This window comes from Malaclemys terrapin, chromosome 24 (assembly GCF_027887155.1).
Source record: "Malaclemys terrapin pileata isolate rMalTer1 chromosome 24, rMalTer1.hap1, whole genome shotgun sequence".
NCBI classification, from domain to species: Eukaryota; Metazoa; Chordata; order Testudines; family Emydidae; genus Malaclemys; species Malaclemys terrapin.
In genome coordinates this window covers 8,917,433-8,978,380 of record NC_071528.1, presented here as the reverse complement: position 1 = coordinate 8,978,380, position 60,948 = coordinate 8,917,433, and the positions used below count along the sequence as shown (strand labels likewise).

General features: G+C 49.4%; 1 protein-coding gene across 2 annotated transcripts; it reads right to left on the bottom strand.

Moving 5' to 3' along the window:
• Window positions 1–4,238: 4,238 nt before the first annotated feature.
• ATCAY (ATCAY kinesin light chain interacting caytaxin) lies at window positions 4,239–36,215 on the bottom strand. Of its 2 annotated transcripts, none has more exons than XM_054013965.1 (13): window positions 35,879–36,215; window positions 33,757–33,888; window positions 26,333–26,394; window positions 24,309–24,530; window positions 23,180–23,365; window positions 21,428–21,530; window positions 20,591–20,722; window positions 18,912–18,998; window positions 17,968–18,066; window positions 17,575–17,610; window positions 13,882–13,917; window positions 11,751–11,786; window positions 4,239–9,617 (listed from the first exon to the last, which is right to left on the bottom strand). In XM_054013965.1, the coding sequence occupies exons 2-13, from the start codon at window positions 33,831–33,833 to the stop codon at window positions 9,608–9,610; spliced, it is 1,086 nt and encodes a 361-aa protein (XP_053869940.1). In that variant the 5' UTR covers window positions 33,834–33,888; window positions 35,879–36,215; the 3' UTR covers window positions 4,239–9,607. The 2 variants fall into 2 exon arrangements, with proteins under 2 accessions (XP_053869940.1, XP_053869941.1); XM_054013966.1 differs by having other exon boundaries at window positions 11,751–11,783.
• Between the last annotated feature and the right edge of the window lie 24,733 nt (window positions 36,216–60,948).

Here is a 60,948-nt window from a genome sequence, read left to right as displayed (position 1 = left end):
TATATTTCTTGCGTATTACGAATGTTTACAAATAGTTAAGAGGGTTAAAATATTTTGATAGTTAAAATTTTGGAGCTGGTTTGAATTGTATGTGAAAGCAGATAATTTTACATAGAACTTGATGCTTTTTCCAAGGACTAAAGTAGGACTAAAAGTCAAATGAACAAAATGTCTCAAATACCCCAAGAAGCTAATGATTGCAGCCCAAAGTTCCTGTATGTGAAGCACCAAAAATAAACATAAAATGTTCTGTTGAAGACTTTCCCTCTCTCCATTTGCTTTGTCACTTCATTAATCTCCCCTAGTGTTGAAATTTTCTTTACTCATGGTATTAACGATGCATAATTGTAAGATTTCTGGGGCAGGGATCTTGCCTTGTTTTCAGCCTAATGCCCCATGCACATCTATCATGACATATATCTGAAAATAATGTACATCAGGGTAGGCAACCTATGGCACGATAGCGTGTTATTAAAATAACGATAGCGTGTTATTAAAATAGGATTGCTCCAACCGTATCATCATAACATGGCTTGGTCTTGCCTAGATCAGTGGGATCAAACTATGGTATAACCCGAGGGTAGGCAACCTATGGCACAGGTGCCAAAGGTGGCACGCGAGCTGATTTTCAGTGGCACTCCCACTGCCCGGGTCCTGGCCACCTGTCTGGGGGGCTCTGCATTTTAATTTACTTTTAAATGAAGCTTCTTAAACATTTAAAAAACCTTATTTACTTTACATACAGTAGTTTAGTTATATATTATAGACTTATAGAACAAGACCTTCTAAAAATGTTAAAATGTATTCCTGGCACACGAAACCTTAAATTAGAGTGAATAAATGAAGACCCGGCACACCACTTCTGAAAGGTTGCTGACCCCTGATGTACATCATCAAACATGTTGCTTCATTCATGGGCTACCTTAATTTTAAAATAACAATTTTGGCATAAAACAGGGGTGTGGGAAAGGTGAATTTTCAGTGGTGGTGGTTGGGGTGGAACTTTGCTCTTTTGTTGTGGGAATTTGGGTAGAAAGGGTTTCAAAACTCCTGGACGATTATGGGAAATGTTGAAGTGTCACTTTAAGGCTTGAGAATTGAAATGATTTCTATAGTAGTTGATTATAAGTTTTGGGGGGCAAAGCTTTGTTTTTATCATACTTTATGAATTTTCGGATGGTCTGGTGGGGTATTTTTCTTGCTTAAAGTCTGTGGACTTGCTTGCCTTTTAATGAAACTAAACTGAGCAAGATTTGCCACACAGAGTAATTTTGGGTTAAAGTGGCAGATTTGGATTTGAGCTTTAACAGGATGTGCCATTCTTGTACATGTCTCATTAATGCCTCCACCAGAGAAGCCCGCTTTATATGTCCAACTAGATGCTCTCTAAACAGGCAGAAAGCAAAACCACAATAAGTGACTTTTGATTGAGAAGGAGAGGAGGGACTCAAACCTTTCATCTACCCCATGTGGCCCGGTTCATAGACCTTAGCGATAGACACAATCTTTTAGGTAAGATTGGCAGAATTTGATTTTTATTTTGTTGTAATTTTGATGGATAATATGTTTATTTTTAAGCATTTTTTTTTCAATTTTTATCAATTTAAGTGTTCATGGTTGCATGAAATTGGGGGTAAGGGGCAGTCAACATCACATGTCAAAATATACTAAGTAAATATCCTTAGCATTTTTCTTATCTTGCCTGTCTCTACATTTCAGTCATCATCAATGGAAATATTTTTCATTGGTTTGTGTGTATATGGTGAAATGGACGTTTTCCGACATTTACCCATAAAAATCTAATCTGTCTAAGATTACTTTTAAATCATTTAGTCTATCCCAGAGCCTGGCAGGATTGTTTCCTACAGTGCTTTGCCAAGTGCTGATTATGGCAGAGCTTAGTAGTATAAGGGGCTTACCATCAATCAAATGTTGGTCCCACCCACCTGTCACCCTAAGACACCTCCCCCCGGTGGGGTATTACTTCCAGGGTCAAGATGGACACATGACTGGAAGGAGCTTAATGACTTGGACTTAATTTCTATTAGTGGCCTTCTCATTAAGAATTGTTCTTTTACTGTAACTGAGGCCACGTCTATGTTACGGGCACTACAATGACAGCGCTGAAGTTATGCTGCTGTAGTGCCATAGCATAGATGCTTCATACAGCAATGGACTGGGTTTTTCTGTTGATGCAGGTCATCCATCTTCCCAAATGATGTAGCTAGGTTGATGGCCTAGCCATGTCTATACAGTGGGTTAGGTCAGACTAACTACGGCACTCAAGGGTATGAATTTTTCACACCCCGGAGTGCCATAGCTATGTCGACCTATGTGTAGACCCAGCCGGTGTGTGTTATCTTTTCATGTAGGAAGGGAGTGCTGTGCACCTAAGGAAAATATTAGCAAAGTCATCTGTTTCACAATCCATTTATCTACAGAATACACATGGAGGATTTCCCAGGTTAAGTGAAATGAGCAACCTAATTCCCCCCTAAACCCCAGTACAATTCAGTATCCCCCCAGGGTTTCTAAGCTTTCCAGTGAATCTCCTCTTCTGTGTGCCAGTTTTCAGACTACGCTTTTTGTCCCAGAGATGGTTGTCTTTTTAGTTCTGGTGCAGAACTAAGTGTTAAGTCAGTGCTTAATAAATACTAAATAAGAATATAAACTCGATAAAGCAGTCTGCTGCATAGAAGAAATCAGTGTCATTTATGGAAAAATACAGCAAAGACTGCGCAAACAGTGTGTGTTTTTCCGAGAAAGGACATTTTGCCTTCTGATTACAACACTTTGTTTCTTCAGTAGAGTAGCAGTTAATCCTATTTCAGTTGCACGGCGTAGTCATAATGTGGGGAGCTTTCAAACTTTATCTGTTGCGCTGGTCACATTCCTAGCTGTCAGGATGTGTGATTAGCATACCTTAGCCAGGATTCCCGGCCTCCTTTTTTGTCACCACTGACTCAAATTCTTCTGATGGCAAAGCAGTGAGGTTAATAACAATCTGGTGAAGGGCCACTTGAAATATTTTAGAAGTAATTCAGATCCAAGTAATATGTGCCCCTACCACTGAGGCAGTGTTTTTATCTCAGATAGCATGTTACACAGCATTACTTCAATCAGCATACTGTTGGTAAGTCTCTGGAAATAGACCAAACGAGAAGTTCATACACTATTACTTCCACCTCCATCTTGCCTTAAGCTTTAAAATACCACTCTCTAAGCACAGTATTTCATCTGCTCATACCGGTTCTTTTGAGAGAAATATAATTTAAAATCAGAGATGGGATCAGACAAATTATCAGAAGAACGTTAGTTGTTCTATATAGCGGTTATAGTGATAGATGCTCTGTAAATCAATATTAAAAAAATAATAGATCCAATTTTGCTCAAATTCTGCTCTCAATTTCTGCTCTCGTGTAACCCAAATGTTGCCCTAATAGTTTATACGCATATTAAATGTTATGGATTTCATGGTAAATTTTTCACAACATACATCCAACAATGTTTGGTTTACGAGGATATTAATTTATATTTTATGTTCACGCAAATATCTAATTTAAAAATATTTTTAGCATTCAAGTTAGGATCCTGACATCTTAGCTATATGTTGGTTTATAACAGAATCTCTTGTGATTGAATGGGGAAGCACGTATGTCAATTAGACTGCAAATGAATGTACAAAGAACAGGTCTTCTCAAATTTCAGTTTTCATGGCAGAGTACGGTTCTGCACAGAGTGGGAGACACAAAGCTAATAGGACAGTTTTTCCATGAGTCTCTTCTGAAGCAAAATGTAGAGACACACTTGTAAAAATCATATTGATATAGTAAAGGAAAGTTGCTATATTTTTAGTAAGTATCAGAGGGGTAGCCGTGTTAGTCTGGATCTGTAAAAACCGACAAAGAGTCATGTGGCACCTTATAGACTAACAGACGTATTGGAGCATAAGCTTTCGTGGGTGAATACCCACTTCATCAGATGCATGTAAGAGCATTTTTAGTAAGAGCATTTTGAGAGATTCACCTTGCAGCCTCAGCATTAGAAATCTGGCACTTTGTGACTTGTTTTCTAGGAGGAAATGGTCCTTAATCCAAAGAAACTGAGATTTTCCTCCTGGTTTTTACATTTAAGGCCACTTTGTAAATAAAATATGTAACAGTGAAATTAGATGCACACAAACTGTAGGAGAGGCATTTTCCTTTAAGGGTCATTCTGATTTTAATTAAATATCCACAGATTTGTATGGCATAATACAAAGCAAAAAATAATAATAATACATAGTTAACAATCATCTAGGTCTTCTAGCATAAACCACCTAAATACAAACACTTTAGAAAAATGACAGTTCACACATTATTACATGTAGGTATGTTTTGGAGGGCCCACTGCAAAAGAAGAAAACTGAGATTGATTATAATCCCCCTCATATGGTGGCTTCAAAATTCACTTTAACAGTAGCATGCTCTATTTTTGATTGCCAGTAAGTATGGAAATACAAAAGAAAAAGTGTCTGCATTTTTAAAGCAATCTTGCCTGTATATTTCTCCCGCTATCAAGTCAATATCAGCTTAAAGCAACCATTCTTGTATTAACTTTTCTTTTTTCCTAGCCAGGAAGGTGAAATAGAGGAGTGTTGCTTTTAAGAACGTTTAACACTTAGGAATATTGTTTTTCTCTACCAACATGTAGACACATCGGTAAGCAAAGAGTCTTTGGAAAAAGTAGATGGAAAAAATTGCCATGAGGTATGCTCTAAACGGACACTCAGATTTACACAGGACTGATTAGATCACAGACTCTGTCCATTTCGTTTCCTGTGTCTTGTGGGACCAAAACAAAAACTATTGGACAGTCCTGAATTTGGACACATTCTAACAATGCCAGCACACAGTAGTTTGATGGCATACCCCTGTTGACTGCTGCTTAACCCTGGAAAAAATATCTGCAGTTCAGAAGGATTGATCCTGTCTAGCTCATTCTACTGATTTCGTTGGGTTGTCAGTAAAATATAGCGGAACAACAAGTAGATTGGAGAGAAATCACTGAAGCTCTTAGACAAACATACAAAAAAGTTTCCTTCACTGTGGCCCAAGTCCAAAGTTTACTGAAGTCAAAGGGAACATTCCCATTGACTTTAATGGACTTTGGAACAGGCCTTTAGGGAGTATGCATGAATATATTCAAAATTGAATTAGGATGTTTTAAACTCTGCCCTTTAACTATCTCGATATAAAGACCAGAATCTGATTTTTTTTTAGTTTCTGGTTTTCTATGACCTGGATGGTAGAATTCAACCACTAGTAGGTGTGAGTGGAATACCTTGTTGTTATTCTTGGAGCTGGTGTCACAGATGTAAGATAAACTTTCCCTCTGTCAAAAATGTTGCTCCGGATGGACTCAATATTTGAACTAAATCACATAAGTGGTGGAGTCCAGGAGTTGCCTCACCCAGGAAAATGTTTGATAACACCTGTTATTTGATATCACACAGAGCATTCATAAGCCCAAATAACTACTCTTCAGAGGAATAAGGCAGGAATAAGACCAGGTCTACATTAGACCAGGTCTACACTAGAAACTTTTCTGTTATAGTAATTGTGATATTTTTACATTTTTATACCAGCAAAAGCCCTAAAGAAGATCCAGTTATACCGCCAATTGCTGCTTCTGCTGGTCTAGCTGATTTTTGGTTGGGGAACTGATTAAAACCTGCAGCAACACTAGAGTTTTTTGCTAGTAAAACGATACCAACTTAGCTATCCCATTAAACTCTTTCTAGTATAGACAAGGTATTAACTTCATCACTGTCAGACCTCTTTAAGTCAATGGCAAGGAAATCTCGGGCCCTACCTCCAATACTCTTTCCAGTTGGTATTCTGTATAGCAGCATCACATCCAGGCGTAAGCTTTTTGAACGGCAGACCCATTTTGCCTCGGAAAGTAATATTGTTATTAACATGGATGTATTTCTCCAGCATAGAGTAAGAGTGGAGCTTCAGTGAGATGCGTGGAAATAAACCCACCAAAGGCTTCTAATGACATCATTAACCTCAACAGTGGACCTTGACTGATGTCACCAGATTTCTGACACGGCATTATGTGGTACCAATTTGTGCATTTCTAGCAGATCCCTGTACATCTTAGTTCTGCTGTGAGGCCCAGGTATGTTAAATGCCTTCAACTACCTAACAAGTACAGCTGTCCAGTATGACGGCACTTCGTGAAGTGTTATTACTGTCATAAAGCGTATTTTGTTGTAGTTTTTAAACAACTGGTGGAGGACTCCAGGCCTATGCGGTTATACCAGATCCCTGCACTCTCTGAAACTTTGTCCACCATTCTGATTCTCTCTTTTGGCAGGCCAAATTCAACCCTCTTTGAAATTCACTGAGTCTTTCTATTGTCTTCATTGAGAGAATCCAGCTCTTTTTAAAATGAGTGCAGCCATTTTGTGTTGAGTATTTTTACAGTCTAGGGCTCTTCTATTATATTCATGTATAAAAACATTTTAAAATCGCACAAGGCAGTCAATACCAGTCTTAGATATGTGGCTGCATATCTGGTTAAAGGGATACTGCCAACTTGAACGGCACATTTCCATCTCAAACTTTTGTAGCTACTATGGTTACAAGTAATACCTAAAATCCCCACAAGTGAAAGAAGTGATTGATACTTTTTTGTCTCTTTTTAAAATTAACTTTGTGCATTTGACAGTACTGTGTGTATCATCTGTTTCACTTTTTCGCCTGCATAGTCAGGTTTTTTCATATTGAAAAGATCCTTATAAAGACATCAGCTGGGAAGCAGAAAATCTCTCAACACATTTTTAAAAAATTTTTAGGATATCCTGTTTAAAGAGTGCTCTACCAGAAAGTGTAATTTTTTAAAAAAATTAGCTCATTTTACGAAATTCAAGTTGACGTTCTCCATTTCAATGAACTACCTTCCCTGAATGTGCAAATGAAATAGATGATGTACATTTTAATATCCTGAAACCTCAACCCCAATTGTGAAGGACCTACCTACTAATACTTCAATCTCCAGGTCCAGCCTTTCTGTGGTTTCTCTGCTAACGCTGCAAATGATGGTGTTTAAAAAAGTTCACCTATTGCGGTTACTATTCACAATCAACGTTTTAGTTCTCAAGGTCCCAAGATTTTTTTTTTTTTTACCCCAGCAGCATGTGCGCCAGAACAGTGTTAGTCCACTGACTGAGATGTTGTGAACATTTTTGCTGAAGTGTTGAGTTACTACAGATGTGGTATCAAGTATCAGGGGTAGCCGTGATAGAGGTTTCTGGGGTTGGATTTCAAACATCTCTTTAATGTTCTACCAAACCTGCCCATGATATGACTTTACAACTCCCTTCCACCTTTCAATATCATAAGTTTATTGCATTCTTGACTTCCACTGAAATGCAGGAAAGTGTTCTCAGAATGAAAGCGAAAGTCTAGGCCCGTGAATTTCTGATGGCAATGGGGAATTCACATGTTCTGTGCTACGGTAAGAGCTGTAACGATTTATTCTGAGTGTGTTCCAAAGTTCTTTGATGTCGGGGGAGTTTTTCTATGCACTCCAATGGGATTTGGATCAGTCTGTTTGTGGACCAGATTAACCCTCACATATTCTGACTACTGCTTCTTGCCTTGAAACTGAGTGACTGCCGAGTTTTTGGAATGTTTAGTGCAAAATGTTCTTTTTTTGTCTTATTTAGTGTAAAACTCAAACGCCAAAAAAATTGAAGTGCTGCTTTCTTTTGCGTGTAGCACAGAAATCCTACCTCTACAACCAGCAATTGGCCAAGAGTGAAATTTCCAGGAAGCCAGGTGGCTTCACGAATGCTTGGCAAATGAACTGTTACTTCTTTTTAACATGCCTGCAAGAGAAAGCATCAAGTTCTTCTGCTTCTGTGGTTCAGGATATCACTGCAGTTCTCCTCTCCTTCCATGCATATGTCTGTTCAGTAAATAAATCCATGATTGAAGAGTCATGCATCCCACTGAAAACCTTCTGCCCACAATATAGGAGAAACATGCGGAACATGAGAAGATAAGAACATTGGCAAGTATAGGGTGAGCTAGCATACTCTCTGCTCCTCTGCCATTGTTAATGATCGGAAAGAATAAAAAGCAACGCTCTGCATTTTACAGAAAGCCGATTCCTCTGTTCAGAAAATCTTGCTTTGCCAGTATTGCCCTCCTGTGGGGTTTTACAGCAGAGGGAAGTGGTATTAATTTCAAATGGTAACGAACAGCTGGACGGTTGGGGCTCTGTACACAAGATTCACCAGGGACACCAGTTATAAAATGTCTCTTGACCACTGAGATTCTCAGATAATTCTTCAGTTGCAGAACTCATCCATCAGGGGTTTTACCTTGTGCATGTGTAAGATTGTTTGCATAGGCTGACCCTGGGCTAAGCCAGGGGTTTACAAATCACGTTGCCCGATTTCTGCTTGTTCAAATGCTTCTCTCCTCTGCTGAAAAATCCTCACGAGCCCCTAAGCCACGTGTTAAAGTCCTGATGCCATGTCTGCATCGCTTCAGAGCTGAGCACCTGCAGGTCCATACAATTCCCTGTCTTCATATTTGCAAGATTCCCAACCTGGGTTTGTGCTGGTCACACTGCAATCCGCCCTTCGCTCAGACAAGACTCTCACCACCCAGGAAGAGAATGTAGGAACATTTAGCGGCTTGTTTTTTGCAATAGGAGGTATAAAGAGTGGATGATTGTCCAGTGTCATCATCTATATAAAGAAGAGGTGTGAAAAACTTCCCAGTCCATAAAGTTCCTTCATAAGAATAGGTCTTCCTTTGTGCCATGCTGTGAGAAAATGCTTATAGAAGGATTCTGGCTAAGGTGGCATCCGAGATAGAGGATCCTTCTTTCAGAGTATAGTCTTTTTTCTGTGAGAGCCTTATGAAGAGGGACAGAACAAATTAAACATCATCGCACTCACTCATAGATAAATTTCACCATGAGCTAGCTAGCAAGCTGAACCAGCAAGGATGTAGGAGATGCGGGAGCCAGGGATGGGGGAAATGTGTTGGCCAAAGGCTTGGTGGACACTCAACATCTACTGGAAGAAACATACACCGTCTCTGTAAGGGAGGAAAACTCGCTCTTACCAGTTCCTGCGTCAGTTAACGTAGGGCCATCGGAATCGCTATGTGGAGGAAACTGATGTGCAATTGAAAGCAAAAGCGCACAGTGCTGGCCAGCAGCAAGTTGAAGAAGGGGTTTATACATTAAAAAAAATAGACCTCTTCTTTTGGGCTGGTGGCTGTGATGGACTATGGAGTGATGATTATGTGCTAAGAGGAAATAGTGTATATGTTTCCACTATTTATCTCTTGCCACAAGCCATCGTAGAAACAGGAGCCAGTCCTAGAAAGTGCTATTATTGGATTATTCTTTCCTTAAATAAAATGTTTCCAGAAGCTTTAAAGGACTTTGCATCTCTGAGACGGGGGAGGCAGGTTCCTTGATCTTACAGGAGTTGGAATGAGAAGATGACTAGATCTTGTACCAGGAAGGGCATTTACAGTGGGTGGCTGCCGGGCTGCATCATTCTCCGGTTCCATTCATTCCTCGTTATTTCTATTCATGACATGCTAGGAGGGGAGAGAAAGACAGGGACATTTTTAGAGGGCAAATTGTAAGAAATCTTATGCCTTGAAAGCCAAATAGCTAAGCATCCCAAAGAATATGGATATGTGGGAGTTTAATCCTCCATAAAATTCTGCAAGCCAAATACATGTCGGGCCACCTCATGAAGGCATTCCTTTTCCAAAACTCCTATCAGGGCCGGCTCCAGGCACCAGCCAACCAAGCACGTGCTTGGGGCGGCACTTGGTAAGGGGCGGCCAATCTTGGGGTGGTGGGGGGCAGCGCGGCGCGGCGCTTGGCGGGGGGGGGTTCCGGCGGCGCAGTGCTCGGCGGGGGGTGTTTGGCGGTGCTCTGCGCGGGGTGGGGGGTGTGTTTCGGCAGTGCAGCGCTCCGCGGGGGGTGTTTGACAGCGCGGCGCTCGGCGGGGGGTGTTTGGCTGCGCTCCACGGGGGGCGGGGATTTCGGCAGCGCGGCGCTCCGCGGGGGTTTCAGTGGTGCTCTGTGTGGGAGGGGGCTTCAGCAGTTCAGCGCTTCGCGGGGGGGCAGGGGTGTTCGGCAGCGCAGCGCTCGGGGATGTTCGGTGGTGCGGCACTCGGCGGGGGTTTCGGCGACGCGGCGCTCGGCGGGGGTGTTCAGCAGCGCGGCGCTCAGCGGGGGGGTTTCGGCGTCGCGGCAATCGGTGGGGGGGGTTCGGCAGGGCGGGGCGGTGCTGGGGGGGGTATTACGGTGGGGCGGTGCTTTTTTTTGCTGCTTGGGGCAGCAAAAAATTTAGAGCCGGCCCTGACTCCTATTCACTTATATGGCCATTTTGCGGGGTCCAAAACTGCAAAGTTTTATTTGCCCAAAGTCGTGCTTATTCCTGTATGTAGCCCATTGATGTCTATGGTCTACTCATTGAGTAAGAGTGGCAGGGTCACGTTTAATGTGGCCCTTAAGAACGCTAGGTATTTCCTACGCTGTGATCTATACATTCCCTTATGTGCTGTAAATAACAGCTGTTCCACTTTTTAAACATTATGCGTGTTGTCCAGTAGACTTTTAGGGGTTGATGTTTGTTTCCTTCCACCAGTTGTATGATCCTTGACGTTAATGAGCATTTCTAACTGGTGACAGTAACTTCTGATGGCCAGTACTTAAACATAATCAATGCAGGTCACTACTTGGGGCCCGCTGACTGGCCCAGCCTCGCTCCCTGGTAGCAGGGCAGGAGACGATAAAAAGTTCCCTGGCTCATCACTTTTTGCATCTCATAGTACATACTTTCCTGCAGCGAGAGATCATTCGAAGCCCAATCTCTCCACCCAGCAGCTCAAGGACTCGCTAACGCTAAACCCAGCCCAACCCTTCCTAATGGGCCACACGTTTCTCTGCTATTAAACTCCATCAGCAGGATGCTTGTGTCTCCAGCAGGTGTTTGTGTGCTTGAGGATAGTGGGAGCATTAAGGAATGCCAGTCAGGGCGCGTCTACACTGTAGCACTTCAGTGTAAACGCTTGTTACAGCGATGGGAGGGGTTCTCCCACCGCCGTCGTGAATCCACCTGCCCCCGAGGGCGTTGCTAGGCTGACAGAAGAACTCTCCCGGTGACCTAGTGGTGTCTACACTGGGGGTTAAGTCAGCTTAACTACATCGCTCAGGGGCGTGGACTTCTCACATCCCTGGGCGACATAGCTGGGTCTACTTTTGAGTGTAGACCTGGCCCTAGTAATGCTTGATGAACCTCAGCTTAATCCCATGAGGATAACTCTGCTAATTTAGCGAGACCCAGACTAGAGCCAAGATCTTTGTATTCCAACTAATGGCATAATTAAGGGCAACAAAAATGTTGGAAGGGATTTTAAACCTTGTCTTTCAGGGATTAAGCCAATCTCTAACCATTACAGCTCCGGGTGATTCGCCCACAGTGTCTACAGCAGGGTTCTTGCACCTTCCTGGAAAGCATTTGGCACCAGCCACTGTCAGAGACAGATCACTGGGCTAGATGGACCTTGGATGAGATCTAATCTGGCAATTCCTATGTCCCTATCAGTAATATTGTTGCAGCATTTGCTGGTAGGCATGTAAAGACGTGTCATTGAATGGCAGAAAGAACAAAAACAAATGTTAAATTCTGAATTAGAAATAGGTTTCATTCCAACCTGGTTTCCTGATCCTCCCTCGGCAGCACGGGCCTGCTTGGGAGACAAACATTGCAGTGAATACGCAAATCTGCACGACACACCGGTCATCCTCAACTAACAGTCCTAGAGTCTCATGTGGTTCTTTGGAGTTGACACGGGCAGCTCCAGTGGAATCGCCAAGGTTTGATCTTACCCTGGGGAGGGAATAGCAGGAAAACCCACCTTCCCCTTCAGAAGTAGAAAGGAAAGACACTCTGTTAAATAGAGTCGGAGCCAAAGCCGTCAAATAATCATGGCGTGAGGTCTTGACACTGCCGTCTGACATTTGTCATTGCTTTGTGATGATGCGGGAGGGTCATATTCTGCTTCTAGCTGCACCCAGGAGTTGCCCAGGTTTACCTGGCAGCAGAATTTGGCCCTTTCCTTTGCAGTGACGCAACATCAGAGACAAACTTTGCTACACAGTGTCAGGAGACCACTCCGTGTGACGTTGTGGGTCTCTGGCGCCATCCCCTGACCACAGCGTGTTTCCAGCTCTATGAAGTTGAAGAGCACTGCCAGGAATCCATTCAGACAGATGAAAACCAATAACGGAGCAAGATCAAGCTGTTCCATGTATTCTTTATACAGTCACAGTACAGAAAATATTTCAATCTCTAGAACAGGAGATGGGCTCATCAGAGGTGGGACCTGGGGGAGGTGATACAGCGAGGCCAGGTGCCAGGCTTAGAGAATTCGCTAACTTGGACAATTCCCAAATGCCTGGGAATCACACAGCTGTGTTTTAAGGTCATTCCCCAAAGGGCTGTCTGATAGTTTCAGGGGGTGGCGCTTCAGAGAGCTACCCGTCAGCTGCACCCCTCTGCAAATTTCTGTTTCCAGAAGATTGTGGCCACGTTTATGTCTATAAAGATGTTGACCTACACATGTGGGTGGGGTTTTTCCTGGCGTAAATGGGAGGGAGAAACTGGCAAAGGCAAAGTCCCAGGCTGCCATAAGGAATTAAATCTTACCCCAAACGGGGGCTGAACGGCTGTGATGCAATAAAAGTTTGTAAAGTCCTCCCTTTATTCATTGCCTTTGGGCTAAGAGCAAGGTAGAATCAATTTCCCTGCAGGGACAGCATGGATTCCAAAAGTCTCTCGTTTCCTTTCTCACTAAATCTTCTTAGGATTGCCAGGTGTCCGGGTTTCAACCGGACAGTCCAATTGCAGTATCCGGTCAGATGTACTGATCAGACACCAAAAGTCTGGTCACCGCTTGGGGAGGGGGGAGGCACCAGGTCATTAACCATGTTAGTCCCTGCTCAGCCAGGACTGCCTCCTACCTGCATCTCGTGGGCAGGCAGGATCTGTGTCGGGGCTGCAGCTCCTGACCCAGCCCCAGAGCAGAGGGAGGCCAGCTGGTGGGGGGAGAGAGGTGGAGAGGATCGAGTGATGAGGAAGGGGGAGAGCAGTGAGTGACAGGGGAGGGGTGGAGAGGAGCGAGCAGGGGCGGGGCCTCTTGGGAAGAGGCGGAGCAGGGGGTGGGGCCTCACGGGGATACGCGAGGCAGAGGGTGGTGAGGGAGGGGAGAGGTTCCGGCGCTCCTGCTTTAGGGTCCGGTTTTCAGAAATTAGAAAGTTGGCAACCCTAAATCTTCTCTTGGTTGCCGAGAACAACTCTCTCTGCCCCTGGTTTCACATCCTTTGATATGCGAGTCCCCGGATTATCTAGGCCAGAGCTCCCTGGCTTCAGTGACTCAGGAGGGATTTGCATTGTAACATGCTGTCTTTTCACTGTGGTCCATGAACACCCAGTTGAGCAATCACCTGCATTGGGGCGTGGGGTTTGATGGCAGCAATTGACTTTGTGAGCTGCTACACAATAGGATTGTTGGTTATCCTAAGAGCAGATTGGACTTTAGTAGGGTTAGAATCTTCTCGAAGCATGCACCAGCTAAGTTCCATGGCCAAGGGTGTTCCCTTCCTTTTCTTTCTGGAGAGCTTGCTGATTTGCTAGCTAGATTTTCCCCGGTAGCTTTTATCACAATATTTTCAACCACTATTAGCAGCATTACACCATGGAACAGAACTGATAACCATGAACAAGGCAGGAGCTGAGGTGCAGAGTCATTGCATTCAGCTTGCTGACACGTGCAGGGTATTTACCTTTCTTTCTCTGTCATGTCTTGTTTCTCCTCTGCCCTGTAATGATAAAACGTATTTGAAATCTACCGAGTGGGAGCAGCCAACGTGACAGGGATGCACTGGATTCTCCAGCACATGCAGCTTCTAAATCAAGACTGGACATCTTTCTGAACGAGATGCTGTGTGTCCACCTAACGTGATTTGGCCTGATGCAGAAGTTTTCCTAGAGTAAATGAATCACAGAATATCAGGGTTGGAAGGACCTCAGGAGGTCAACTAGTCCAACCCGCTGCTCAAAGCAGGACCAATCCCCAGCCAGATTTTTACCCCAGTTCCCTAAATGGCCCCCTCAAGGAGTGAACTCACAACCCTGGGTTTAGCAAGCCAATGCTCCAACCACTAAGCTATCCCTCAATAGGAGAGGCTCTTCAACCACTGTTATGCAGGAGGTCAAGCTAGATGATCATAATGGTTCCTTCTGGCCTTAAATCTATGATTCTATTAAAATACCGAGATCCAGACCTTTCCATTTTCTCTCGCTTATTACAGATCAATTTCGCCTTTATGGTAGGGTATAGTGTTCTGAAGATGTAAAGCACTATGTACCTATATTGCTTATTACAGTCCTGATGTTGCAGCCATTACTCGAGTGAGTCACCGTGTCTCCCAGGACTAGCCCTTTGCGACTGCTGGCTGCTCTAATTTTACGTTCGTGGCGGTTTTTGAGCTTTAGAGAATCTTGCAGTTTTGTTGTTTGATCAGCTCAAGCATTTTAAAGTAACTGATTACTTCTTCTTTTGACCCTCTGACCGCACTCCTGTCCCTGTTATTTCTTTAGCTGTCCCCCGAAATCAGTTGGGTTTCAGGTCCTGTTGCTCCTCCCCTTAGGCTGGGGGGGCGGATCCTTTAGCAGTGGGCGGGCTTCCGTCCGCCCACTTCCCGGACCCCAGTAGGTACTTCTAATAACTTGGGGCTAGAGCAGGGGTAGGCAACTTATGGCACGCGCGCCAAAGGCGAGCTGATTTTCAGTGGCACTCACACTGCCCGGATCCTGGCCACTGGTCCGGGGGGGGGGCTCTGCATTTTAATTTAATTTGAAATGAAGCTTCTTAAACATTTTAAAAACCTTATTTACTTTACAGACAACAATAGTTGAGTTCTATATTATAGACTTATAGAAAGAGACCGTCTAAAAGCGTTAAAATGTATGACTGGCACACGAAACCTTAAATCAGAGTGAATAAATGAAGACCCGGCCCACCACTTCTGAAAGGTTGCCGACCCCTGGGCTAGAGTCTGGCAACGTGAAACCGTGACCCTAATGGAAGTTTTGCCATTGACTTCAGTGGAGCCAGGACTTCACCCCAGGAATCAATGCAGAGAAATGCAGGCCTGGCAGAATCTGACCTTTAGGCTTGGGTTACACACAGGTTTTGCACCGGTATAACTCTTTCGATTAGGGGGTGATTATTTTTTAATCAAAATAGTTACATTTGTAGTGTGGACGCAGTTATACTGGTTATAAAGGTGCCCTGTACCTTCCTGTAGAAGCTAGACTGGTATAAGCACCTTTCATACCTGGCTAACTGTATCCACACTAGAGGGGGGTTGTAATTATTTAGTACAGTACTGGGAAAGTGATACGATTTTGGGGGCAGAGGCAAGTCCCGAGAGAGGTAAATAGGTTTTTATTTAAGCATGCAGTCCAGCGGTCCCCAACCTTTTTCGTATGGCGGGTGCCAGACGACGAGCCACCGAGGACCATGGCCGGCGGACGAGCATCCGCCAAAAGGCCACCGAGAAGCGGCAACGTCAAGCGGCGTCGCCGCCGAAATGCTGCCGACAAGCAGCGTCATCCAGAGGCGGCGCCGCCGACAATCGGCAGCATTTCGGCGGCAACGCCTCTGGATGCCGCTGCTTGTCGGCAGCATTTTGGCGGATGCTTGTCCGCCAGCCAGTACGCGGGCGCACATAGATGCCCCGGCGGGCGCCATGGTGCCCACGGGCACCGCGTTGGGGGCAACTGATGTAGTCACATGCATTTTCAAATATTGGTCAGTTTTTCAATAGCTCCTTAACTGTGAAGGGTCCATGGAACTGGGTGGCTTTAACGGGTTGGAGGACTGTGAGTGGCCCCTCTTAAAAGATGCTCCTGGCGCCTGAACCGTGGTCCTGCCCCTTGGGCCATCCCTTCTCCCCGAGCAGCAGGGTGTGGCCAACAGGGAGAGGAAGCCAGGGTTCAAGCGCCAGCCAATGTATCAAGATCATTTTGAATTCTAATCCTGTCCTCCAAAGTGCTTGCAACCCCTCCCTGTTTGGTATCATCCCAAAGTTTATAAGTGTCCTCTCTGTGCGATAATCCAGATCATTTGTGAAGATATTGAATAGAACTGGCCCCAGTACAGATCCATGTGGGACCCCACTCAATATGCCCTTCCAGCTAGACTGTGAACCATTGATAACTTCTCTCTGAGTACAGGTTTCCAATCAGTTGTGCATCAACCCTATAGTAGGTTTGTCTAGGTTATATGTCTCTCGTTTGTTTATGAGAGGGTCATGTCGCAGGGCCGTCCCTAGTTATTCTGGGGCCCTACGCAGCCCCCCCCGCGGGGTGTGTGTGGGGCCCCAGGCCTCCACGGGGGAGGAGCAGGGGGGCGGGCCCCAGGCCTCCATGGGGAGGGGGCTGGCTTGGGGGGCAAGGGGGAACCATCCCCCAGCACTCACCGGCGGCGCAGCTGGGCCGGCCCCTTCCCGCCGCCGCTGAGTGCAGGCCTGGCCATGCTGCAGAGCTCAGGGGAGTGGGGAAGGGGCAGGGGCAGGGGCGGAGCTGGGCAGGGGCTTAGGGGAAGGGGTGGAGTGGGGGCGGGGCTGGGGCGGAGCAGGGGTGGGGGTCCTGGGTAAGAGGCGGAGCAGCCCTCATGATAATGGATGCTATTGTCACTAGTTGGGGCAATATATCCTAATTCTGTATTATTGTTTTTATCGGCTGGGATGGCTTAAAACATGGAAATAAAACAAACTAGGATACAATGGGCCCAATTCTCATTTATAGTAAGTCCCCTTTACACCTCTCTGGCCTTAATGAGAGCGTAAATTACATTTCCTGCCACGTTACACCACCGTGGTGAGGTAAAACAGCCTTAAAGAGGCTTTAGGGCTTGTGTGGACAGGAATTGGTTCCTGATTAACTCCACGTGTGGTATTCCAGAATAAGAGCATCCACACACGGAATTAGTCAGGGACAGTTAAGCAGGAACAACTCCTTGTGTAGACCAGCCCTTTGCCTAACTGAGAACTGGGCTCCACAGTTCCACTGCAGGTTTATTCTGGGGGCCTGTTTTTGTGCAGTGTTGAAGTATTAGTTGGGGGACAGGTTCTTCCTAGGAATGGAAGGTGAGGGTTGAAATTACCACAGGGGGCATCTTCACTAGGGAAAACGGTACGTTGTTAACTCAAGTTAGCTAACCAGAGGTAAAGTCAAGTGGGGACAAGGCAGTTGGCAGGTTTCACCCAAGTTAGCAGGTTGAGTTCAAACCTATGGGGAAGCCTGGGGTTTGCATCGTGGGTCTGTTCTGAATGAATATCTGGAGAAGTCAAATACAGACCAAACGGGTTGCCTGGGTTATGAGGAACACAGAATTTACTGGCTGTAACTCCCATAGGAGAAATCTTTAGGACAATAGGAGCCCCATTCCCCCAAAAGCTGATTTTTACCTTTCTTTCCTGGCTTTGGTTCTCTCTTCTTCGTACCTGCAACGAACAAGAGAGATTTCCTTAAATGTCCCCGCAGCATTCACTCTAAAGGCGAAAGAGCCTGGGGCAAGCAATGGCTCCAGAATACAAAGAGTTAATGTCTTCTCTCTCTTGCATTTCCTGCCCGTAGGAATGGAGAAGCTCGAGGCACGGAGAGGGTAGGACTTGCCCAAGGCCAAGCAATGAGTTGAGCTGGGATTAGGCGACAGCCAGGCCTCCTGAATGCCAAGCCTTGATCACAGGTCCATCCTTCCTCTCTGAAGCACGGGGAAACGGTGCACATGGTGAGGAGCTAATGGACGGTGGCCCCCAGAGTTGCCAAGTTTTCAAGTAAGAGCTCCCTGTGATACTTACTGTAGGAGGCAGTCAGGAATCTGGACGTGCTCCATGGGGATAGTCTGCTCCAGTTCTTCCAGACTGTGAACGTACTGGATCTTATTGATAAACTTCACACTGACAGAGGAAAAGAACATGCACCCTTTAAGAGCTTATTCTGACTTTCCCCCTTCATAGAACGGTGGCTAGGCGGGACATACATCCAGATCTGATTGAAGTCTATGGGCGTGTTGCTGTTGATTTCAATGCAACTGGGATGTGACCCAAAACGAAGGCTTCTCTTTAGCCAGAGGCTGCGAACAGTTCAGACAGCTAGAGCGGGGTTCTCCTGCTCCCAACGTCATTCCACCCTTTTGATGGTAACTTTTGCTGGGGGGGGGTGAGCTGTGAGTGCCTCTCCTATGAGTTTTTACACCAGTCTCTACAGTGACCCCTGCTGGGAGAGGCTGGAGCTAAGGCATCTGGGACTTCTCAAAGTACCAGAGCTCTTGCACCGGGTCCTACACTAACTCCTGGGGGGGAGAGAATTTGGCCTAGAGTCCTCCATGCTAGAGCACCCACCCGGCCTACGTCAGGAGCTGGCCCAGCCGTTCCTTTAGTTGTTATAAGAACTGGATAAAAATAAAAACAAAAACAAAAAAACCCCCTCCAGCAGCATTGGGACACCTTTCCCCTCTCCCAGTGAGCAAATTTCCTGCCACAAAAATCCAGCCTCCCTTTCTGGCTGCCTCAGTAGGGTAACAGGAACACAGAGCGAAGGTCCATCAAGCTTAGTATCCTCTCTCTGACTGTGGCCAGTGCCAGATGCTTCAGAGGAAGGGGGGAGAACCCTGCACTAGACCCAGGTGGGCTAATCTGCCCCTTTGTATAGCCCTCACCCTGCTCTCTAACATGTAGAGATTAGCACAAGGTTTAATTGCCTTTCCAAAACCCACTGGGATGCGGGAGAGTTCTTTGTTCACCTGATGAAGGGCCTGGATATCGCCAGCACGGTCCGGATGAACCACGAAGGATGCACAATGATCAAAGCTTTCAGGTTTTTCCGTAGCCTGCGGAAAGGCCAGAGGCGAGAGGTTAGACGCAGAACTCCTGGAGGCCCCCGTGGGACTCCGTGGATTTCACGGATTTACTCTGGTGCCGGGGCAGAATTGGGCCCACAGGATCACATACGTTAGAGAAGGAGAAGACCTGCTAGGGCAGAGTCCTGCCGCCTTTAGCTGTTGTAGGAATGTTCCTACACCTCACCCAGGCCACTCTGATGATAATAGGGCCTCCACCACGTCCGTTGGAAGAGGAAAGAGAAAATCTGTTCCAGTCCTAAAGCAGCAACAGGCTAGTCACACAAAGGGTCTCAGGCTGGTCCTCTAACATTAAGGTGCCTAGAAAATCGCTGGGATTCACAGAGCCTGAGTTCGGGGCCTGGGCTCGCTGTACAATGAATGGGGCGAGACAGGCGCCTCAGAACGGGAATCACAAAAGCCAGCACTCTAGGAGGTTCCTTGCCCAAGCTAGCTAGAGGGAGTGTCCTACCCCGCCCCTCTCATGGAGATAAATTCCTCCTTCTGCCTGGGATTTACCAACCTTCTAGTGAAAAAGTTTTTCCTAATATCCAACCTAAACCTCCCCCACTGCAACTTGAGACCATTACTCCTTGTTCTGTCACCTGGTACCTCTGAGAACAGTCTAGATCCATCCTCTCTGGAATCTCCTTTCAGGTAGTTGAAAGCAGCTATCAAATCCCCCCTCACTCTTCTCTCCTGCAGACTAAATAATCCCAATCCCAATCCCAAATACATGCTTGTATTTAATACTCCTGTGAAATATAACCAATAGAAGGGACGACACAGCATCAAAGTCTAATGTGAAAACGACCCTGTGTTTTCTTGTTTATGGACCCCCTGGTCTGTACATGCTGCATCTTTGTCTTCATATACACCTCTACCTCGATATAACGCTGTCCTCAGGAGCCAAAAAATCGTACCGCGTTATAGGTGAGACCGCGTTATATTGAACTTGCTTTGATCCACCGGAGTGCGCAGCCCCGCCCCCCCCCCCGAGCACTGCTTTACTGCGTTATATCCGAATTCGTGTTCTAGCGGGTCGTGTTATATCGAGGTAGAGGTATATAACAACGTGGGGCAGGTTGCGAAGTGTGAACACGGTAATCAGCAATGAATGACCAGTGAGTGGAAGGAGGAAACAGGCCCCACAGTTCCTCCTGCGGGGGCCCATTCAGCGCTGCAGGCTGGCTTTCCTAGTGCCTCACTTTGAAAGCGTCCCGGTGCCTCCTGGGAGATGTGGAGTGATACCAGGTGAGAAACAATTCTGCTGACTGTCCCCTTTTGGCTCGGAGGGATGGATCCGTGCCCACGGGACTTGCCGTGCTCAGCAGTTCATCTGCTGCTGCTTTATCTGCACGTGAAATCCCACCCCGTAGAGGTGGGGTCCCAGTCCTCTGTATGCCTCCAGTCCTAACATACCTTACGTGGGTGTATAAGAGCCAGAATCAGGTTTACAGCTTTGGGGCTGAGTCTCATTTCCACGAAGGCTCCTTTGCATTGTTTTGGTGGCGTCTTAAGCTGCGTGTATAGTGCAGTGGACCATCATGGAAATAACCTGCCCACAGAGGGCGGTTCCTCACCTTCTGTCTATCATCTGGTAGCATTTCTTCAACCAGCCCAGGCCCGGCATCCTCCGACGTGGTGTGGCTCCATTCAGGTACACGATCATGTAGTCCTCGGCCACCAGCAGCTCCAAGCTACTGATCACGTACCTATCGGGTGGCAATCCAAAGCAGCCATGGGGTGGGATTGCTTCAATACATACAGCGGGGTTTCTGTGTTTATTTGTACGTACCCTCTCCCCCAGCCCCACCAGGCTGATCCTTCTCCAATCTATTCTGACCCTGTATTGTGACCCAGGTCGCTGTCTTTGGCCACAAGAAGGTTCAAAGGAACCTTGTAACTGAAAAACTGACCCGTCTGGCTTTGTGGGTTTTGAGACTTGGAGAAGATGGTTCAAATCCACCGTGAGGCACCTTTGCAGGAGCCACGGAGGGGTGTGTTTAGGTGGGGCCTAGAGATCAGGAACGGTGGTCCATACGTTTATGTCCATAAGTTCCTTTGCACAGCAGTAGCCTCCGATGGATAATTTCTACTCTGGGCATGCATTTATGGCTGGCCAGCATACGGGCGCACCTTAATGCTATATGTGAAGCTGCTGTGAGGTATCTGTGTTGGGTCAGAATTTGGACCATTGGGCATGTAGGAGGACACTGTAGACATCAGGTTATCCTGTAGTATACAGCCAGATACACAGCAGTACCCTGTACAACTGGCATGGATTCCACCTTGCCTAGTTTCCCAGTTGAGATGCTCTATGTAAAGTCCCAGTGAGTGGCACAGACACTGAGGTTACCCCGGGGACCTGGGACACTTCTTGCCTCCCCTCCATCATGCAACTTGGCGTAGTCACTTACAAGAAGAGGTTCTCCATGATGTAATGGTAATCAGCTAGATTGCTGTCTGGGAGATAGCAGGCAGCAAAGACAATGATAGCATTGAGCCCTTCTCCGTAGTACCCTAATAGAGAAAGAGATGGACAGCATGGCCACTTGAGTGAGGAAGAGGCAGGAGGTCAAAACGGAAAACAACAAAGTGCTTCTGCCGCCAGGCCTGTGGGTCACCATCCCATCCACAGAGAAGTGTCCTGACCCTGCGCTGAATTCCCATTGACCTCCATGCAGGAGGAACTATGGAGGATCGTGGCCTGGGAGAGAAGCAACGAAACGTTTGCTTTGTTTTATTAGTTTATGAAGCTCCTGTTGCTATAGCAGCTCAGGGCTTATTTGTAAATAACTACGGCTTGCAGAGTGCCACAAAGCTGTGCGGAGGAGGATTTTGGCAAATCCCCAAGGAAATTGGGTTCCAGAGGTAGAGGCCATCGACTGAGAGCGCCCAATTTATGAGCCAGTCCATGAAAAATTTTACCCAGGGGATGAACAACAACGGCCTCCCAGTTGATCTTAACTTGCTCCATCAGGCCCCATATTCAGCATGGTCAGTCTTTGGAGATAGACCAGTCTTTGTATTTGGGGGATATATGGTCCATGTCAAAGCACAGGACAAGAAGCGCTATTCCTGGCTGTACCATTGACTCATTGTTAGCCACGAATTTTCAAAAGTGGCCATGACATCTGGTGCCTTAGTATTTGGGTATCCAACCTGAGACACCAGGGGCTGGTTTTCAGAGTTGCTTAGATCCTGCAGCTGCTGTTGACTTCAGTATAAGTTGAAGGTGTCCTGCCCCTCTGAGAAGGACCAGACCCTAGATCTATTGCTGCCATCAGTTCCTGTATGCTTTCTATTATGTAACTAGGTTTTTTTGGGTGACATACAGAGCTGGGTGGAAAATGGTTTTCCGATCCCTGGAAGATTTTTGATATTTTATCCTGTCCTAGGATGAAAAATCAAAATCTTGAAAATTTTTGCAAATGAAAAAATTAACAAGACCTCCAGTTCCGGTCAATCCAAACATTTGGTTTCGACCTTTTTAAAATTTGTTTTACATTGAACTATGAATTAACTTAAATTTTGAAACAAAAAGTCATTTTGGACCAAACGAGGGAAACTTTGAAAAGGTCAAAACCGGCTTTAGTGATGTGAATGGTGCTGGGCAGAGCGGGATAGCTCCCTTGTACGATATGGGGAACCGGCTCTCTTTACTGATGGCCAAGACAACCAGTTGCTCATGGGTGGCGGGTATCAAAGGCCGGGGGAGGCTGAGCTCCCCAACCAGCCTTGTGTGGTCCTGCCCACGCTCTGTCCCCAGGCTCCCCCCTGCTTCCCAGCGCTCTGCAGCTCTTCCCCCGTGGCCTGGGCCCCAGGCTGGGGCTAATGGGGGCCGGCCTGTGGCCAAGGACTCCGGGCGGCTGGAGCCGGTGCACATGCTTGCCTGCCCGCCCAGTGCTCTGGGGTTGGGGTCGCTGGGGGCTGCACCGCCTGCCCAGTGCTGGGGGGCTTTGTGCTCCGGCAGGGGAAGGGGGAGAGGAGGGATGGGGCCTCGGTCACAAGGGGCGGGCCGGAGCTAGCCTCCCTGAGCCTGTGGTTCACCCGCCGCCCATGCAGTTGCTACATCTCTTCCAGCCCTATCATCCCAAGAAGCAACATTTTATAAGAAAGGCCAACAGGCCAGTGCATTTCTGAGGCACCATGGTCTTCCTAAACCTCACCTCCATGTGTCACCACTTTCATGTAGGGTTTGATCATCTGCAGATCAATGCGGTGTTCCTGCTCCCCAATGATAACCGTCCTCCACAGTCTCCCATTGGTAGCGCTGCCGTCTTCCACCACCCCATCCCCAAAGAGGTCTGCGCTGTTCCCGGGCATGTTCTTGGCTGTGGCCACAGGTGTGTCATCTGGAAGAGGGAAAGTGAAAACGCTGGTGAGCTTCTCCTGGAGACTGGACAGAGGTCTAAGGTGCTTATCTAGGCAGGGCTGTAACGAAGGGCTAGTCTACACTGAAAACTTATATCGGCATAGCTATGTCTCTCCGGGTGTGAAAAATCCCCCCCTCCCCATAGCAACACAGTTCAGACAGTTCAGACGACATCCAGATTCAGAATGCATGCATTAAGAATACAAGCTGGAGCCCTGCAGGACAATGAAAGACTGTGACAACCACAAACGGAGAGCCTGTCACCTCAGGATGGGATGCAGAGATATTAATTTCTAGACACCATTAATGACGGCCAACTGAAGCAGCAAAGCCTGGAACCCACAACGGGAGAGGCAATTCTTGCTTTAGTCCTAAGTGATGCACAGGATCTGCTCCAAGAGGTGACCATAGCTGAACCTGTCAGTAATAGCGACGATGATGTAATTAAATGTAACATCCTGGTAGCTCCATTGACTTCACCGGAGCGCTGACAATTGACTACAGCTGAGCGGTGCCATACCGTCAGCCCTGAACGTACTGAGGGCAAACGCTATACAATGGAGCTACATGTCACAGCCAGGGCCACCGAGAGCGGGTTCGGGCCCCGGTGAAAATTTTTTTCGGGCCCCCCCCCCAAGGGAGGACGGGCTAAACAGGGCCGACAAGACCGGGGGAGGGGAAGCCGGGGAAGTCGGGCCCCCTTCCGGAATTTTTTCAGGCCCCCCAGCAAGGGCGGACTGGCTGAACAGGGCCGACGAGACGGGAGGGAAGCCGGGCCCCGGTAATTTGTACTGGCTTTCCCCCCCTCCCCCCTTCGGCCCTGGTCATAGCTGGAGAACAGCAGAGTCAAAAGAAAGAGGGTTGAAGTTAATCCAAGACAAGCCCCAAGTCCTAGCGAAATCCGCCCCACGTTGGCCTTTTACCTTCCCATTCCAGTTCATTCCCATTGCCCAGGAACTCCAGGGAGTCCGTCTCATCCGGGGTTTCGATGTCATCCACGTTGATGTCCAGGTCGTCGGGCGTGTCCAGGAAGTCATCGGACAGGATGGAACCCTCACTTTGGTCCAGGGAAATGTTGATTTCAGGGGCTATGAGCGTCTTGCGCTTCCGATGAGCCCCGTTAAAGTTCAAAGTGTTAGGGGGAGCTGCATGGAAAGCGGAAAGTAAGCGTCAGCTTGTCCTGATCATCCACCTTGCAGCAAGACTTTGCTTTGCCAGACCCTTGCATCTGCGCAGCAGCCTTACACGCCTGTGCAGTGAGTCGTTTTATCCCCATTTTAAAGGGGGGTTAAACTGAGGCACAGAAATGTTAAGCACGTGTCCAAGCCAAGAGAGTGAGTCAGTGGCAAGAGTCAGGAGTAGAAGGCAGGTGTCCTGACTCACAGCTCTCTGTTCTAATGAGGTCCCGGCACACTACAAAATACAGCCCTACTTTTGAAGTGCTCACAAAGTCATCCCTCGCCGAGCTGGGCGGGTTACTGAGACTGAACTTTCTCTGGGTCCAGAGTCTCTGTTCAGCTAACAACACTTAGCATTAACATAGTGCTAAGTAATTGATCTTCACAAGCCCCCACGAGGCAGGTCAGAATCATTATTGCCATTTTAGAGATGGGGAAACCGAGGCACAGAGGCCCTAGCTATACCGAGCAGGAAACTATGGCTGAAAAGTCGATTAAAATATAAATAACCATAAGAATAGACCAATTTGGGGCCCGATGATGCTAGCACCCGTATTTGAGCCTAGTTAATACCCTGATAATTGTTTGGTCTCTGGAACCCTTGCTATGGCTGATGGGTGACGGTGGTTTGCTGACATCACGGAGGAGGCAGCCTGGGACAGTGAATTAAATAGATGGCTGTGAGGAAGAAATTCCTGAGTGCTCATTCTGGCTCTGCCACTGACGTCCAGGTAGGGCCTTAGCCCAGTCACTTGTGCTCTCAAGTCCTGTCTATGATGCGAAACACGCTCTCATCTTAGGGGAAGTCTACTCTCAATAGCCAACCTCAAGGAAAGCTGCAGAGCTCAAAGCATGGGGGTGAACAGAGCAACTTTTCCCTAAAGGATAAACTAACCAGATAAAATGAAGCGAGGGAACGAAGATGGTTGGGGCCACTAATGCAACCGTCTTTTTGTGCAGCGCCTAGCACAACGTATAGCACCCAGTCCTGGCGTTCCTAACTGCCACAGCAATGCAAAGAATAGATAGAATCACAGAAATCAGGGTTGGAAAGGACCTCAGGAGGTCATCTAGTCCAACCTGCTGCTCAAAGCAGGACCAATCCCCAGACAGATTTTTGCCCCAGATCCCTAAATGGCCCCCTCAAGGATTGAACTCATCATCCTAGGTTTAGCAAGCCAATGCTAAACCACTGAGCTATTAATAAGGATTGATCCTAAGGGTTCTTATTCTCTCCCTCTTAAACAAGTGCTAAATAATATTCGGGCTCCGTTCGTGGAGCGTGTGGAGCCGTTGTATCTGCTCTGTTCTGCCGGAGTCCAGGTGCCCGGCAACGCTCAATTCAATAATTGCAATGAGCGTTCTGGTCTGAACTCTGTTCTGAGCTAAGTGAATTACAGCAGTAATTGCTCAATGGCTTTTCAACCTCTTCTGACTGCTTTGCAGCAACTCACTGAGGCTGCAGGTGCCAGCTGGATGGAGGCCATGGGGCATCCCACTCGAGGAAGCTGAGAGGGGTAGGACATAATTTGGAGGGGCTGAACCCCCCACAATTCCACTAGGAGTCCATGGGAGTGCTCAGCACTGCGAAAATGCCTGTTTTCCCCCCTTGTGACTCTGCAACACACTCCAATGGTTCTTGGTTTTGTCCCCCAGGCAAGATTTTTTGGCGGGAATTTGTTCTCTCTCTTCTCTAACCGCGGCCTGCTGCCCACTGGGCTCAGCCAAATACCCTCTTCAAAGCCCAACGAGGCCAGGCTGATACTTACAGGATGTGTTCTCATCTGCAGGGCTGCCCAGGGAGTCCATTCCCGTCTCTTCTGGGAGGGGTCTGCAAACCAGCCAGAGCAGAGGGTCCAGAAGGCAAAGAGTGCACCATTAGCAGGAGATGCCACTATTAAAGTCCGTTCATCCCAGCTCCCTGGGCTTCATAACGACTATCTTTAAGTATATTAGGCCCATCGTATTTATCAAATTCAAGGGACAAGATCATTTAAAAATCCATCAGGAAGAAGTCCCCCACCCTAATACCAAATAGGACAGGACCAGTTATCCTCAAGTCAATGCCTCCTCCCACCCAACTCCCTAGCAAAAGAGATCAATTCCCAATGGAGGCAAAGGAGTAGAGGGGAAAATGGGTCAGAGGTGCAAAATCTCTGGAGTGAGCCACAAAATGGACAAGACGAGACCAGCCAAAGCAGATAGGATCTGGCATGTATCCAGAATAAGTAGGCAGTGAAGGACCTCAGGGAAGAGAGTCTCTCAATGCAAAGAGCTCTGGATTGAGAAAGACCTAGTCCGAGACTGGTTCAATGTGAATCTAGGGATGGAGGACAATAGATCTACCATGACCAACTCTAACTGCTGGGCAGGGGTGTAGGGTCAGAAGAGGCCTTCAGCTCAGAATATGAGGCTCTTTAGAATAATACGCTATTGCTCCGTTGGGTTTGCATCCCTGACCTTATACGCATGGGCAGACGGTGCCACCCACGATGGAGTGAGAGATTGATAGCATTGTTAACGGACTGGAGAGCATTTCAACCAGACGCAATAGTTGAGTTGGGTCCATCCCATCTGGAATAGCCTGGGCACAACCTAATCAACTGCCATTTATTTTTATAGCATTTTGCATCCCAAGGTGGAACTATCTATATGAACACACATACTTACACAGACACACACACACGCATCACATCCCCACTGAAATGCAGCCACTTCTGGGGTGCGAGGCAGCAGCCAGACACACTGCCGCCACTCAGCAAGGAGAGTGGACATTTTAGCCCAGGGCAACAGAGCAAACTCTCTTTTACCCCCCAAAAGTGCCAAAAGATGTCCTCGCTCTCCCTTATTAAACTGCATGAAACCCACGGTCGTGTCCTGTGAAGGATGAAGGCTTGTGTCAACAGGGATTTGAGTTTGTGGCACTAGGGAATCTATAGATTTCAAGTGTATCAGAGTTTCAGAGTAGCAGCCGTGTTAGTCTGTATCCGCAAAAAGAACAGGAGTCCTTGTGGCACCTTAGAGACTAACAAATTAATTTCAGCATAAGCTTTCATGGGCTACAGCCCACTTCGTCGGACGCATAGAATGGAACACACAGACAGGATGGAATGGAACGGATAGAATGGAACACACAGACAGGATGGAATGGAACGGATAGAATGGAACACACAGACAGGATGGAATGGCACGGATAGAATGGAACACACAGACAGGATGGAATGGCACGCATAGAATGGAACACACAGACAGGATGGAATGGCACGCATAGAATGGAACACACAGACAGAAGATATGTATACATACAGAGAACATGAAAAGGTGGGAGTAGCCAGACCAACTGTAAGAGGCCAATCAATTGAGATGAGCTATCAGCAGCAGGAGAAAAAAAACCTTTGAAGTTTGATGTTTCAGCTACTAAATTACTGCCCCCAGCAGTGTGTGAATTAATCCTGAGATGCACATGAGGAACATACCTAGTAGGAAACCCTCATCCATCATCTCCAGTGTCCGTCCGTGTCACATCTATTAATGGAGGAGGCGCCTTCAGGAACTAAGGTCTGAGGAACGCTTAGCTTCTGCAGAAGGAGACTCTGACCTATTTGATGGCTGCTGTGTTAACCCTCCGCCGAAAGCGCCCCTTTGCCAACCTTAAAGATGGGATGTTGACGGGCAGGTGAGTCTAGCAGAGCTGCTGAACCTGGACGACCTGTTCACTCCCCTGCTTGGTGGATTCTGGTAGGGAGGTATTGTTTAGCCATTCTCACTATGGCAAGGTGCCTTACACCCTTGTTTCCTTGCCCACCCAAATGAGGCTCCTCCCTGAATCGAATAATAATAATAAAGTATTCACACAGGAGACCCAGTCATGGGCCAGGTCCCCATTGTGCTCGGCAAACACAGAACAAAAAGATGGTCCATGCCCCAAGGAGCCTCCAATCGAAGTATAAGACAAGACACAGCAGATGGAGACAGTCCCATGGAGGAGCACAAGGAAACGGTGAGACCAGCATGATAGGTTGTGGTCTTAGCACAGCAGCTGCCGGGCTGTTGTCAAGTTTTACGCATTGCAATGTGCATTGAAATGTTCTCCTGGGTTTTCATGTCAAGTTTCTGGCTTGGATTTAACCCTTCCCCGGCTGTGTCTGCAGCCCAGACAGCACGGCCTTGTGTGGGTCCCTTGACAGCCGGAAGGGGAAACCGACTAAAGACAACGCCACGCAGAAGCCTTGGAGCTCAGCCACTCGACGGGCTGCACTCGCCGCTCAGAGCAGGTGGATTTGTCTGCTGCATTCACTCACCCTGGCCTTCCCTGGAGGAGCCCACAACCGTCCTGTGTCCTCCAAGAAGGGAGCCTTGGAGGGTAAAGTAAACAGACTCTGGGCACATCAGCACCCACCCTGGGCCGGTTACCTGGGGCCTGACTTCATACTTCTGTCCAAGGAAGGTGGGGGGGAAATTTGGCTCGTGGCATAGGCGGCACTTTGCAATTTTTCTACCCACAACTCTGCGAGCTGCACCCCGGCCCTAATCTGCAACATACCCTGGCGACTGCCTTTTACTCGTTCTCTTCAAGGCACAGGGGTGGTGGGTGGAGCCACCTTCAGGGAGGCTAGCCCTGGCTCTGCCCCTTCTGCCTGCCCTCCCCCCCACAGCCAGAGCCCCATGCCCCGTACGCCCCCCGTGCCCGGAGGAGCCCTGAGCCCCACCCCACCTGCCCAGAAGAATACTGGGCCAGCTGCAGCCGCGCCGTGTCACCCCTCCCCAGCCCCCAAGCCGCCCGGGGAAAAGGGTCTGGAAGAAGCTTTGGCTAGGCCCCACGCAGGTTCCGGGGCAGCTCAGGAGGCGGGATTTGCTACTCAATCCAGAGAGATTACTGAGGAACCCAGGAAGCTGAATAGCACATATCACCTCCTCAGCCGCCCCGGAACCTGCCTGGGGCATAATAAATCAAAAACGTCTCTCCAAAACCTCACCACCGGGGGTCTGGTGGCAGCGCCAGGGGGGGCACAGCCTCCCCTGGCCTATTCTACCCGCCGCCCTTGTCAAGGCACCTTGCAGATATTAACTAACGAACCCTTCCAGTATTATTGTGACCTTTATATGGGCGGGGAAACCGATGCCAAGAGGTGAGGTGATTGGGGCAAAGGGAGTCCGTGGCCTTAAAATTCAGGAGAACTCGGCACCTTCATGCTAGGCTCTGGCTCAAGCCTCTCCCATTTCTATCCTGGCCCTCCCTTGTGCAGAAACCGACGATTCCCCACAAAAGAAGCTGCCGTGGTTTTGTAATACACACAACCAGGACCCAGGCACACTGTATCATGTCCCTACACAAGAATTTCCAGCCATGTCTCGGGGAGCAAAAGGCCAGGGCGCTCCCTCACTGAGCAATACTGCAGCACCGGGTCACCGCTCCAGAGGCAGCTTCTGACTTTCGGCCAGGCCGTAAACCTCCCTTTTCTGCAGGACGGTCGTTGCTAGCAGGAGGTTCAGCCACGCCAACGTAACAGAAAGCTTTGCTTTCAGATGCAAGGGCCAGGGCCAGATTCTGCACTCAGTCACATGGGTGCAAGTCCTGCGTCGTTTCAAGGAAGCCCGGGGATCTACCCGGGTGTCAATGAGATCAGAATCGGGCCCACACTTTGCATATGTTAAGCAACACGCCTCGCCACGTCCACTTGTAGTCTGCCCAGCTGAGCTACGTAGGCCCTCGCCGGCGCGTGAATGAGGTATGTTATTCTGACATTCTGCACGCTGTGCAAAACGCCAGGCTGCGTTCCTTCTGCCTGGTGCCTCGTAACCCGAACTAGAACTTGCGTTCCACTATCCAGGGCTTGCTAGGGGCTGCGGTGTGAAGATTTGTGAGTTCAGGGACGGAGCCCCACAGAACAGGCCAGTCTCAGAGCAACCCCGTGCTTGTTTTACCTGGTACATTCAAGCAAGGGGGATAGACTGCCCATGCCCTACAAAACTAGAGAGACTGCCCTTTGCACTGACATGCCGCCACAACCATCAAATTAAACTGTATAACTATTCAGCTGAAGGGATGATCCCCTTGGAGCCAGGTTGTTGTATATTAATGAGTGCACGAGTTCTGATTAAAGGCACATTGGCCCTGCCTCTAAGATCCAGCCCAGTGCCCAGCAGACAGCAGTACCCTAAACCGGCAAGAAATAAGAATATTCCTAGATCAGTGCAAAAGATCTACCGGATGGACGGACACACACAGACATGTGCATGGATGGACACACACACACACACACACACACACACTCTGTCTAACACACACATACACACTGTCTGTCACACACACACACTGTCTGTCTGTCTCACACACACATACACTGTCTGTCTCACACACACACACACACACACACACACACACACACACACTCTGTCTAACACACACTTACACACTGTCTGTCACACACACACACTGTCTGTCTGTCACACACACACACACACACACACACTATCTGTCTGTCTCACACACACACACTATCTGTCTGTCTCACACACACATACACTGTCTGTCTCACACACACACACACACACACACACTGTCTGTCTCACACACACACACTGTCTGTCTGTCACACACACACACACACACACACATACACACACTGTCTGGCTGTTTGTCTGTTTGTCTCTCTTTCCCTGGTTGGTTCTGTGACTGTGGTCTGACCCTCTGATGCCTGACACAGTCGGGTGATGCACTGTCAAAAAAACAAGCCATCTGGCTTGGGTGTATCAAAATACTCGCTGCCGTGCGGCTCGGGGGTTTATGACGCTGACGCGGGATTTCAGATCTGTTTCATTTAGCAATAGAATCCGTCGAAAAGTCAGAGGGACGGGGTCTTCCTTACCTTTCCAAAGGATGCTTAGACTGCTGTCTCCCACTTCCTAGAATAAGTCTGCCCTTGGATTTTCCTTCCCACACAGCTAGCTTAAGAATCTTTCCCTTTTCCAGAGTTTCCTGAATAAAGAAGCTTTTCTAAGGGTCATGGGCCACCATTTTGCGCCGTACTGATCATCTGATGGCCAGTTTCACCCTATAAGGCACCTGCTCTCAGGCGGCGAACAGCCTGTGCCTCTGCTGTGATTAGATGGATGCTAGAGACCCAGTGAGCATGCTCCTGCATCCGCCCTCTCGCATCGCTACAGCATCACTGCAGGACCGGAGTCACACAAACAGCTGAGACATACTGGAGCCAGGAGATCAAACCTCCAGGGAGCTCTAGGGACGAGGGGGAGGAGTCTCTTCTTGCTGGTGCCACTTAGCTCATTCTCAGCCTGGGTGACACCCCTTTGCTACCAGGGAACAGGAAATTCACCCCAAGGACCGGCTGGCTATGGGGAACGTTCACATTCTGCCCTTTGCCAGGTCACCCAGCGGGGATCTTTGTAGGGGCAGCCTGCAACTTCGGAGCCAGAGGGGCTGATGGCAGTTAAGCAAATACAGTCGCTCAGCACGTCATCCAGCCGAGAGATACGGGCTCTAAGGCAAGCCGGAAGGGACCGTCTTTGTGATTTGAGTGTGAAAATACCTTTAAATAAATTCTCCAACGCCAGCTAAATTCTGCAGGGGCTCATGTGTCATGTGACAGGCTTGGTTAGGTTTTATTTACATTAAAGGTTAACCTCTTTCCCTATTTAATCCCTATGCAGTAGGCGGGAGTGTGGTCTAGCGGCTAGGCCAGGGGGCCTGGTATTCAAGACACCTGGGCTCGGTTCACAATGCCGCCACTGATTTGCTGCGTGGCCTTGGGTACGTCACCTCAGCTCTTTGTGCTTCCGTGTCCTAGTCTGCAAAATGGGAATAAAGGCTATCGACCCTCCTTGAGATCGAGGGGGGGAAACCCACGAGAAGAGCTACGTTATTATGATAAGATCGTGAATTTGCTGCAACTGAAGAAAATGGGGCTTTGCGGCTCCTGCATAGGCATAGCAGTGTGACCTAGTGGCTAGTGCACTGGACTGGGACTCAGGAGACGCGGGCCTGTTGGCCACTGTGTTTGTACAGCACCAAGCACAATGGGGGTGTGTGTGTCTGAGCTCAGTTGGGATCCAGTTCCTATAGATGCTTCTATCATAGAAATAACAAGAACATTTGGGAGAGTCACGACTGCTGTCCAGTCTTGCGGCAGATCTCCGCCTCAGGGCTGGCTTGCTTTCTCATGAGCTCTTTGCCATTTTGGGGCCCCTGTCCCTCCCTGAAATAAGTGAGGGCTGTTCCCATCTTCTAGCAACACAAAGACCTGGCTGAGTCTCATTCTTGTGCATGGGGAGGCCGCTGAGTGAACAAAACCGAGCGGGGTACCATGGCTGCAGACAGAGGTGCTTGGATGAGCCCTGCAGCTGGGACTTGCATGAACAGAGCCAAGCGAATCATCCAACAACAAGGAGAACAGGAGACCTCTGACTACAGTGGTTGGCCTTGCCAGGGTACCGCACTTAACAGGCCGAATTACACAGCAGGCCCACTGTCCTATGAACACAGGGTGGCTTTAGCCCCAGCGGTAGCAATTCCGCTGCAGCTGGGAAGAGAGGATCGCTACTTGGAAGGTGTCCTCACAGCATTCAGGCAGCACCGCTCCACCCCATTCATCAGTGCCAGCTGCACGCTGTGTCCCAAGGGATACGCACGGGTGTAGCCAGGTGCTGGGGACAGGCTGAAGACTGGAGCTGGGAGAGATGGGTTCTGTGCTAGGGGCAAAAATTCAGATCGGGTGCGAGCGGGTGCAACTCCGTCTTTCTCTACATGGCTGGCTGACAGCCCAGTGGGAGCAGTCAGGACCTGATTCTGCAACTCAGAATGGGCGTCGTGTAGCAGTTATTCACCCAAGTAGTCCCATTGACTTCAATCGCCTCACTGGGGCTACTCGCTTGAGTAAGTACTTGCAGAATTGCTACTCCCTGCATCTTAGACGAGAGAAGGAGGCATGTCCAGTTTGCTAACTATCACCTGACCACCAGGCCCCTCACCCTGGTATCTGAGTGCCCAAGGAGGTGTGAGTGTGATGCAAGATTATTGCCCCGCAAACATTTAAAAAAGGGCTGTGAGCCATCCTTGCAAATTCCCTGCTCTCAGTGACCGCTTCCCTGAGCACCTGCTTGTCAGACCCAGGTATCCTATTGCTCTCTAGTACCATTTCCCCTGGCCTTTAGCTGCAGCTTTACCAGAACAGACCTGGGGAAGTCCTCATCTTGCCACTCCTCCTTCACCTCCACATTCTCCATCCGCAGCGTGGCTTCGGTGGTGCCCATCGCGCTCGGGGGGAGATTCCGGCCGCACTGGGTTTCACCTGCCAAGGGGTTCGGTCTGGAACAGGAGACACAATGGCATGGGCAACGAGCTGAATGCCGAACGTAAAGCTACAGCCTTCAGGATCTGCCACCCTCTGGAAACTCAGGAGCGTGGGATTTTTGATTCTGGCCTGTTCCAACATCAGAAGCCATTTGGAAAATTTAGCTCCAGATGTGGGTCGGGGGTGGGGGGAGTCTTCAGATCTGACATGACTCTCTAGACTTTCTACATAAACCACAGTGGCTTTATAACAGCATGAGCCACTGAGCTCCTGGGCGTGGTGGTTTGGGGCTATCAACCCCCCTGGATAAAAACAAGTCAGCTGGTCCTGGAACACAGGCTCTGTATAAAATGCGACCGGCGTATCGCTCACCCTTTGAGAGGCTAGTTCTGAGCAGAGCCATCGCAGTGATCCGCAGGGACCCAGCACGCTCCGTTCTGTGGAGTGCAGGCTCACCTTTCGGATTTTATTCTGCCGTACGACTAATATTGACGTTAACCAACACGCTCGCCAATGGAAATTCAATACAGGTTTCAAGGATAACAGTACAAGATCACTTTCAGGTTATGTGGCACTGACACCTGTTTTTCTGTCTCCTGTGGATGTGAATCTCGTCTGTCGCACAGAGAAATTTCGGGGCGATGTGCTGTATTGCTAAGCCCCCGCCCCACACTGAGAGAGGAAGAGAGGGGTCTATGAGGAAGGCCTTCTGTGAGGGAGACCCTGGCTCTCCTTCACTCAGGAGAGACACGTGTTAGCCTTGTGACATTCATCACTTGTCCGGGGTCCCATTTTTATAAAAACATATGTCAAACCATATAGGGACATGTCTGCGTGTGGGCCTTGGCTCTGCGCCCGCTTCCATGTGGTTTATACTGACGTAACTCCATTCACGTCAGGGCAGTCACTCCTGATCCATGCTAGTGCAAGGGAAGGCAGAATCGGGACCAACAGGGCCTAGTTCTTATTTACATTCCGGCCTCTGGCAGTGCTAAGGTGTCTCAGAGCGACTGTGACTGTAGCTGACTCTCGCTTTGTGACCTCTTTACGCTGCCGGTCAAGGAGAATCATGCCCATCATATCTAGGGCCTGCCCCTATATTCCTTGCACACCTAAAGCTCGAAATGAAGTCAGTAGGAATTTAGAGCGTACAAGGATTCAGGATCAGGACGGCATGTTGTCAGATCCTTTAGCAAGGCCCCATATACTCCTCTGTTGACCGGATTCCCTTCCCATTGATCTCAACAGCAGCTGAATTTAAAGGGAGCAGGATCCGGCCCACTGTCAGAGCTGAATAACCGGCATGACACACCTGCACATAAGCGCGGCCAGCATGAAAGGCACATGAATGTTCAGGCTGAATCCAATGTGCGTGAGCTGTCTGGGTATTTAGGGGTCGGCCACATAGTAACATATTAATACAACGGGCCAGATCCCAGTCTCGGTTACATCAGCGTCAAGCCACTAAAGCCAATGTCGCTCCTCCGGCCCACTCGATGCTGTTTGTGAGAGCCAGTGCGGTTCTGAGGCCCTTTCTAAAGAGGGCCTCCATGATGATGGAGAAGCAGGAGACGCAGTTCTGTCTGCATGCTGCTTTAAGGTGGTAAAACTCTATGGATCACCAAGGAAATCCGGTGTTCGGATTTACTGGGGACATTCTCAGAGGTAGGAGCCAGCCCCGGAGGAGACTGGCAGAGAGCTGTGTGGCGAAGGGTTACTGCGTTCTCCCCACCCTCCCTCTGTCTGTGCGGCGCTTCCTGCATTACATATTTGTCTTTATCCTGGTGCATTGCCGGCTGCGCTGCCCGGGAAAGGAGCATATTGGTGCTGAGGGATGATTTCCTAGCATGTAGGAACCAGCCATGCCCCAGCGCCGCTGCAGATCCGAGAGCTCTAATCCCCCTTCCCCAATCCCTTCAAAGCACGACGGAGGAAAAAACACCCCAAGAGCCGGACCCAGTGTCTCCATCCTCAACGGAAGCACAGACGGCGTCTTGTACTTACCCTCTGAGGGTCTCTTCTTGCTACTGAAGAACAAAGAAGCTCTCTCCTGTATTCCAGCTGGGCATTCCTCCTTCTGTAGCAGGGGGCTCCTTAGGACGTCCAGGATTGGAATAAAAATACCGCTGGGCCAGGCTGCGGAACAAGGAGCTGCATCAATGCTGGCCTTCAGTGCAGGAGCTGGCCTTTTGCTTTGGAAATGGATGGCCGTTATTTGTATTCTCTTAACACGGGCCGGGCCCACCGCTGCTTGCTTTGCCTCAGAGGTATTGGATTATTTGCAGCTCACAACTGGCTAAGCCCCAGCTCCCTTAAGACAGCTAATTGCAGTGCTTTTGTGTGCGGGGAAGGGAGGGAGGGGTGTGGGTGGGTGGAGAGCGAGCAGCATAAAGCACCCCCTTTTCAGCGCCGCGTTGCCTCTGATTGGATCGGGGAGAGCAAATGTCTCCACAGCCTCTCCCTTGGCATCCTGAACATCCTCAGCCCCTGGCAGGATCCGGCCCAGGAAGAGAGGGGCGGGGGAAGAGCTGTTTAATATAGAGCATCATTGGCTAAGGAAAGGCAAAGGCGGAGCGGTCCAAGGCAGGTTCTCTGTCTCCAGTCTCTCTTCCCCCCAGCATCTCTCTGCACCTGGAACAGAGGGGCTCTCCCTGCTGCTGGGAGCTGGAGTGGGGGTGGCTAGGAGGGCCACTGGGGAAGTGCAGCCCCCCAGAGGGTTTGGAGGGAGCTGAAAAAAATCGGCTCTGAGGAAGGGGGAGGATGGAAGGCAGGTCTGTGCAGATGCAGCCCAGAGCAGATGGCAAGTGGAAATGGCACCAGCTGAAGATTTAGGCTGGGGGGAGTTTACAAAGGGGTGGATCTAGGGTAGGGTGACCAGATGTCCCGATTTTATAGGGACAGTCCTGATTTTGGGGTCTTTTTCTTATATAGGCTCCTATTACCCCCTACCCCCAGTCCCTATTTTTCATACTTGCTGTCTGGTCACCCTAATCTAGGGTGTCTAAACCCCACTGTCAATGGGAAGCAGGTGCCCGATTCCCTTAGGCGCCTATGAAAATCCCTGCTTCTGTTTCAGCCAGGTTTTTGGAAACTTTCCTCGGGCTTCCAGGAAAATGCTGTTTTGAACGCCAGGTGTTACTGCTGAGATGCAGGCGTCCGCTGATGAATTCTTATTATTATTGATGATTTGTATCACCGTAGGGCACGGACCAGGGCCCCTTGCGCGAGGGGCTGCAAAGGCACAGGACAAAAAGATGGTCCCTGCCCCACAGCTAACGGATTGGCTCCCAGCTACCGGCATCCAGCACATCAAGTAAAGCGTTATAGTCTTTGAGATCATCCATTCTGCCCCTCTTTCCTTACTGAAATCCTTAATGTTGTGTAGCTCAGGGCTGGGCAAACTTTTTGGCCCGAGGGCCACATTGGGGTTGCAAAACTATGGAGGGCCGGGTAAGGAAGGCTGTGCCTCCCCAAACAGCCTGGTCCCCGCCCCCTATCTGACCCCTCCCACTTCCCGCCTCCTGACTGCCCCTCTCAGAACCCATGACCCATCCAACCCCCCCCGCCCCTTGTCCCCTTACCGCCGCTCTGCTCGGCAGGAGCACGCAACCCCGCCGCCCAGAGCGCTGCCCGCGCAGCGGCGTGGCTGCGGGGAGGGGAGGGGAACAGGGGGACAGCGGGGGAGGGGCTGGGGGCTAGCCTCCCTGGCCAGGAGCTCAAGGGCTAGGCAGGATGGTCCTGCAGGCCAGATGTGGCCTGCAGGCTGTAGTTTGCCCACCTCTGCTCTAGCTAGATGATATAATACTTCTGATGGAACAGCTAAGCAAATCCGGTTCCCCAGCCCCATCCTTGCACATTAGGAGGGATTGTTGGGGTGACATGCCAAAGACGGGTTGGGCAGGGCTCCCCATTTCTTAGCCACACCCATTCCCCTCCTTTTCTTTGCACTGGTTTGGTGCCAACCCCATCAGGCACAGCCCCGGAATCCACATTGGTTCTGCTGAATTGAGGGCTTCCAGCTGCCCTTCTGCTGATGGAGAGTTGCCAGGATGAGTCAGAGGCTTTGGGGCAGGAATCTTGCCAGCGATCACTATTGAAAGGCTTTGCAGGAGGAGCGGGTCTTGAAGAGCGAAGTGAGGGAGGAGCAGGAGGGAGTGGTTGGTCACTTGAGAAGCAGGAGTCCATCTGATGCGTCTTTGCTCTTTACAGAACATTAAGCATAAACCTTAACTACGGCCGAGCTGGGTTCCAACTACAAACACTAACTGCCGTATATACAAACATACAAGCCCCAGTTACACCTACGCGCCCTCGCCCTGGTAGGTTTTGGTGGCTTCTGCAGGAGAAGACAAGGAAGCTCACACACCATTTAAAGCATCCTACCCAGTTCCTAGGCACTACACTTTCCCAAGACTAAACTGGGACAAGGAGCGAAGGGTCACTTTAGAACGTGACAGCTCAGGTATTGCTGATCAAAGTGGGTGTGGGAATATCCAGCGGAGAGGAACATTTCGGTGGTTTCTTCTGTTTTGTTTTTGCACAAGAAACATTTCCCTCTTTTGTAGTTTTGTGGCAATCGAAGCTTCATGCAAAGCTTATGAATGCCACCTACTGGTTCTTGCTCCTTTAACTATTGTCTCTGTGTGCTTTTTGCTCAGGCTTCTTATCAGTCCGGTCATTTGCTAAAAATAATATATATGGAGATATACCTATCTCATAGAGCTGGAAGGAAAAAGTCACTGAGTCTAACCCCCTGCCTTTGCTAGCAGGACCAAATACTGATTTTTGTCCCAGGTCCCTAAGTGGTCCCATCAATGATTGAACTCATAACCTTGGGTTTAGCAGGTCAATGCTCAAACCACTGAGCTATCCCTCCTCCCTGAATAGATGTGATCCTGGATTTAATCACTCCCACCTTGTTTGCTGTGGCCAAAATATTTTAAATCCCTTCTTTGGTGAGACGATGGATTCATTCTCTTTTCATGTTGTTGTGTGTGAAAAAAAATTGAGCAATTTTCTTTTAAGCATTTTCATTTCACCTGGTCGTTATTTCAGGCCCTGATTCTGCTAATACTTATGCAAGTGTTTACTTTTACTCACATGACTAGCCCCATTGACCTTGATGAGACTACTCCTGTGAGTAATGTTCCATACATGCACCTGTGTTTGCAGGATCAGGGCTTTAGTGCAGCTGAGAATTGGTGACCCAGGTTTTGTTAATTTTTGTCTCTCTGTCTCAGGTACTTAGCTGGCCTCCATCACCATAGTACCTGAGCATCTCACAATCTTTAGTCTCACAACACCCCAGGAGGTAGGACAGCGCTGTTCTTCTCATTGTACAGAAGCACTGATTTTATATTGATACAATGATGTCGATTAAGGCTGTGATTTTTTTCCTGATATACCACTACAACCACGAATGTGGATGCAGTTATACTGGTATAAAAGTGCCTTATACAGGTATAGCTTGTTCCGCTTTCTTTCAGTTATACTGGTATGACAGCGTGAACTGTCACATGGGAGAGAAAAAAAACACCCCAAGCAGCTGACTCCCATTAACCAATCTTCTCAGAGGCTGCAGGGAGTGGGAGGAGTCTGGGGTCTATATAAGCCAGACCCTGCTCATTCTAGCTAGGGAGGAGATAGTGATATTAATAACCAAGAAGGCTGGAGGATAACAGCTCCAGAGAGGGGCAAGAGGCTAGGTGATCACCCAGGGGGAAAGGTACTGGGTCTGGGAAAAGTTGAGCACAGGCTGTCCGGGAAGTTTTGGACTTGCCTGAGAAGTAAGAAAACTTATGTGGGAATGGGACTAAAGGCTTTGGGTGTAGATGCTGATTGATTGTGGCCCTGCAAATGGCCCCCTGCCTTGATTTCCCTCTCTGGGGCACTTGCTGTTGTAGGAGCAGCAGTGATCTGTATGTTCTGTATAACTATGCTATGTATAACCTGTATGCTCAAAAGGTCTGTTATACTCCCCCCTCCCCCCTTTGTCTCCTCTCCCTCTTTGAATACCTGTGAAGTGGCTTTCCCCCTCCCTCCTGGAATGCTTGTGGGATGAATGGGCTGGTTGAACAGCTGGAAGATCAGAAGAGCTCCCAGGTAGACAAGGTATCTGGGACTCTTTTATTAGGCAGCACTTGCACTTCCAATGCATGGACACTACATGGACACTGGCTGAGGTGGAGTGTGACCAAGTCATCTCTAGTTGCAGGCCTTTAAAAGGGGAACGGGCCACGTGCTCAGGACTGCACTCACAACCTTGTACCTCTGGTGAAGGCCCTTCGCCCGGACTGCCTGGCCAGTGGTTTGCCGCGTTGCATTCCATCGTGCCTCGGGAAGACTTACCTTCGCCCTGTCCATCGCTGTGCTGTGGGATGCTTACCTTGAATGATCCGGACATCTCCAGTGCTGTGCCTGTCCTGGGAACGTGAGTATGCAAGTGAGTGTGACAATCCCCTCCCCCTCCTTCTTTTGAGCTTAGCTCTCAGTATAATAAATGTGCTGCTTTCTGCCAAACTCTGGTGGGTCATTAGTCCTCCCTAAGCTTACTAGCTGGTCCAATTTCTGGCCTCACTTGCCAGGGCTGATCACCTGCATGCCTTCTCTACCATGTGCCTACCTCAGTTTCCTCGCTTGTTCTGGAGTCCCCAGTACCTCCAGCAAGTTTCCAAGCATAACTAGCTCTTTGTGGGGTTATCATACAAGTCCCCCCAACTGTAGTCCAGCTTTCCCCAGCGCAGTCCAACCAGTACAGTCACTCTTTCAAGGCCTAACCCAAAGGAAGGCTCCAGCATCTCTCCCTACACCTCTGGCTCTCACCTATGGCTCTGGTGCCTTCCTCCTGCTCTTCCAGCTGGGGTACTTCTCTACCCTCTTTCCTTCCCAGGTGTGGCTCTAGCACTCACCCCTCCATCATTCCCCAGCCTTCAGCCCTCTCTGGCCTGGAGCAGTCTGTAGGTGACCCTGTCCCCGACTGCCTGCTGCTTTCACCAGACAGATGTGGCTCCACTACTCTGACCGCGTCCTCCTCTGAGGGCGTCCCCTCCCTGACGCTCTCAGCCCAGCTCTTTTGAGCGCTCTCTGCTCTTGGGACTCTGAACTGTCTCCCCATCTGAATTCTCCCTTTCTAGGACTGTCTCCCCTCTACAGCCCAGGTGCCTGCTTTTAAGCCCAGCTGTGAGTCCCAGGCACTCTGGCCTTGTCCCTTTAAAAGGGCCAGTCTCACCCTGTGACACTGATACGTCCCTTTTGTAAGTGCTCCCACATTCTCACCGGCTTCTGTATTTCTTCTGAGGTGGTCAGCTCAGCGTGGTGGCACTCGCTGTGGTGGGATCTAGGGCTTAGCCACAGGGCCAAGATACCTAATTAGCGATCATCTGCCAAACTCCCTGGGGCTGGTGAGAATCCACCAGTTCACAATGGCGTAAGCACCTTTATACCCGTATAACTGTGTCCACACTGGGGGATTGTACTGCTTTAGCTGTACTAGTAGAGTTAAAGCAGTATAACTCGTGTGTAGACAGGCCTACATGACGTGCCCAAGGTCACACAGTTATGCCAGGGCTTCCAGGCTCCCTGGCACTGAGCCTGAAAAACCTGGTGGGGAGCCTGGAAGCCCTGGCTCCACTCCTGGCCCTGCAGAAGGGAGCCTCGAAGCCTTGAATGCTGGCTCAAACTGGGGCTCTCCTGGCTTCCAAGCCCTCCCGCCGTTCATAGATTCATAGATTCTAGGACTGGAAGGGACCTCGAGAGGTCATAGAGTCCAGTCCCCTGTCCTCATGGCAGGACCAAATACTGTCTAGACCATCCCGGATAGACATTTATCTAACCTACTCTTAAATATCTCCAGAGATGGCGATTCCACAATCTCCCTAGGCAATTTATTCCAGTCTTTAACCACCCTGACAGTTAGGAACTTTTCCCTAATGTGCAACCTAAACCTCCCTTGCTGCAGTTTAAGCCCATTGCTTCTTGTTCTATCCTTGGAGGCTAAGGTGAACAAGTTTTCTCCCTCCTCCTTTTGACACCCTTTTAGATACCTGAAAACTGCTATCATGTCCCCTCTCAGTCTTCTCTTTTCCAAACTAAACAAACCCAATTGTTTCAGCCTTCCTTCATAGGTCATGTTCTCAAGACCTTTAATCATTCTTGTTGCTCTTCTCTGGACCCTCTCCAATTTCTCCACATATTTCTTGAAATGTGGTGCTCAGAACTGGACACAATACTCCAGTTGAGGCCTAACCAGCACAGAGTAGAGCAGAAGAATGGCTTCTTGTGTCTTGCTCACAACACACCTGTTAATGCATCTCAGAGTCTCATCTTTGCGTTTTTTTTTTTTTTTTTTTTTGCAACAGCATCACACTGACTCATATTTAGCTTGTGGTCCACTATAACCTCTAGATCCCTTTCTACCGTACTCCTGCCTAGACAGTCACTTCCCATTCTGTATGTGTGAAACTGATTGTTCCTTCCTAAGTGGAGCACTTTGCGTTTGTCTTTGTTAAACTTCATCCTGTTTACCTCAGATCATTTCTCCAATTTGTCCAGATCATTTTGAATTATGACCCTATCCTCCAAAGCAGTTGCAATCCCTCCCAGTTTGGTATCATCTGCAAACTTAATAAGCGTACTTTCTATGCCAATATCTAAGTCGTTGATGAAGATCTTGAACAGAGCTGGCAGAACACTCAGCCTGGCTTGTTTTGGACACATCGCCGGTTCTGAAGCAAATTTTGGGGGGGATTTTCCGCTTTGCAGGAAACTTTGAAAGAGCAAAATTTCCCTATATATACATACATACACACACACTTTCCTGCATTTCAGAGCTCTGCGCACACCCCATTTTAGTCCCCAAGCAAAAAGCCTGGTTCAGGTGCTAGCCTGGGACTTGGAAGACCATTCGCTAGGTACCATTTCCTGCTCTGTCACAGACTTCCTGTATGATCCTGGGCAAGTCACTTAGCCTACTTGTGCCTTAGTAAAATGGAGCTTCCACGTGCTTCCCTGCTTCCAAGGGATGTTGTGGAGCATGTTGCGAAATGCTGGTAAAAAAACACTATATAGGATAACACTACTTATAGGAATTATTATTTAGGAGGCTAAATAGCATCTTTCTGGGGACACACAGCTCACTGATCGCACAGCAACTTGCTCCCAGTGCTCCTATTATCAGGCAAGGTCACAGGTGACGCAGGCAGAGGAAGAGAGAGCCAGTTATATCGGAAATATGGTCAGATGGACTGGTCTCTAAAGGAGCATGGAAGTTTTACTACTCTGTCATGGCCGTGGAAGATGGTGATCAGCAACCTCTGCATTGGACTTGTTAGTGGAAGAAGCAAAACCTTTATATATATATATATATATATATATATATATATATATATATATATATATATATATATATATAAAAAAAAAATCGGGTTCCTAGTGTCCGTGCCTCAGTTTCCCCTCTGTGGCACTGCCCGTCTCACAGAGTTTGTGAAGGTAAGGGCCTTAAAGATTGAGGTGCTCAGATACACTCCATTACCAGCGTATAGGTGTGTGTGGTTTTTTTTTGGGGGGGGGGGCATAGACAACTAAAACTGATCTCTCTAACGAGTTCTCTCCATGCCCGATTAAGGGCTAGTTTATTTAGTCTCCTTCAATTGCTTTTGAGAGAGGTCAGAATTTCTGTTCTGTATGAGCGGTTGGATATTCAGAGGAGCAATATTGAATACTCAGTATTCTCAATGACTCTTCTAAAGATGTTGCCTCTGTTCTGTCCTGGACAGAGATGCTACATTTAGTCCTTATGGTGGAGATATAACTCTTATTGAATTTTTGCATGTTCTAAAGCATTCAATTTGTCAGTGGTGGACTCACAATATGATTCTGAAATGCTGACGAATCCACAGTCTCGCAAGGTTTTGCACTGAGCCAACAGAGGTCAGTGTGCCCTAATTCAAAACCATTTTGGAAAAGGACCCTTCTCCTCTCGGCCAAAATTGCTTATCCGTGAATCTGCCTGAAGGGGTCACGCTGCACCAGGAGATCACAGCTGCCAACGTTGCAAACATATTAGAAAAAGTTCCTAACTGTCAGGGTGGTAAACACTGGAATAAATTGCCTAGGGAGGTTGTGGAATCTCCATCTCTGGAGATATTTAAGAGTAGGTTAGATAAATGTCTATCCAGGCTGGTCTAGATAGTATTTGGTCCTGCCATGAGGGCAGGGGACTGGACTCGATGACCTCTCGAGGTCCCTTCCAGTCCTAGAATCTATTAATCTGACTCATCCCTCAGCTGATTCTCTAAGGGTATGTCTACACTGCAATAAAACACCCGTCAGCTGATTCAGGCTTGAGTTGCAGGGCTATACTATTGCAGTGTAGATGTCTCTGGAGCCTAGGCTCTGAGTCCGGGCAATGGGGGAGGATCCCAGAGCCTGGGCTCCAGCCTGAATGAGGTTCTACACATGAACTTCATTCAGCTGACATGGGCCAGCCGCAGGTGTTTGGCTGTAGTGTAGACATACCCTTTATGGCCTGGCCCATTGGGTGGGGAGTCCTGGTGATTTTCAGGTTATTTTAAATGGCTCTTCTAACAACTGCCCCTCCCCCCCCGCAAACAAATGGGGCTTGGAACAGCATCCTGAAGTTTGAGGAGGGGGTTAGTTCTGAATGTAAGGGGTGCATGTCTAGCCTCGTGCCCAAGCAGCTCCTCTTCTTAGTGGCCTTTATGGGGAAGGTGGCCCAACAACTAGACATCCTCCAAATCAAATGTTCACAGGAAAATTTGGGGAACCTCCCTCTCACCCCCCCCCAAAAAGCCTCAAACATTTTTCAAAATTCCCTCCCCCCCCCCCAAAAAAAAAAACCAAAGGTGATTTTTTTTTTTTTTTTTCCCAACCAGCTCAACAGGGGCCTTTGGTTGGCTTAGCCCAGAGTAAGCAACGAGGAGAGGAAGACAAGCGTGCCAAAAAATCACGAGCCAGGCTCGATTCTGGTGTCTGAGCCTGGAAGGTGCACTCTGGTCATGTTTTTAAGCCCTTCTCTGTGACGACAAGGGAGAGAAACTTCTTTCAAAATGCAAGCTGAGATTCTTGCATATTCACGTGACTCCAGGAGCTGGGGCGTTAAAAACACCAGCTATCATGAGACTCATGGTAAACATCACAGCGATTGACAACACTGCGAACCCTACCAGCTCCATGCATTCCAAAATAGGAGATGTTATGTTTTTAACCTGGTAGGGAAAAAACTTAACAGGAACCTAATAGATCCCCCTGCCCCCTTGGGATATTATCACAAGTCTTATGAGTAAGCAACCCTGCAATTACCCCCTGTCGTCTGATGGATGGCTTGATGAAAACGGCTGCAGAAGAAACCGCTCCCCCCGATGTCTGTCCCTGCATTGCTGCACTGAGTGTGGCAGCTGCTAGAAAAGGGGAGATGGGAGAATTACCCTGAGTAGAACAAGCTGGGAACTTTTCAATACGAGTTTTTCTTTGTTGGAAACTGCAGACGTATTGAAACCAAAACTGCGTGGGGGCTGGAGGAGGAGAGCTGGTTTTGACAAGTTATTTGATATGAAAACAAATGTTTGAAATAGCCCATCTTTTGACATTTTTAAAACACAAAATTCCAGTTTTCTGGTTTGCAATGGCTTTTTTTTTTGCCTTGTAATTTAAGATAATTATAGTTTAAAAAAAAAAACATAAAAAGCAACTGACAGTTTTTTTTAAAAAAAGATCAAAATGAAACACTTCAGAATTATCCAAACAAAATGTTTCAATTGACCTCAACTGAAATCTTATTTTTTTTTTTTTCCCCTCAATTTCCCCTGCCCCACCCCCATCCCCCTTCATGACCATTTTCAAGATTTTCATTTTTGGGGCTTGATTTTTGGACGAAGACAAATCTCAATCTCAAATTTTCGTGGGCTGGGAAAACCACTTCCCTCCTTGTTCTCACACCAGGGGCTGGAGTGGATCTCTCGAAACCAGCAGCCTTTTTGGAAGGGACGGGCCCAAACCGAATGCTGCTGGTAGACGATGGATTTGTCGTGGCTCTGAATTCCCCTCATGAAGCTACTTGTATGTAAATTGTGACTGTGTGGGGTTGAATCTGGGAAGATTTGGCCCATGTTTAGCAATTTTTTTTTAAATCCCCCCCCCCCCCCTCTTCCAACACATCCTTGTTTAGGAAGCTGGCTTGGGGATATTGTCTTCCGTACCAAGATTGCATATGATGCAGATGACAACAAGGAGCAATGGTCTCAAGTTGCAGTGGGGGAGGTCTAGGTTGGATATTAGGAAACACTATTTCACTAGGAGGGTGGGGAAGCAGTGGAAGGGGTTCCCTAGGGAGGTGGTGGAATCTCCTTCCTTAGAGGTTTTTAAGGTCAGGCTTGACAAAGCCCTGGCTGGGATGATCTAGTTGGGATTGGTCCTGCTTTGAGCAAGGGATTGGACTAGATGACCTCCTGAGGTCTCTTCCAACCCTAATCGTCTATGATAAGGAGCAAGGTGAAATACCCTAGTAAAAGAGCGAGGGGAGCATGTTTTACCCAAGAGCGTGCGTGGCTGGGGAATGTGAGTTTGTTCACAGATCCCCAGCAATGTGCAGCCATGGCCAGACAAACTCGAGAGGGACAAACAGAGTGGCTCAGTGTTAGTAACGCAATGTACCTAGACACAAACAGTTGTTGGCGCTGACTAATAAGGGGCTTAGGAGATCGATGCTGGCAAAGTAACGTCTGGGATATGTTATGATGATAGATGCCAATAAACAAACAGGGGTGGTGCTGCTGGGCATGTAATTAATATATGCCTCCCTCCACACATCCCCGTTTGCCCTTGGCAGTTCTTGAAACCACAGAATAAACATGTGGGAAGCCCTGTACCCTTCTCGAGGCAGCCTCTTCCCCTTCGTCTTGGGAGGTTTCTTTCCTGAGGGGTTGGGTGAGGTTTTTAAGTGGACAGCGCTGCTGTTTCCGGCCCGCGGAGGGTGGGAACTGAAAGCCGTTACCAGCTGCAGCCTGCTTGGGCACTGGTGTGAAAGGCGGTGGTGGGGTCTCGGGTCTTTATCCTAGAAAGTGGCCTGGTTCCCTATTTCTGGGAGCCTCGGGCTCTCACAGCTGCCATGGCACAGGGGTGATCGTTTGGTAATAGAAGCTGGGATCTCCAAAGGCACCCAAGTCAGCAGGGGCTGGGTGCGGGCTGTGGGTGTGGGACTGGAGCCAGTCACTGTTTTTTACACTCTGATCCTTTGTTCTGTAGCACTGGTTCCACTTGACATCCTTCCACTCACCCTCAGCCAGCCCAGGATTAGGCGTCTGTGAGTCCCACCCTCTTTCTTCCCCTCTCTATCTCTGCCTTTTCCTCTTCACCCCATCCTCCTTACACCCCCACGGGACGGCCGCCCTCCCAGGGACTGAGCTGGGGAACTCCAGTGCTAAATATATGCGCTAACGAGCAAAGGCTCCCTGGCTGGGGACTGTACAAATCTTCCCCTCCGTGCATCGGCACAGAGCGGGAGCTGCAACGCCTCGGTTACACCAATCCCCATGTCAGCCAGCTGGGTGGGGAGCTGAGAACAAAGAAGGGGTGTTGTGTGCGTGTGTGGGGCTCTTTCCAGAGCATTTCCTGTAGCCTCAGGTTCCCTGATTAGAAACAACAAGCAATCCCTCTGGGCCAAAGCAGCTCCGAGCCTAATCAAGGGCACGCTGTAGGGAAAGAGCTGGAGGGAGTTGTCGGGTAGGCAGGAGCTTCTTTGGAGGAATGCGTGGCCTAGACCCAGTAGCTTTCTGATGGGCCCCCTCACCTCTTATGGATATTAAAAACCTCCCCACAGAGGCTTAGGGAGATAAATGCAGCGGAACCATGCGGAATGCGTGTGGGATGAGGGAGCGAGCTGTGAGGCCAGGGGACACCACAGCCCTGACTGTGTGTGTGTCTCTCTCTCTCCCTCGTGAAAAGCGGATGATTTCTCAACACCCGCAGCGTGCCCCCCACAACACGGCCCTCGTGATCCCAGGCCATTCTCAGAAGCCTCCCACTCAACAGCTTCTTGGGAAGGCCGAGAAGTGGAAAGTTGGAGACAGTCGCACGAGATATTTATACTGTAGCATAAACAGAGGCCCGAGGGAGAGGCCGGTGTTTTTTTCCTCCTGAAATCCTGAAGATTCTTTTAAAGGCCGATGGACCTAGCAAACGGGGCCTTTGCCCAGTGCGGGGGCTCCCTTCCATTGTAAAATTGAGGTTCAAACTGGAAACGAATCCCAAAGCTTGCTCAATGCTCTGACTGGAGATAGCCCTGGGAGATTGATGTGCAGGGACCTTCCCAAGGGGTCTCAGTCATGCACCTCCCCAGGGGAATTTGAATGGGCTTCCCCCGGGGGGGGGGTGCTGGAGGAAGGCAGTCCATGGCACGCAATGGCAGTCTTGTCCTAGGCTGAGGTGAGAGAGAATTATGGTGGAGCAGTTCTTTGCCCTGTGCTATGCAGCAGGTCCCACTAGGTCCCTTCGGGCCTTGGCACCTGAGGTGAATCTCTAGTGGAGATGCACCCAAAATGTGCTGATCCTGAATTCCTCCTGGTGCTGGGGTGCAGCTGGGCCCCCCCCAAATGATTCCCCAAAGACCTTGCACTGTGCCTGTTGCCACATGGACCATTTTAAAGCAGGAGGGTGAGGATTTCTGATGGAGGCATCGCTCCAGTTTGATGCCCAGGTGATGGGCCAAGAGTTTCGTCTTCACAATCGCTGCAGGTGGCGAAATCTCAGCGTGAGACCCCCAATCTACTGGAGCTGGGTGGGTGCATCTGGGCAGGAGGGTCTGGCCCAGGGAAACCATTTAGACCAGAAAAAGCAGGAAGCTGGAGCTCTGCACTGAGCGGGTGGGCCAGGCTGGGTTGATCACTAAAGGAAACTGGTTCCAAGTGGTTCGTGGCCCAATCCTGCCCCCACGGACGCCCATGGCATAGCTCCCACACCACGTGCAGGATCAGGCTATGCCAAGACTAGCTCAGCAGAACCCAGGAGGCTGTGTCCGGCTTTAGATCTAATCCTGCTCCCTGCTCTGACTCGTATGCGGCATCCTGAGAGAGCCCCCCGTCTCCAGGACCGAGATGCTGATGAATCCAGTGTAAACACTCCCCGCGCAGCATCTGCCTTCCACAGACCAGAGTGTGTCTGTCTAGAACACCCAGAGCTGGGGGGAGGAACCTGCCTGATAGGGTGGGGTAAACAGGCAACAGGATGAAACCCCCGGGCCCTACTTACCCACGGTCCTCTACTTCCCCACTGTGCCCTCTGAGTCCCAGTTCCCTGTTGCCCTGCACTTTGTGTTGTCAATTGCACCAGTGCAAACAGGTGTTAAAGTGCAACCAGAGCCCAATGGCCATGATTTATGCCTGTTTTTCACTTTCTGTGCACTGCTGTAAATGGTGACACAGGGCACGAGGGAGCCAGGTGCCCCCATCCAAGGGGCGCTGTGTCCCTCCCCATCTGAGCCATTATGTGAGTAAGCCCCGGTGGGTTTAGAAAGGAGGAGGTTGGGCGGAGATGGATTTTTCCCCTGATAAGCTTCGGATCCTGCCGCTCGGCACATGGCAAAGGAGCAAAGGCATCTGGGAGAGATTACAGCCCTGGCCTGGGCTCTGTTGTTTATACCAAGCTAAATCGCTCATGACCCTGCATGGCCCAACCTGTGTCACATGGCTGGTTATTTCTTATAAACAACTGGGCTAGCCCCAGCCGCTCCCTCCGGTCGGGTGATTAGCAGCAGCCCCTGTCCATCCCCTGATTGCTGCCTGTTTGTTTTTCCCTGAGTAAGAAAATATGCAGCAAGAATGGGGTTACATTGGCCATTTCTTTCCAAAGCGCAGACGTTGTGGATTTCTCCCCTGGCCTTGGCTGAGTGGGGATCGTAGGTTTTGGGGCAGACGTGGCCGAGTGCCGCAAAGCATCATGGGATCTGGCCTGGTCTGTACCCGGCTGGCTGGCCACTGGGTCTTGTTGCAGTAATGGAAGATTCCTAGGATTTTACCCTCCCCAGATCTAGTGGGGTTTCCTCTGTCTTTGCCTTTGGCTTAGTCTCCCCGCATCCGGCTGAGGAGTGGAGCTGGAGGGAGAGACCCAGAGGTTTAGTTAGCAGGACGGCCCCTGGCAGGTCTCCCTAGCTGAGGGGGAAGGTAGGTGTGACCATGCCGGACCTGGGAGAAAGGTGACAGAGAGCAGAGGTCTCTATAGCAGCTTGCCACCACCTCAGGGACGGGCAGTAACAACAAAGAGGCACAGATCAGACCCCAAACAGCGCAGGTCACCCCAGCCCTTCACCTAGGCCCCTTCCAGTTCTCCATCCCTTTCCACTTCCTCTACTCTCTTCCCTTCCTTTCTCCATATGCTGCCTTCTACCCCTTCTCCTGCCTTGGTCTCCAGTCCCTGGCCCAGGTATTACTGTGCGGGTAGCAGGCGTAGCCCTGGGGGAGGAAAAGCGGGAAGAGGAGTCTGAGGGGAAAAGAGGATGCCATGGTTACGGCGTTAGCTTCAGAGTGAGGCGACCTCGGTTCAGTTCTAGGCTCCACTGTAGACTCTGTGAGATCCTCCGTGACCATTCTGTAAAATGGGGCTAGTTGTACCTCACCAGGGTGGTGTAAGGGTACATACATTACAGGTTATGAGGTGCTTAGGTACTATGGTAACAGGGACCAGATAAGTACATAACATAGAATTAGTAACTCTCAAATGATCTCTCTAGCCATTTAAGGAACAGCGGATTCTGAAAAGATGTCCCACCTGCTTCTCCTCAGCCAAACAGCTGAGGGCTGCAAGATGGGGTTTCCAAGGGAGGACACAGGGCATGATTATACTCCGTGGCTGTCTACATATGCTCACTTGGATCTTCACAAGTTGAGTTTGCGCTGTGTGGAACTCCTTGCCTGAGGAGGTTGTGAAGGCTAGGACTATAACAGGGTTTAAAAGAGAACTGGATAAATTCATGGAGGTGAAGTCCATTAATGGCTATTAGCCAGGATGGGCAAGGAACGGTGTCCCTAGCCGCTGTTTGTCAGAGGGTGGAGATGGACGGCAGGAGAGAGATCTCTTGATCATTACCTGTTAGGTTCACTCCCTCTGGGGCACCTGGCATTGGCCACTGTCCGTAGACAGGAGACTGGGCTGGATGGACTTTGGTCTGACTCAGTGTGGCCATTCTTATGTTCCTGGAGAGGTCACTTATTTTTCTCCCAACCTCTGAGAGAAACCCACCTAGAAGCATAATTCATAATCCAGTCTCTGATACCCCTGAAACGATGAGCCGAATGTTTAGATGATATCCTTGCGCAAGAATAAGGGGTAGAGTGTTAAAGGGAAGGGGCTTTGGAAGGTTTAGTGGCAGCTTTTATTCCTAATCCATAATGGTTCCTATGTGACGAATTAATAATAATTAACAATAAATAAATAACAGGCATAATTGCTAGCAGTGGCTATGTTTAATGTTGCTTAACACTTTCCATAAGACCCTGGGCTCTGAAGTGCTGGTTGGGGGAATGAATTCAGATCTGGGGGGAGACACCCAAAGTATAAGTTGACCTGGTCTTTCTAGACAGATGGGTCAGAGATACTGCAATTGAAGAAAAATGTGGAGGAAGCAGCCTCTTAGACCCAACAGTGCTGCCCCCCTCCGTCGCATGGTCTTAAGTCTTGGTCCCTATTACCATTTTGCCTATTTGTGATCTAATTGTTCTTCTTTCCAACGAGAATCCAAGGTATTCTGTCTCCCGCTTTGCCCAGACCCACTTCCGAGCGGTGACAGTAAACCCTGCTGCGTGGATTTTTCACTAGAAGTCTGCCAGCTGCTCTAAAGGAGTTGTGCAAGGATATCATTGAAATATGCAGCTGCGTCTTCTCCACTACTCTGAACGATGCTCATGTGTTGGAATGTCGCTGGTGCCCCTCAAGGCCCAAAAGCACGACTAGGAAGCGACAGTCCCACTGGCATTTTAAATGCTGTGTCTGCTATCGAGGGTTGTGCTAATGGCACTGCCCACACCCTTTACGTAAGTCAAATCTGAGACGGTGTATCAATTCTGGGCAGCGGACGGGAATCTGAGCAGGGGACAGCATTGATCTTATCAAAGTCGACACAAAAATCAGCTGCTTTGGGGCACTGCAGCCATTGCACGACACCCTTCTTCACTAGTTAGACGTTCAGGAATTCCTACTTGTCTGTGTTTCCCTGGCTTGGCTTGTAACAGACTCTAGGAACTTCCCTAGCAACGGCTGCCTCTCCAGCTGTTCGTCTTCTTTCCAAAGGTTTAAAGGGGGGGTGTAGCAGGGTGGACACCTGTGCCTGCCCGGAAGGGCCTGAGATAGCCCAGGGAGAAGGCAGCTTGAAGGCGGAGCTAACTGTGGGAAGTGGCTGCAGCTGGGGCCACGCCCCAAACAGACTCAGCTGGCCCTATAAAGGCAGGGAGCTAGGAGCTCAGACACAGTCTGTCTCTGCACTCAGAGAGAGAAGGGCCTAGCTCCAGGGAGCTTGAGACAGGGTACCTGAGTGGAGCAGGGGGGCTCCAGCCTGGAAAGCCCCAGGCTGCAGCCTAGCATTGGGCTAAAGGTACTGGGGGTTGCAGAGGGCAGCCCAGAGGTAGGCCAAGGCAGCAGGTCCAAACCCTCCTTGCCAGTGATGAGTAGCCTGATACTGCAGTCTGCCCCAGGCGTGGGGCTAGACGGTGACTGGCAGTAGCCCGATACTGAGGCAAGGTGGGGTTAGTGGGTGGGGGTTCCCCTGGGAGGGAAGACCTAGCGTCTGGGGGTACTGCTAGGGGGGCACTGGGGTCCTGGGAGGGACACGGGAGCCAGTAGTAAGAAAGGTAGATTGCTGGCATGCAGAGGGTGCTCCGGGCTGGATTGAGCTAATTCCCAGAATAACCAGCAGGAGGCGCCGCAGGGATGAGTCCGACCTCTTACAGGGGGACAGTTTTCCTCCCTGCAGGGGTGGCACCGTTCTCCCCTCCAGTGGTGCTTCTCAAGCCCCAGGCACCCTTTGAGGAGTCTGACTCCACTCCTTCCAAAGATTCACCCAGAATGTTTGCCGAGGCTGAGGTCTATCCAGCCCCCTCCTGTCTCTGGACACGTCTTCTAAAAAGGCTCCAGACCTCACTGCCGTTTTACGAACCTTTTACTGGTCCTGGCAGGCTACGTCACCACCTTCTGCCCTAGCTGGGCAGAACTGCCCACCCATCGTACTACGCTGCTTGATCAGCCTCCAGATTCCCTACAATAGGTTCTCTCAGGGCTTCCAGGCCATCCCTTCTCTTTACACCAGGGGTGGGCAAACCTTTTGGCCCGAGGGCCACATCAGGGTTCCGAAACTGTAGGGAAGGCTGTGCCTCCCCGAACAGCCTGGCCCTTGCCCCCTTTCTGCCCCTTCCCGCCCCCTGACCCGCCCCCTCAGAACTCCCGACCCCCCCCCCACTCCTGCTACCCTGACCGCCCCCTCCCAAGACTCCCCACCCCTAACCGTCCCCCCGGGACTCTAACCCCCCCCTGTCCTCTGACTGTCCCAACCCCTATCCACACCCCACCCCTGACAGGCCCCCCGGAACTCCCACGCCTATACAACTCCCCCTGTTCCCTGTCCCCTGACTGCACCCCCCCCTGAACCTCCACCCCATCCAACCGCCTCCTGCTCCCTGTCCCCTGACTGCCCCCTGGAACCCCCTGCCTCTTATCCAACCCCCCCCGCCCCGCCCCCTTACCATGCCGCTCAGAGCACCAGGACTGGCAGCCGCGCCGCCTGGCTGGAGCCAGCCATGCCGACACGCTGTCCGGCAGGAGCTCACAGCCCCGCTGCCCAGAGCGCTGGTGGCACGGCGAGCTGAGGAGGCGGGACAGGAGGGGAGGAGCCGGGGGCTAGCATCCCCAGCCAGGAGATGGGCAGCACGGTCCTGCAGGCTGGATGTGGCCTGTGGGCCATAGTTTGCCCACCTCTGAGCTAGGATCATAGAATCTCAGGGTTGGAAGGGACCTCAGGAGGTATCTAGTCCAACCCCCTGCTCAAAGCAGGACCAATCCCCAACTAAATCATCCCAGCCAGGGCTTTGTCAAGCCTGACCTTAAAAACCTGTAAGGAAGGAGATTCCACCACCTCTCTAGGGAACCCATTCCAGTGCTTCACCACCCTCCTAGTGAAATTTTTTTTCCTAATATCCAACCTGGACCTCCCCCACTGCAACTGGAAGGCTGCAGGAGACGTTTGTTCACTGAGCTACTGCAGGCACCTAATACCTTTGAGGATCTAGGCCTCCATGCTGATGCCACAAATTTCCAGAGTATAATTCTTAATGGTCTATTACAGCGCTCTGCTGAGCCACGCGGCCACTAAGGTCATTGTTTTAATCCTTTTTATTCCCGACTAGGTAGGGACTGAATGAGTCGCACAGGAAAATTTGTGCTTTGGGTCTGTGATTATTGCCTCTGGACGTCAAACCAGGAAAACGGCTGTGTCAGGGCTTCTGTAACATATAACGTCTCGTGGGACAGCCTCACGGTCTCTTGTAATGCGCAGCTCTGAGCACGGGCATAAGGGCTTTCCTGCATCGGGGCCATAGTGTTTTATATTATGATCGTTACTACGATTTATCATGATGAGTAATCAGGGCACAGCAAGTCTTCAGTATGTCAGAGGAGCATATTTCCCACCAGCCGATGTCCTTATCCATGGGAAATATTCCTCACTCAGGGAATCCCAGCCACTGATAACAGAAACCTTTTAAAAAGGTGCCTCAGTGAAATATTGCAGTGACCTTGACATTCACGGGTGAAGGGCTAATAAGGGCTTCAGTCACCCTCAGCGTTTGCATCTGCTGATTAATTCCAGCCAGGTGTCCACAGACCAGGTCTTTGAAACAACAACTGCCTTCAAGTGTCTGGGAACACTTAGTGAGCCTTCACTTTGCAATTCCAAGTATGGATAAATATTTGCACCTCTGTGGCTGCAAGACACCTTTGAGAGGGAAGGCAGCTACTCTAGGAGTTCTTTACAAGACAAAAAGATTGAGGTCCTGGGGAGTGATGGGGGTTTACAGAGGAGGGGCCCGGGAGGTAGGACTCCTGGGTTCTGTTCCCAGCTGCGTTGCAGGCTCCCTGGGTGGTCTTGGGGAAGTCACATGCAGGCACTGACTTCGGGGGCCTCCACGGTTTGGAGTCCAGTTGGATTGAGCGCCCATTGACTTTTGGCTTTAAATTCTCCATGCCTCAGTTTCCCCAGCTGTAAAATAGGGTAACACCAACAACCTGCCTCATACAGGAGGAAGCGGAGACTAAATCCGTTAAACATGCAAAGTGCCCTCCTGGAGACCTCCTGGAAGGCCCTATATCACTAAGTACTAACAACCACCTCTGGCTTTTGTACTTTGCATTCCATCAATATATCTCAAAGTGCCTCCTGATCTTTAATGTACCTATTCTCACAACACTCTGTGGGGCAGGGCAGGGCTCTTATTCCCATCGTACAGATGGCAATACTAGTGCCCAGACAGGCTAAGTGACTGTCCCAAGGTGCCACAGGAAGTTTGTGGCAGAGGAGGGGATGGAGCCCATGTATCCCAAGTCCTAGTATTAGGATTTATTACTGTTTCCATTGTCACTTATGTTTCAATAGCTTCATTTTCCTGCTTTCTTCCTGTGAATAAAGCTCTGGCTGTCAGGGATTTACACGTGAATTCCAGGCCCATCCTTGAGCACACTTGCCATAGTGGCTTGCTCTTCTAAACCAGAGGTTGGGGAGAAATCAACTGGAAAGAATCCAAAGGGAAAATGTTCATTCTGCGCCTGCCTGATTGTGGGGTACGATCATTAGTTGCGGTCTTTGAGTTCTCCCTTCTAATCCGCCCCTGTCATTTCAACTAGATCTAGTATTCTTCACTTCCTGTCCTAAAGCATCATGGTTCCTGGCTGTGTGCTGTTCAGCAGCTCCGCCCATGGATAGCAGATGCTGCGTGGCTTAGAATCATAGAAGATTAGGGTTGGAAGGGACCTCAGGATGTCATCTAGTCCAACCCCTGCTCAAAGCAGGACCAATCCCCAACTAAATCATCCCAGCCAGGGCTTTGTCAAGCCTGACCGTAAAAACCTCTAAGGAAGGAGGTTCCACCACCTCCCTAGGGAACCCATTCCACTGCTTCACCACCCTCCTAGTGAAATAGTGTTTCCTAATATCCAACCTAAACCTCCCCCACTGCAACTTGAGACCATTGCTCCTTGTTCTGTCATCTGCCACCACAGCCGAGCTCCATCGTCTTTGGAACTCCCCTTCAGGTAGTTGAAGGCTGCTATCAAATCCCACCTCACTCTTCTCTTCTGCAGACTAAACAATCCCAGTTCCCTCAGCCTCTCCTCGTAAGTCATGTGCCCCAGCCCCCTGATCATTTTCGTTGCCCTCCGCTGGACTCTCTCCAATTTGTCCACATCCCTTCTGTAGTTGGGGGACCAAAACTGGACACAATACTCCAGGTGTGGCCTCACCAGTGCCAAATAGAGGGGAATAATCACTTCCCTCGATCTGCTGGCAATGCTCCTACTAATGCAGCCCAATGTGCCATTGGCCTTCTTGGCAATGAGGGCACACTGCTGACTCATCCAGCTTCTCATCCACTGTAATCCCCAGGTCCTTTTCTGCAGAACTGCTGCTTAGCCGGTCGGTCCCCAGCCTGTAGCGGTGCATGGGATTCTTCCTTCCTAAGTGCAGGACTCGGCACTTGTCCCTATTGAACCTCATCAGATTTCTTTTGACCCAATCCTCCAATTTATCTAGGTCACTCTGGACCCTATTCCTACTCTCCAGCGTATCTATCTCTCCCCCCCCAGTTTAGTGTCATCTGCAAGCTTGCTGAAGGTGCAATTGATCCCATCATCCAGATCATTGATAAACATGTTGAACAAAACTGGCCCCAGGACAGACCCCTGGGGCACTCCGCTTGATACCGGCTGCCAAATAGACATTGAGCCGTTGATCACTACCCGTTGAGCCCGACGATCTAGCCAGCTTTCTATCCACCTTATAGTCCATTCATCCAATCCATACTACTTTAACTTGCTGGCAAGAATACTGTGGGAGACCATATCAAAAGCTTTGCTAAACTCAAGATATATCAAATCCACCACTAGCATGAGATCAGAGAGCAAGTCAGGGACAGAGATCAGAATGGAAGCTGGGTCACCGCTGGACAGATTTTGCAAAGCAATCAGATCCCATTTAGGCACCTAAATAAAGTGGCCATATTTTCTCAAGAGCTCAGCTCCCATTGTTCTCAGCTGGGTCCTTATGCATGTGCTTAACTTTAAGCACTTGCTTTAAGCACTTGCTTACATCCCATTGATTTCAATGGTACTTAGCACGCAAGTCCAGGGCTGTCTTGAATAGGGTTTTCCTGAATCAGAGCCTGGCCGAAAGGACCTGGGTTCTATTCCTGGCTCTGCTGCTGGCCTGCTGGGTGGCCTTGGGCACGTCACGTCCCCTGCTGTGCCTCAGTTTCCCCACCTGTAAAATGGGGATAATGCTGCTGCCCTCCCTGGTAAAGCGCTTTGCGAGCTCCCGATGAAAAGTGCTAGGTAAAAGCGAGGGGTTGATGTCATGATTATTACATTGTTCTCAGTGGGAGCCGTTGGCTTGCGAGCTCTTTGGAAAATCGCCTAATACTCCCCGCCCCAAGAAATGCTGCTTCCTTTTCCGTTTTGTGGTGCCCAGATGTTAGCCCTGTGTTCTGAAGTTGGCTGCTCATCGCCGGCTCTGGACCCAATTCTGGCTCACCGGGCCGCCTGGCAACGCCTGCGGCCTGACATTGCTCCAGCATGAGCAAATTAAAACTCACCTCCGAGAAACCCTTTCCCAATGACTCAGTTCAAAGAGACATTTATAGGCGGTGGGCCTTTTTATTATTCTTTTGGCCGAGTCCAAAGGATCCCGCGAGAGCTGTTCTATCCAGCAGCTGACAACGTTACGTTATGCCCTGCTATCCCAGTTGCTTGAAGGGGAGTCTGTAGTGTATTCAAGCCATTGTAATAACTTCACACAGGCATTTCCAGATTCAAGTGATCCTAATAACGCCCATAAAACACACTCAAAGTGAGGTATTTATGAATTACTCTACATGGAAAAAACCCCTCCAAACCTGGGAAGGATTAATAGCACAGGAAGAACCATAAATTCAGAAGAATTGGATTGCGGAGACGTCTTATGGATTATTTCGCATGAGTAATAAAAGGAACATTTATTGCTTTGGGATGTAAACAGGGGTCAATCCTTTTTGGAGAAATAGCTTCCTTGAAAACAAAAGAAAATAATTAAGCCACCTTAAAGGCGCTGCCAACTCTTTGGTTGATGCCTGAAGGCAGAGGGTGGGAAGATGCACCTCCCAGCGAGGTATAAGCTGCCAAATGCATTTTCCATAGTCCTGAGCCCTGTGTTGTCATTTACCCCAATGGGGGGCGAAATGCTTCTCGGCCGGGATGGTAACGTCCATCTAGCCTGGTGTCCAGTCTCTGGCAGGGGCTGTAAGAACATAAGAACGGCCATACTGGGTCAGACCAAAGGTCCATCCAGCCCAGTATCCTGTCTACCAACAGTGGCCAATGCCAGGTGCCCCAGAGGGAGTGAACCTAACAGGTAATGATCAAGTGATCTCTCTCCTGCCCTCCATCTTCACCCTCTGATAGAGGCTAGGGACACCGTTCCTTACCCCTGTTACTTAAGACGAGAGCGAAAAACCTCCCATAATTGTAACCAATGGTGCATGCTCTTGATATTTCGGATATGAGTCAACAGTGTGCCCTTGTTGCCAATAAAGCTAACAGCATTTTGGGCTGTATAAGTAGGGGCATTGCCAGCAGATCGAGGGACGTGATCATTCCCCTCTATTCGGCATTGGTGAGGCCTCACTTGGAGTACTGTGTCCAGTTTTGGGACCCACACTACAAGAAGGATGTGGAAAAATTGGAAAGAGTTCAGCGGAGGGCAACAAAAATGATTAGGGGGCTGGAGCACATGACTTATGAGGAGAGGCTGAGGGAACTGGGATTATTTAGTCTGCAGAAGAGAAGAATGAGGAGGGATTTGATAGCTGCTTTCAACTATCTGAAAGGGGGGTTCCAAAGAGGATGGATCTAGACTGTTCTCAGTGGTACCAGATGACAGAACAAGGAGCAATGGTCTCAAGTTGCAGTGGGGGAGGTCTAGGTTGGATATTAGGAAACACTATTTCACTAGGAGGGTGGTGAAGCACAGGAATGGGTTCCATAGGGAGGTGGTGGAGTCTCCTTCCTTGGAGGTTTTTAAGGTCAGGCTTGACAAAGCCCTGGCTGGGATGATTTAGTTGGGGATTGGTCCTGCTTTGAGCAGGGGGTTGGACTAGATGACCTCCTGAGGTCCCTTCCAACCCTGAGATTCTATGATTCTATGAAACACTGTGGAACAAACGCAGTCCTGGCGTGAACAGCTGCTCCTCCAGAGCAAGGGAGGTGGAGAGATCCAGGCATGCAGTGCCCAGAGGCAGGAGTGATGGAACAGAGGGGCCTTTCCCGAGAGTGGCAGGATCATGTGAACAGAGGCGGGTGTGGAAAGAGGAGAGGGATGGAGCAAGAGAGAACGAGAAGGGGCTTGATTCTCTGTTGCCCTGCACCATGTGCAGTCCGTTACAACAGTCAGTGCTTCGTTTGTAATGAAAGAGGTGCCAGGACTCAAGCAGTTTTTGTACATTCATAACTCATGCAGCAGGCCTAGAGGTGCCGGGCTCTGAACGGCCAGGCCTAGAGGTGCTGGGGCTCTGAACTGCCAGGCCCAGAGGCTCCGGGGCTCTGAACTGCCAGACCCAGAGGTGCCGGGACTACGAACTGCCCAGGCCCAGAGGGGCCGGGGCTCTGAACTGCCCAGGCCCAGAGGGGCCGGGGCTCTGAACTGCCAAGTCCAGAGGTGCCGGGTCTCAGCGCCGGCAAGTGCTGGCACGAATTAAGCACTGACGACAGTCCAAAGGGAGTGTCATATGCTATCAGGTCAGAAGAGGAGGATTTTACCCCTGCTTTGCACGGCTGCAACTGGATGCACAAGAGACAGGGAGAGACAGGACCCGGGCCCCTAAGATAGATTGGAGGAAATCCCTGGTAGGTTTTGAAAACAAGGAAGGTAGTTGTGAAGAGGAAGTTGAAAGGAAGGGGGCGCTAGGGAGGGTGTTGGAGTATGGGGGCACAGGGGTCATTGCTATTTGAGAATGTGGTCCGGCCCTCTCCCCAGAGCAGTTCCTTTCACATCCATCCATCCAAGCTTCGGTTTCCTTTGAGTTAACGCCAGAGTTTTGTGGCCAGGGACCTCTTCTCCATCACTGTGGTGATAAAAACACATGGCCCCTAATATCTCAGTAGTAATCACCTTGTCCAGAGTCATTTCTGGAAGCTGTTCACACGCTGTAATAAGGCATCTGTCTGTGATATTTGTCTTCCCTCATTTCCTCACCTGGGTGATGCTTTTACAGCACTGGCTGGAACACAAAGGGGGTTATGCAAAGAACAATGGTCCAGATTTACAGTGGGGTTAAATTACAGGCTAAGAAAACCATTGCATTGGGCGGGGGGGGAGACAGAGACACAGATTCTGGGTAAATCCAGGGTAACTCCTGCAACATCAGCAAAGCTAGCTTGTATTAGCAGGATGAGTGAGGGCAGAATTTGGCCCTGAGCGAATAGACAGGAAGCCAGTCTACATTTCCAAAAGCTATTAAGGTAAGTTAGAGTTTGTCAGTCGCTTCTTGAAAGCAACTGAACGCCAAGGAACCAAGGGAAAGGACACATAAGCCTTTATCAAAGGAGACCTTTGGGTCAGAGGATATTTATTACTCATATCTTGTAAACTTCACTGTGGCACCAGCACTAACAATCCCAGTTTTCTGTCTCTCACTGTACCATCATTAATGGATTTTATCCTTACCACACCCTATAAGGCAAGGGGAGCATTAACCCCATAAACAGATGCAGACCTGAGGCCTCGGGTACATAAGTGGCTTGCCCAGAGTCATATTTTGATTAAAAAACGAGACCGATAGACC

Coding starts and splice junctions, on each gene's coding strand:
- ATCAY (XM_054013965.1), bottom strand. CDS start 33,833: ATGGGCACCACCGAAGCCACGCTGCGGATGGAGAATGTGGAGGTGAAG. Junction 26,395..33,756: donor CAAGATGAGGACTTCCCCAG/GTCTGTTCTGGT, acceptor GCTGGTTTGCAG/ACCCCTCCCAGAAGAGACGG. Junction 20,723..21,427: donor ATCATGGAGAACCTCTTCTT/GTAAGTGACTAC, acceptor GCCACCCGATAG/GTACGTGATCAGTAGCTTGG.